Raw genomic sequence first — 72,089 nt, 5'->3', positions numbered from 1 at the left:
AGATCACAAGTAGGCAGAGAGACAGGCAGAGAGTGAGAGGGGGAAACAGACTCCCCACTGAGCAGAGAGCCTGATGTGGGGCTCGATCCCAGAACCCTGAGATCATGACCCAAGCCAAAGGCAGAGGCTTATCTCACTGAGCTACCCAGGCAGCCCCAGGATTAAATCAATTAGTGTCTTCAGCATAGTGTCACAGAACGTACAATAACGTACAATAATACACAGAATAATACACAGAATGTACAATAATGTTAAAAATAAAAAAATAAAATAAAATAACTTTTTATGTGACACATCCTGACTTTAGGTCTCACACCTCCTACCTCACAAAATCACCATTTTATTTCCATTTTGAGCTAGGAATTTCAGAAAATTTAAGCAGATCACCCAAATTTGCAAAACTAATAAATAGAAGAGAGTTGGAATTGAACCTGGGTCTCTACACTTCAGAAAAGATCCTCTTGGGGTGCCTGGGTGGCTCAGTGGATTATAGCCTCTGCTTTTGGCTCAGGTCATGATCCCAAGGTGCTGGGATCAAGCCCCACATCGGGCTCTCTGCTCAGTGAGGAGCCTACCTCCTCCTCCTCTCTTTCTGCCTGCCTCTCTGCCTACTTGTGATCTCTATCTGTCAAATAAATAAATAAAATATTTTTTTAAAAAGGCTTTAAAAAAAGTAAAGATCCTCTTTGCTTTGAATAGATGAAAAAACTCCTTTCGGGGCACCCACTGGGTGCTGGCCATCATAGCAGGTTCTATCATAGAGATGATCTCGTTAGTTCACTGCAGTTTTTTTTGTTTACTTATTCATCTATTGATTAAAGTACAATTTGCATTCAGTAGAATTCACCCTTCTAAGGTACACAGTTCTAAGAAATTTGACAAAATACTCACCCATCACCCATCACCCATCACCCATCACCCAGTCACAATATTTTTATTGCCTGATGTTTCCTCAAGCCTCCAGCCCCAACCCTTCACATCCACTGATCTGATTTCATTCCCTAAAGTCTTGCTCCTTCCAAACCGTTATGTAATGGACCGATATCGTGTGTAGACTCTGGAGTCTGGCTTCTTTCACTTAATGCAACACACATGGGATTTTCCATGTTGTTGCAGGCATCAGGAATGTGTTCCTTTGTATTCCTGGAACAATGATTTTTTTTTAAGGGAGGTATGTCCCCACGTGACAGCTGAAGAGGTTGAGCCCTGTGCCGACGGTCATGCACCCATAGGTAAGCCTATGTCTCATTTCAAGTCCTGCAGTTGAATGCACCACACATGGCAAAGAAGGAATGGTTCTGTGCGTCATTCTGTTGAGTATTAGAGAGATTAGGACTGCAGGTGTGTGTACCCCCTATTAGATGGTGAGTTTGTGGAAGGCAGGCCCTGCCCAGTTCATCGTCTGGCACCATTTCATGAGCAGGGTACCTGGTGCAGAGTGGTCATGCTTGGGGAGCATTTGTTAGATTCAGTGGCACCGAATGACAAGGAGGCATTTCAGAAAGTAAGAGCAGGTAATTAGACGGACTTGCAGGGCAGGCGTCAAAACACTTTCAGTTTTCATTCTAAAGCACAGAAAACAATAATAAACTCGGAACCCAAAATGGAATCCCATAACCCACATGTGTCCCTGAGCTCATTACCCAGACTGCTGGCAGAGCCCCACGGTGTAGGTGAAGAGCAATGGTCTCTCCAAAAGTCTTTCTCGAGTGAGAGAGTCACGAAGAAAGGCAAGTGCTCAGAGTGTGGGGTGACACGTGCCCATAAAGCTAAGAATAGCAGACACCACTTAGGGAGCCCGCCAGGACCTACGGCTGCACACGATACATGGCCTTAGGGTCCTGGATTCAGCTGGCCAGGCAGGTATTGCTACTCATATAAATATTAAAGGACTGAGATTCAGAGAGGTTAGATAGGATGAACCAAAGCCACAGATCTATTAAAACTCGAGCTGAAGCATGAACCAGGGTCGATCTGATTCTTCTTTATGGGGAAGGAGGGAGAAGATTCTGGAAAAATATTTCCATCAATCTGTATGGATCAAAAAAAAAAAAAAAAAAAAACCAGTCATTTCAGGGGAAGCAAGGAGCTCCTCAGAGATGAATGGGTAAGCAAACGTGGCCTATAGGTACCATGGAATACTACTGAGCCATAAAAATGTGCCCTTCTGACACCTGCTACAAGGATGAACCTTGAGGCTGTTATGCTAAATGAAGTAAGTAGGTCACAAAAGGATAAATACCGTCTGAACCCATGTCAGCTGAAGAACCAGGAGCAGAAAATTCATAGAGACCGAAAGTAGCATGGTGGCTGCCAGAGTCTGGGAGCGGGGTTGGTCAGTAGGGGGCAGGGGGCAGGGGGCAGAATTAGTGTTTAAGGGAGTTCATGTTTATGATATAATATCTGGTATTTTTCAAGGTAAAAGGAGTCCTGGAGATAGATAGTGTTGATGTTTGCACAATAATGTGAATGTACTTATGCTCCTTAAAAATAGCTCAGATGGTAAATTTTGTAGGTATGTGAATTTTACCACTACTAAAAAAAAAAAAAAAATTAGAAGGCTTTTTAGATCATCACACATTTTTGTTTTCTTCTGCTATACCCTCCCCCCCAGATAAAAATGTCCAAGTCCTTGGGTGGATCACACAGAACAGGAAAGGCAAATAATAAGAGAGAGCAAAGAACAACGTGTTTTCAGAAATTTAGAAGCTGAGCACAGCTAGACAATGGCCTTCTACGTGAGTCCACGGGAGCTCCGGGGAAAGGGTTCTTGAGGGTGGCATGGCCCGAGACATCTTCTCCCCTGTGTGATTTATGTAATACGTCACTGCATGTTCTTCGCAGGATTCACTGGAATCTGCATTATTAGCTTCCCTCACAGGTGAAGAAATCAACTTTGAGAGCTTAAGTGAACTTAACATTTTCCAAGGTCACCCAGCAACCTGGTAGCAGAGCCCAAAGCGCCACCAGCTGGTGCTTTTCTGACACAGGTTGTCCCCGGAAAGGAATTTAATTCCCACCGTTTCAGGCTGTGTTCACTGGGTCCGGCCATGTACGAGGCTCCGTGCTGGAGCGTAAAGGACGTGTCTGGGGTCATGAATGCCACTAACAAGTGGCCCCTGCCTTTGGGGAATTCTCATTCCCCTGGGAGATGGGCTAAAACACAGGTAGAGAGGAGAGGTAGCCAAGAGGGACATGGTTTGTGGAATCGTGGATCAAAGGCCATGGGAGTGTGGAGGAGAAAAGGTGCCTTCCGTGCTGGGGAGCCCTGCAGGCCTTCTGGGAAGATCCGGCTTTGGGGCTGCGTTAAGCTCTTGAGGGTGAGGTTTTGATGAGGAGTTGGGTACCTGGAGGTGGATGTGGGCATTCCAGGTGGGCAGAGGGGCAGGATGGGAGACAAAGGTTCGGAGGAAGGAGGAAGCATGCGGCCTGAGTTCTGAACAGCTGGGTTTCTCTCCGGAGGAGCTGGGCTGGGTGAGCAGCGTACAGTTGGCCTCACATGCCCCCCTGGGTCCCCGCAGAAGGGCTGCCCGCAGGCCCTGAGAAGCTGGTGGGGCAGGTTGGAGCGAGCAGGTTGGGGTCCAGAATGAAAGGCTGCCAAGTTCAAGACACAGGAAAGACAGAGAACAAAGAGAAACAGGTTTGAAGCGAAGGAAGATCAAACAGCTCAACAGAAGACAAACCGCCCCCCACCAAAGCCGTGTTGGGGCCCCTCCCTGCCCTGCTGTGGACATGCAGGGGGGCGTCCAGGGGCAGGGGCTGATAACAGCTGGGGGGCACAAGGCTGCATCGGGCTAACAGAGCCTTCATTCTGCTTATATTGAAACTGCACTATGGGAAGCAGAAGGCTGTCCGTATTTAGACTTTTCTTTTAATCTTGAAAGAGGAGAAAACAGGAGCAGAGGACTTCCTTGTCAAATCCTAATGCAAGTTGAACTTCTAAAGACTTGGAGGAGGTATTTGTGACACCAAAGCTTTTACCAGCATTGAAATGGAAAATGGAAGAGCCGGGAAGGGGTTTTCTCCTACCGCGTGCTTGTCGGCCATGACAGTGGAAGATATCACTCAGTCCAGCTTGGGACTTTTGTGATTCAAATGTCATGTGATATTCATACCCACATTTGCTCTATGGATGACTCTGGTTTGGGCTGAGGGGGTCTGGCGTGAGCCTTGGAGGTTCAGCGACCTCTCCAGAGCTTGTCGGTTATGTGGCAAAGTCAGAGGTGAGCCTGGGTCGGCCGAGAGTCTGCTCCCAGGGAGGAGACACCCCATCTTGCTAGCAGAGCAAACCACAAGCTTTGAAAACCAACCTGCACTGAGTGTCAGCGTCACCATGTTGGGAGCCAGGTAACTGAGGGGTCCTCTGTGATGCCCCATCTCCTTAGGGATGTGAGCAGCCTGAGTCAGAAGATTAAATGAGTCAACATAAATGCTCTGAATGGTCCCCAGACCCTGTGGCTGATGGCACTATGCTCCCAGATTGAAGAGATGTCACAGGAGACAGGATGGCTGTTCTGGACAAAGAGCGCTCCTCTGGGCGTGCAGAGCCCTGGCCGGGTCCTCCTTCCTCTGCCATTTGGCTCTCTTAATGCCTCCCTTTTGCCAGGATGCCCAGAGTCTATGAAAATGTCCTGCAAATGGATATTGGGGTAGAGGTGCCTCAGGTCTCTGCTTCGTAAAAAGCAACCACTTGCCTTACTCTACTTAGATTCAAAACAATTACAGAAATAAGACAAGAAATAAAACACCAGCGTATCTCTTATTATGATGAATCTCAGTGAGAGACAGGGCTCAGAATGGGAGAAGGGCCTGCTAAGTGACCTTGGAAAGGGGCCTACTTTGCCCACCAGCCATAGGATTTGCTGGGCTGGGGCTCACCTGTCCGTGATAGGGGCTGGGAAGGGCCTGCTTCCGGGGAGCAGGAAGAATGTGTGTTTTGTAAGTGTTGCTCATTCCCACATTTACCAGTGAGGAAGAAGGTAGAGGGGAAGCCAGAACAGAGATGCCAATGGGCCTCGTCCACTTTGAAGGAAAAACGGGAGTAGGCAGGAGATGGATGATCCTGTTCCTAACTAACATGGTGGGCTTGGAAATCAGGTGTGTGATGCCACCGTCCCCTGGAAGCCAATCAACGGAGCAGCTGTTTGTCTGTTCGGTCCTCCCACGTTCATGACCCGACACCAACCCCACCTCCGTGTGGCTCCTGGCGCAACTTGGGGACAGTTGAAACATTACCACCAGAAACTCTAAAGTGGGTCAACAGAACGAATTCTCCCACTGAGTCTAAACTTGACTCATTTCCCTCTTCCTGTCCTGAATGATCTCCATCAACCCTGTACAACCTTCAGAGGCTCTGTAGTGAGAAGACATGAACCAGGAAGATGGGCTGGTAATAAAAGTCCCACAAACTCTCCACTTAACAAACACCAACTTTCGAGATGCCCCAACCTAGATACAAACATCGTCCATTATCAAGGTCCTGTTGAGAAGGTAGGGTCTGAAGATCCAACCTCCTCATAGGTTGAAATTCTGAAGAAATTAAAGACTGACTAAAATCAGGAGATTTGGAGTCCTTTTGAGTTAAAAGTCTGAAGTTTGAAATTCTTAGGTCGGAATGCTCTTCCCAGATTTCTTCTGCTGCTCCGCCTTGGTTGGAAGAGCCTTGGATTCTGGGGGACACTTGGGGTTCCTTAACCAGGTCATCTCCTGCTAAAATGAATGTGATTTCTTCAGTGTCTTACTTGAGTCCCTATTCTCCTATGAGACCCTCACTCCTTTTTTTTTTTTTTTTTTTTAAGATTTTCTTTAGTTTTTTGAGAGAGAGACAGTGAGAGAGAGCATGAGAGGGGAGAAGGTCAGAGGGAGCCGACTCCGCATGGAGCTGGGAGCCTGATTCGAGACTCCATCCCGGGACTCCAGGATCATGACCTGAGCCAAAGGCAGTCGCTTAACCAACTGAGCTACCCAGGTGCCCGGGCCCCTCACTCCTTAAAGAGTTGAAAGAATTAATAGGGCAGATAGAACTGACAAGATTAGTCCCATTCCCCAAGCCACCAAATGCCGAACCCTTCCCCCCATTCCTAAAGCATGTTGTCCCAAGAAAACCGGTGGCCCTGGGGCGAGTGGTCAGGGCCACCCAAGTTCTTACAGCAGCTCAGTGAAGGTGGAGAAAAACCCTTCTGGCTGGCAGCAGGTCCGGTTGACCACCCAACCATGCCAGTTATTGGTAGACAGAAATGTGGGAGATTAAACTCCGATGGGATAATCTTCCATGAGTCACTTAAAGTGTGTGCTGTGCGTTCACCACATCGAAGACCTGCCTGGACCTCCAGCCTCCCCATAGCTGCGTCCCCTTCCCAACCGAGTATGCACAACCTCCTGGTTCCCACTTTCCCTCCCAGCCTGAAGTTCCTGCCCCGAACTAGGAACCTGAGAGTGGGCTCCGTTCCCTGGGACCGTGTCTACCCTCTCGGGCAAACAGGCATTTTCGGAGCAGGGACACAGTGGTCATTAACACTCTTGCTGTAGGATATCTTAACAAAGGGACCTGTGTTCACAGGCCCCCACACTGGCTGTGTTTGGGGAATGAGGCTCAGAAGGCCGCAGACCTGCTGGAAGGCCTTCGCCCTCCACACCCAGCGAAGCCTAGGTCTCTGGCCTCTGCTGCCAGTTCTCAGCTCTGCAGGGTCCCGGCCCTCACCTCTCCAAAAGTGAGAAAAGCATTTTGTCTTTCCCGGCTACTGTGACTGGTCCAGCGCTGCCTCGAACACCGGACCCGGACGGCTTCCCCACCCCTGTGTGGCTGCCGTATGGCCCCTGTGCAGACCAAATGCCGTGCAGATTCCTCCGGCGAAAGAACACGCGTGGAAAGCCTCTCCCTCCAGCAGTCCTGTGTCTGCTCCTATCAGGCCTGTTTAGGTAAAGCTACGCCCACACCTGGAGTGGATGCACCAGCAGAAGGCCTTTACCCTTCCTGAGGTCTTTGTTTCCTGCACGTGTGTATTTCAAGGCCAAGGTGTACCCCAAGGCTACCAGTGGCTGCCCAAGGCCCACACCTTCATTGCAGCCTGCACAGTTGGCATATATAGGCTCTCGGCAGTTCCCATGTGGGCCACATCTGCTGAGGTCACCTACAACAGCCCCCTGCCCTTCCAGAGGCACCCCGATGGCTGATTTCCTTTTGCTTAAAGCTATTCACACAGCCCCTCAGCCTTTTTGCAGCCAAAGATAGGCAGCTTGCTTCTAACGAACGTAGCTCTGCTGTGCAAAAAGTCATCATAAGCTGTGATCACCGACTAAAGTCAAATCACCGAATACCCCAAGACCTACAGCCCGCCCCCTGGGCTCAGGCAGTTAAATCAGCTGCACAGCTGGTCAGGCCCACCTGGCCTGTCTGAGTTTCTGCCAAGGTCAAAACTCCCCGCCCATAAAGCATAGGCCCCACCCACCCACCCGGCCCCACCCAGCTGCAATCCCTCCCTATCTATCCCACGTCCTCAGATATCTCGGTAATCCAGGTAGCCACCCGGGACTGCAGAGCCTTTAAGATCACCTTTCCTCTCTGCCTGAGATCTGAACATGCAGAGAAGCAGGCTATGAGGGGAATGGATAAAGACCAACGTCTGCCTTCGCCACTGGTGTGGACTAGGGGAAAGAGGATGGAGTGAGTTCACAGGCCAGAGAACCTGACCTTCGGCAAGACCCACACAGGGTGGATATGGTACCCATCCAGGAGCAGAATTGGGTGCGGTCGTGGCCAGAAGGAGACAAAGGAGCATGGAGATGGGGCGAGCCCATGGAAGGCTTGCTTCCAATGGGAAAAGCCAGGGTTGAGCCAAGCATGTCCTACTTGTTTTTCCAGAGTTTACGAATCAGCTACTTCCCCCAGAGAAGTGGCATAAGTAACAGGACTTGTGAGCCCCCGTCCACCTGGAAGGAAACATCAAGAGTAGGGAACAACTCTTCAATTTCACCTTTGGCACAGGAGAGCTGACAAAATCCTGTTATCAGTTAGGCAGTCTCTAAAGTGGGCCCCAAGTAGTGGGTGCTCACAGCCACAGTTCAGCCCCTCCCCCCTACAGCATCATCCCCAGAAAGTCCTCGCTCATATCCTGATCAAGGAGAGGGATGGTAATGTTTCATGGAAGCCTCCGAACTTAGGATCCTTCCCCAAATAATCCTCTGTTTTTCAGGAGGTTGGCGTCTGAGTATACGCATCTGCATTAAAAAGCCAAACATAGGTTTGAAAATATTTCATTTTATAATCTATAACTGAGAATCTATTTGATGCTGGGCCCTGTGCTTAGTGTTGAGGATTTCGAGATAAGTAGCACATGGGGTTTGTCCAGAGGAGCTTCCCGCGGAGTGTGGGCCACCGACAGTGTCCTTCCACATCCCGGTCCTTACCAAGAAGACATGAATTCATGTTTGTAAGCATTTAGCATGTCACCTGGGACAGAAGTAGAAGGGACCCAATCTTACAGCAGAGGGAAGAGATAGGAGGAAGGAAATCCAGGGCCCCAGACTTCGGGAGGCCTCGTGGATCGACCTAAGAAACTTGACTTTACCCCCAGGCCATAGGGATCTACTGGAAAGCTTGCAAAGAGGAGGTTCTTCGTGTGATTTAGGAGTCTCCCTGTTATGGGCTGAACTTTGCTCCCCTCCACATTCATACGTTGAAGCCCTAATCTCAGAATGTGACTGTTTTGGGAGAGAGGTTCTTTACAGAAGTGATGAAGGCACAATGAGATCACATGGTGGGCAGTGATCCAATATGCCTGGTGACCTTTCAAGAAAAGGAGATCAGGATACACACAACATGCGGAGTCAGGGGTGCCTGCATGAGGACACAGTGAGGAGGTGATCATCTCCAAGCCGGGGAACGAGCCCTGCAAACACAATGCCCCTGCCCACACCTTGCTGTTGGACTCCCAGGCTCCAGGACTACGTGAAAACAATTTTCTGGTGTTTACAGCCCACTGTCTGTAGCCTGTGTTATGGCAGCCCTAGCAAGGTAATACCTCCCAGCTTCCAGGACTGGTGGGTAAGAGGAAGATTAACAAATGTGGGGAGGCCAGTGTAGGCCAAGAATGCATTAATCCAGGTAACGACAGATGCTGTGTTCCTCCCTAAGAATGTAGAAACGGGAGGTGGTGGTGGATTCAGAAGAAATGCAGGAGATGGAATTCACAGAGTGTGGGGACCCGTGTCACAGGAGGGGCGGGAGGGAGACTCCCTGGGTGGTTCCCAGGGTGCTTATTCAAGTGACGAATGGACAGTGGTTCCTTTCATCGTGACAATGTATAGAAGCATTATATTGTTCACCTGAAACTAATATAATTAACTTCAGCAAACTACAATAAAACAAAATTTTTAAAAAGTTAACAAGAGAAGCAGAAGAAAAATAGAGACATATTATATAGTAAATAGAACATCTTCCCACAAAATCCTACAGCTGTGCTGAGAAATCTGGATCTAGAAGCATCGTCCAGCATGAGGGTCACCTGGATTTGGGGTAGGCTGCCAGTTTCTGATAACTCGAATGAGCTCTCCCTGCCCCCAACCCTCTGACCTTTATTCAGTTGACCCACAGTCAAGATGGGTTCCCATTTTGGAGTTTGTTGAACTTCAGCTTGCGGTAAGACTCCCTTCCCCACAAACAGTTGGAATTCCCTCAAAAAAAAAAAATCTCCCTTACTGGTAACTCTGCCATGCATTAGTGTAGGGAGAAGGAGGTGGGGGTTGCATGCTGAAAGGCAATAGCATTTATTTTTCTTAGCTAATAGCCAAGTGTCTCTAATTCAAACCAACTGAACTAATTGAACGAAAAAGAATGTTAACAGTCCTGGCTACTAGACTGTATTTAAAAGCGATTATTCTCAATCAATAAATCCTGCTGGATTGTTTGATTTCATTAAAGATGTATTTGTTACCAAGCAGCTGGTACCCACGCAGCTGTTTTAGATAGAGGTTCCCACCACTCTTGGACCATGTACATTATTGCATTTGCACATTTCCAGCCACAAGTGACTGCTTCACGAACGCTCGCAAAATGGGGAAGAGGGCCCTGCTGACCGGCCGCATTAGCTGTCCCCGGGGCTGAGAGAGAACAGGGAGGCTTGGTGGATCTGCTTCCCAGAAAACATTTCATCTGCTGGGGGCTTCACAAGGCAGGGATGTTTAAATCCGCTCTTCAATATAAGATGCCAAGGTCACTTGGGATGAAGGTACCGTATTCTCCCAGCTTCTACTCTATCTTTGCATTTACTCTGCAAATATTTTATGCAGGCCTGCTCCTGAAGGGGGGGGGGGGGGGAGATAAAATGTGATAAGCATAGCCCACATGCACTGATGGTGGGGATTGCTAGCGGCAGGGTCTACTCCAGGTTACACAGAGTATCTTGTTGGAGCCTTCTACCAGCCCGTGAACACTGTACTTACTCCCCTTTTCCAGATGAGAAAAGTGAGACATAAAGAGTCTCATTTCCCTTCCTTACATCATATAAAGTGTAGATACATTTTATTCCGTGTTTTGTGCTTTGCACCTGTATCCCCTCCTAGGCTGATATTCTGGAGGGCTTTGCCTACCCTTCTCTGTGTGCTTCATGGATCCCCTGCCTACTGCCCTCAGGCAGCAGAGGGCCCTGTCACTTAGACCCCTACCCTGCAACGAGGTGGATTCCAATCCCAGTTACATCTCACCAAACTGCTAGTGACATGACCTTGAACCAGTCGCTTACCTTCTTTATGTGGTAATTCCTTCACGCAGGAAACCAAGATGCTGACACACCTCCTAGGCTTATTGCCCAGATTAAATGTCAGTGCTTGGAACCCAGAAAATGCTCAGCCATGGTTTGCTCTCACTAGGGCTCTACGGAGTGTCCCATACATACTCCTTAAGAGAATATGCAAATTAAATGCTAAAGTAGAGGAACCCACAGCTTGTAAGAAGGCAGGAAAGGGGTATACAGTCCAGACGGAAGGGTTAGGAGTTGTTTCCAAAGAGCTGGCTTAATTGTGTTTCGAAGGATGAACCCACTCTTGCCCGATGAAGCGAGGAATGTGCAGAAGCAAGGCAAAGACACGGACAGGCTGGAACCCTCAGAACTTTGTGGAGGTGAAGGAGCCTCTGGCTGCAGACTTCGAGGGTTCAGAGGCCCCAAGGAAGGGACCACGGGTCTGGCTGAGGACAGCGCTGCTGGCACGGTGTCTGCTCTGAATTCTGTCAAAGGAAAGACAGGTGCAGTTTCCACAGCCCCCGAGAAGAACATTTGTTTTTGTTTTTTTGTTTTGTTTTGTTTTTTGTTTGTTTGTTTGTTTGTTTTTCTCCTTTAAACCCAACCCCGAAGGACTCCTCCAGGAAGCTTTCCCTGATGTCCTAGCTCAGAGTCCATTGTTCTGCCATCCCTCCCAGGGTAACCGTACGCTCAGTTCTGTGGGCACAGGGGCTCCATCGAACCATGCCTATTACACGAGGTGGTTCTGCAGAATGCACGTGGGTCTGCCTCCCTCACTGGACGCTTAGTCCCTTGCCGGCTGTGACTTTCTAAATTTTCCTCCCGGGATGTCCCCCACAGGGCCCTGCACAGGGTTGTGTGCATACATAATGCACGAGAAGCACCTGCTGAATAGAGTCACTGATTCCCGAGCTGGCAGCTGCAGCCACAGACAAAAAACCCAAAACCCTTTGATAGAGATATACAGGAGATACATGGAAGTTTTTCAGAGTCCTGGTGGGCAGGAAACACACACACACGCACACACACAAATGACTTTTTAACCTAACAGAACTGAGTTCAAATGCAAACTGTATGATACCTCTGGCATCCTCCTCTGAGCCTCAGTCTACCCATTTCTTCCTGCCTCCCCCCCCAAAACAGGTGATAATGGTCTCTGTGTCCACTGCCAAACTCCACAGTATGCTCAATCCCTCCCTCTCGCTCATGAGAGCTGATGATTCTCATCTGTTCAACTCTGGGCTCAGTGAGATCAAGCAGGCAGCTTGAAATAGGCCACAGGGTATTTACACCAGGGAAATTGGGGAAAAAAGATACATATCAGGGCTCTGCTTCCCCTGAAAAGCTGGTTGTGAAACATTCAGTAGCACTGTCTGGTAGCCGTGTGGTTCTGTGAATGCCATCATCTAAAAATGGATTGATCAGTAATAAAAAATGATAGTAATAATTAATAATGATTTTGAGTATAACTTACATTCCTGCCATGCTTTAGAGTCTGTAAAAAAATATTTCAATGCAAGTTTAACCTACATAAGCCCCACAAGGGTAGGAAATGTATTTGTTAGAGCCCAGTCCTATCACAGTCTCTGCCAGGTTGACCAGGTACAGCTGGGCAGGTTGTACACCACACAAAGACACTAACCAGGAAAACAAAATGAGACTGAAATCCAGCTTGTCAAATTATTCTCCTTTGGGGCTGGGCCTGCTCAAATGTCCCATATATTTGTCTCAGGCCACCAAGATCTGAGCGATTTACATGCTCTCTGGCACATGGAAGGCACTCTCTAAATGTTTTTAGATTGAAGGACTAGATGCGTTTGAAGTACTCAGCATCTTCTGGAATGGGTTTTGTAAGCTCCATTCTATAGCTGAGGTATCTAGTTTACTCAAGCTCATGGACCTTGACTCCAAAGCACACCTTGCTCCTGGCCCCATTGCTGTGTCACACTGGCAAATGATTTACCCTCTCTATATCTATATATGTCCTCATCCCTAAAATGGACAACTTCTTTGGCTGTTATGAGGACTGACTGTGTTAATAGATGTAGAATGCATATAACCATGCTCATAGTAAGCACCTACATGTTAACTAATAATTATATATACATAGCATTGCCCCAAAGGCTAGGATTTTAGGATGAGGGGATTATTAGTAGTTTCAGAGTATTCACCATAGATAGAGAGGCACTGTTCTGGGTACTTTGTGCATATGATTGTCCATTCCAAAAATAACTATATTAGTTAGACATCCTTTTATTTTCCCATTTATGAAGGAGAAACCAGAAAGGTGAATAAATTGCTAAAGATTGCATAGCATGTGTTATTTGCCAGCATTAAAGTCTATGCCAATTTTTTTTTTTTTTAAACTTAAACTGAGGTGGTTGATCCAATTCCCCTTCTAGTGAAAAATGAGTCATTCTGGGTAGCCTTGTTTTCCAAGTAGTTAGCTACATGGGTGCTCTTATTGTTAATCATTTTGTACCAAGAAGCTAATAGGATTTCTAGAAGAAACAGTACCCTCTTAGCAGAAGCAGACCTAGTACACTGTGACTGGCTTCTCATACCGACCTCCAACGAAAGGAAACAGAGATTCTTAGAGAAATGACTGATTCTAGGACTGGGGATAAAAATGAGGAAAAAATTGAATCTAGAAGATCTTGTGGTGTCAGAAAGTAAGAAAGTGCTCAAAACCCCAAATGACGGGGTATGATAGGAGACAACCAGTGCTCAAAGCTAGAGCAGTCTGAGGAACTAATGAACAACACAGTATTGGATTTTAACCCAAAATATATGGCAAACATCCGTGATACCATACGGATACAGATAAATGAATAAACCCATGAGTAGGAGAGATGAGACAAATATGTCATGCAGAAGAAGTCCAAGTGCTTTATTTAGCTCCTCTGCCTTCAAGCATGTGGGGTTTAAGGACCCACTCCTTAAAGGTGGGCTGCCCATAGTGACCTCTTTCCAATGAGGACAGTGCGGAAGGTGGGGATGGACAACAGTGCTGGCTTTATCGTGGAGAACCTTGGAAAGCACTTCTTTCTCCAGGAGACCTGGGCCAGCATCAGCTGTCCTAGGGTGTCCCTTGTTATGTGACGAGAAGGGCACATCACTCTAGATCTTCCTCCCCAGACCCTGTAAACCCAATCTAATCATGAGAGAGAACTTCAGCTCCTTCAAATCAAGGAGCATTCTACAGAATCCCTGAGCAGTACTGTATAGACATCAAGGGCATCAGAAGCAAGGCAAGACTGAGGAAGTGTCACCATGTAAGGACCTGAAGATGACACACCAAACAAATATGACCGTAGTGTTCTGGGTGAGCTCCAGGAACAAACAAATGGCACGAGGGGAAAATTGAGGAAATCTGAAAAAGTGGGCAGTTTAGTTACTAGTAATGCATCAATATCTGTGCATTAGTTGTAACAAGTGTAGGACACTAGTGTAAGAGGCTCGTAATAGGGGAGACTGAGCATGACCTCTGTGGGAACTCTGTACTATCTTTGCAACATACTGGTACATTTAAAATGGCTTGAAAATAAAAACATATTTTAAAAAGGAATAAGTGCTATCTTTTCTTTCTTTTCTTTTACCTTTTTATTATTTTTCTCGTTCTTTCTGACTTGGGTTTATTTGTGCAAAAAAATAAACTATTTCACTAGCCTTTAATTTCATAAGGACTTTCATGGCAGCTGGCCTGGGCTGTATTGCCCCTCAAATCCCAGCCTCTCATCCTCCATGTCCAGCATTTTGCTATTGTTTTTGAGGGAGGACTGTTTAGAGGACTTGCCCTCTACTCCTCATCTGCCACATCCACTGCCCATGGCAGCCCCTCCATTATTTCTGGGCTGCAGGGTTTGCCGGAGGAGATTATCATGGGTATATGCGGGCATCACTGCAGGTAAGCTTATGAAGACTGAGTGCAGTCCTCTACGATGCTATGGTCTGTCTGTAGTCTTTCCTAGCCTCCCCCCCACCACCCGCCCAAAACTGGCTGTGTCCTAGACAGGAAAGGTGGCAGGGAATAATAAGATCTAGATGAGCGTATCAAGGCATTCCTAGGGGAAACACTTCCTGACCACTCTGTAAATCCAAAACAACAACAACAAAGTGGAGTTGGAACGTTGCAGAGCTTGTCCCCGAACACTCTGACCTGTGAGAAACGGGAGAGCCTGACAAGCCCCTGGAAGCCGTCAGCTCAGTCTCTTAAAGGACCACCTTTCTGAAGCACGGGAGTATATATTCCCCTCCCGTTCTTGTCAGCAGGAATTTGGCCCAATGAATAGATTGGGTTGGACAGCACAAGACCAGACTCCAACCCTCAAGTCAAACGGAAGCCCGGGAGAGTGTTGAAAATGTTCTCTTCAAAGAATGGATTCTGTTTGCATAGTCCATGTTCAGGTTTCGACTGGGACTAGAATGAAGAAAAGGGTCAGCGTCCCTCACATCCACCATGGTGGTAGGGTTTGTGACCCCCTAACCCCCTGTAAAGCCACATGAGACTGGGAAAATATGGATGTAAGCCCCCTAGGTGGGGGTAACCTCTCTCTCTCTCTCTCTCTCTTCCTCCTGTCTCATCCATTCACTTTCCAAATGCACAGTCCTTGTTCCCTTTTTATCCGTCTTTGTGTCTCTGTCAGCAGCTCCTGGGCAGGAGAGTGACGGCTCTTCCACATTTGAATCACGGCCCCCACATTTGTAACACTTTGGCCCTTGTTAAGTTAACCTGAGCTCTCATAACCCCACTTATCCGTCTTAAGAAAGACAGTGAATACATCTGGGCTGAATCTTTATGCCCCATCAACACAACCTAAATGACCAGGGAGGCTGCAGGGCTCAGATGACATTGGTCACTTGCTTGTCTCTCTTTGGGTCATGGTGTTGGCCAACACAGCCATCTGCCCTTCTCTGTGTTCAGTCCTCCCTCAGTCAGGCTGCAACTCCACCTGTCCTCCTCCTATTGTACTGATAAAGTAAGCATCTCTTCAAATTTTGAGAATAATAAGAAATAAGCTAAAAAATCATTGTATGTCTTTTGCCCCATTGGATTCCAAATACAATGAGCAAAGAAAGTCTGTATTTTGCTCTTATTCAAGCATGAAGATGATCCTGCAGGGAAGTCTTTATTTCCCATCTCACCGGTAAGGAGTTCGAGAGGTGAAATGACTTACCCAAGGCCACACCACAAGTGGAGGGAAGAATCAGGATCCAGGTCTGGTCAGCCTATCCCCTGGTACATGTTTGCCAGACAGCCTCCCTTTGGAAGTTTCCCATTGTCTGTAGTGCCTCTTACTTCTATGCTTTGTTCGAGAACTTTCCACATGCCCCATGGTGCCGACCATGTGAGTCTGGGCACGGCATACCCCTGTTCTCAGGAAGTATTGGTCCAAAGGAGTTGAGGGGCCAGAAGTTGGACAAGACTTCGTGGGTCCTCGGTCTCTGTCACAACTACATAAATCTCCCTTTATAGTCTGGAATCAGCAGCAGACCATATGCCAACAGCTGAGTGTGACTGTGTTCCAATAAAACTGTATTTAGATAAACAAACCTCGGGCCAGATTTAGCCTATAATTCTTGGTTTGCTGAGCCCCACCAAAGTTTGCAGACCATAGCAAGTACTAGGATAGGCATCACTGCTGATACTTAGAGCAACTTAAACCTCAATCGGTCAGACTCCTGCCTCCGATTCTGCGTTTCTTACTTTGAATAAAAGATGATCTTGGTTGCTAACTGCATAGGGACACTTGGCACTCTCATGTCTACTGACCAGCACCTGGAAAGAATCCATACATTCCTCCTACCATCCAGCCACACGCCCAAGCTCACCCAGCATGATCTTCCTCCTAGAATGCCTTGGTCCCAGCACCACATTGTACTGTCACTTTAGAAAATATCAGCTGTCGGTAGCCCTAACCAGCCTTGATGGACACAGTGTGGGGCTTGTCACTCTGTGTGATGGCCGTAAGGAAATTATGGAAATATGATTAAGGGAGAGAATCAGAGGGAAAGACACAGTGGTTTGAGGGGAGAGGGGTCAACCTGCATGTTGTTTTAACCTAGAAATACCTCATTCAGGCATATACTCCACAACATAAACAGTTAAAATTAACAGCTCTGTAAGGTCCAAAGACTTGACTTGAAACTTTGTCATAGTTCAGAATATCTACCTGAGGAGAAGAAATGGGAGAACAAAGAACCCTTAGGAGGCACATCATTGTAAAAACTCTCATCTATATCATTATTGGCTTTTAGGCTCTCTTGCCCTCATAGACATTAGGTGGAAGGGTCACTTGGCTAATATTCCTAAAGGAAAATTATGTCATTTTAATCACACTCTTTAAAAAAAAATATTTGGGGGTGCCTGGGTGGCTCAGTGGGTTAAAGCTTCTGCCTTCTGGCTCAGGTCATGATCCCAGAGTCCTGGGATTGAGCACTGAATTGGACTCTCTGCTCAGCAGGGAGTCTGCTTCCCCCTCTCTCTCTGCCTGCCTCTCTGCCTACTTGTGATCTCTGTCTGTCAAATGAATAAATAAAATCTTTAAAAAAATTAAAAAATTAAAAAATTAAAAAAAATATTTGAGGATAGTTCACATACAATGTTACCTTAGTTTCAGGTGTATGACACAGTGATTCAACTTCTCCATAGGTTACCTCATGCTCACCACAAGTGTAACTACCAACTGTCACATACAAGGCTTTACAATCATACCATTGACTAGATTCCCTATGCTGAGCCTTTTATTCTTGTGCCAAGTGACCATCAATAAATGAATGCACAAAGATGTGGTCTCTTCTCATATACAATGGAATATTATATAGCCATAAAAATGGATGGGACTTTGCCATTTGTCACCAACATGAAGGGACCTAGAGCACATTAAGCAAAATGAAATAAGTCAGATGAAGAAAGACAAACACCATATGATGTTACTCACATGTGCAATCTAAAAACAAAAAACAAAAAGAGAGAAACTGAAAACACAAACAAAAAGCAGAATCAGACCTATAACCTATAAATCCAGACCACACTTTTTAGCTTTTTTAAAGATTTTGTTTATTTATTTGACACAGAGAGAGAGAGATCACAATTAGGCAGAGAGGCGGGTAGAGAGAGAGAGGAAAGGAAGCAGGCTCCCTGCTGAGCAGAACCCGATATGGGACTCGATCCCAGGACCCTGAGATTCATGACCTGAGCCGAAGGCAGTGGCTTAACCCACTAAACCACCCAGGCACCCCACAGAGCATACTCTTTAAAATGGGTAAAGCATGGACTTAATAATTCCACTCCTTGGACTATATCCAAAGGAAATAATTGGTTGTTTTCTGTACCTGGAGTAGTGTTCACAGTAGCAGTGTTTATTCCAGTTAATAATCTGAAGTATCTAAAATTCCTAACAATTGGTAACTGTTTACCATGATAGATTGCAACTTCAAAATGGGTGAGTTCATAACTATTAAATATCACACCGTATAAGACTACTAAAGAAACTAAGAAAATACGCACAAAAGCATATTACAATATAATATATACTATATAATTCCAGTTCTAAAATAAAAGAGGTTGTAGCGTTTAAGTTACAGTAGCTAGAACTACACCAAAATGTAATAGTGATTATTTCCGGTAGAACTCGAAACATAGTTTCTTTTGTAGTTTACATTTCTATTTTTGTTTTTTTTGTAAACTTTCCCCATGAGTTTATTTATCTCATAAATGCCAGAGAGAACGCGATCATAACGCACACACAAACGGGAAAGGTATAAACAAACTGGGAAATACTGTTCACAACATGAAGACAAGATATTAATATCTTTAATCTAGAAGGAAAATTAAGAAAAAGTCATTCCAATATAGAGCCGGGCAAAGAGAAGTTACAATATACACTCACATATAAAAACTCTAGAACCAAAGAGATGTTCAAGTAAGAATCATAACAAACATCTCACAAATATTTACCTCCACTAACAATCCAATAAAGACAAGTTGAATAAAGAGCAAGGTACTATTTTTTTTTTTTTTTTTTAGTTATTAAATTGTCAACTTTTGAACAACGTTAATCACCACAGTTGCTGAGGACGGAAGACTCAGCTCCTCACACTGAGGGGCAGCATCTAAATTTGTCCGTCCTTTTTATAGAAAGCCATCCGTCACCAGCATGACACATGACATCACCAGTACCCAATTTTGTCCTAATAACTTTACCTCTAGGAATGTGTCCTGAGCAAATGGAAGGGTGCTTAAAAGTCTTGCCAGAACACTTACTTCAGCTTGCTTCATTTACTTGTTTGTTTGTTTGTCTATTTTTTAATGTGGAAATATGGGAGCTAAACAGATGACCAACAAATGAGAAATGGGGACACAAACTGATTGGAAGATGTAGACAGGATAGAAGATCATCTAGACATCAAAATAATGCTTGTAAGAATTTTTAAGGATACAGAAACATGCTGCCATTATCAAGTGAGGACAGCTTGATACTGTGATGTCTACGACGTTCTAGTTTGGTAAAGTATCAGCGCACGTGCAGTGAAGCACCAGAGGGAGGGACACCTGGCTGGCTCTGTCAGTTGAGCATCTGACTGCTGATTTGGGCTCAGGTCAGGATCTCAGGGTCATGAGATCATGCTCCGCATCAGGCTCTGTGCTGGGTATGGAGCTGGCTGGAAATTTTCTCTCTCCCTCTCCCTCTGCCCTTCCTGCTCTCTAAAAGAAAATAAAAATAAAAATAAAAATACATAAAATACTAGAGGGAGTCTGCAGTGGGCAACGCTCATTACTAACATTAAGAGCAGCTTTATATTGTAATTTTCTAAATGGGTAGTAATCCAAAAAGAGCAAATGGTTGTTAGAAGAGCACACCAACACAGAGGTGCGGGAGAGGAGAAAAAAAGTAGAAGGAAGAAAGAGAAGGAAGAAGAGGTGGGGAAGAAGGGGAGACGGAGAAGAAAACAGGAGAGGAGGAATGAAGCGATGCAGGACGGGAGGACCGGGGAGAGGGGGAGGGGAAGGAGACGGAGGGAGGAAGAAGAAGAAAAAACCACTTCACTTTTCCTACCCAGCCTTCTCTGAAGAAAATTCCATATGGCCTTCTTTTAAGAACACATAGAAAGAACCTCATTACATCCAGCACCTGCCCTAAGGCTCACGCCTCATCTCCTTTCCCTACGCTTCAAGCTGTAGTTGACTCGGTGCCATATATGGCCTGTACCTGTCAGGTTACTACTTGACATTTCTGAAGAAGGCACTATGTGGCATCATGTCTGTCAGATGTCCCCACCAAAGGTGACCCTTGCAGACAGATGGCCCTTGCTCTCTCACCACTGGACTTGCTTCTTCCTGCTGAGAGTGTGAAGCTGGTAGACTGGACGTTGGAAGCACTTCCATTTTTAGAAGGGTTTCTGAAGGATCCTCAACCCTGGCTAAGCACCCAAATGACCTGGGTATTTCTTTCTTTCTTTCTTTCTTTTTTAAATATTTAATTTATTTATTTGACAGAGATCACAAGTAGGCAGACAGGCAGGCAGAGAGAGAGAGAGAGAGAGGAGGAAGCAGGCTCCCTGCCGAGCAGAGAGTCTGATGTGGGGCTCAATCCCAGGACCCTGAGATCGTGACCTGAGCCAAAGGCAGAGGCTTTAACCCACTGAGCCACCCAGGCACCCCAGCCTGGGGGTTTCTTAAGAAAAGCTGATGCCAAGTTCTACCCAGACCCATGAAACCAGAATCTCTTGCTTGGGGCCCAGACCTCTGCAGCCATCAAAGCTGCCAGGGTCTCCAGTGTGCAGTGTGCAGACAAGGCTGAGATGTGCTACAATAGAGATGATTTCTGCTGCAAGAGAAGGGGCTTATCACTAAATCCAACCCTACGGTCTACCTTTGTGCCTTGAGGACCTATCGTCATACTTGATCTTGAGGCAGATAACTGTGATGTCATCTGCAATGGAAGGTCTCAGCTCAGGAAGATTAGTGTTTCCTGAACTCACACAGAATGTGGTGTGAGAAGCAGACAAAAATAGAAAAATGTCCTGGAACTGAATTCTCTCTCATGGTATCTGAGACAACTGTTCTCTTCATCGTGCTCCGTAACCTCTGATGTGCCCTGCTTAGATTCCAGTGGTGCCATGGGTAATGTCTGAAGACATTTTTGGTTGTCAAAATCAGGAATTAGAGGTGCCCCCAGCCTCTGGGGGGCAGAGGTCAGGATGTTGCTGACTCTCCTCCAATGCTCATAGCAGTGCCCCCAACCAAGGATCACCCAGCCCCAAGTGTCAACAGAGCTGAGGCTGAGAAACTCTGAACTAGCCTAAGGTCGTGAAGAATAATTAAGATACTGTCCCAGTGTGTTCAGACCAGACCCCAGCACTTGGCAAAGACGTAAGAAACGCAATGGTCTTGAGTCTCTTTTCTGCCCCTGCTCAGGACACTTGGCCTTTGGTGAGAAAGGATAGTCCCCCTTGATGTGGGCTGCAAGGCAGCATGGAGCCAGTTCATTCCACCTGGACGTCGCATCCTGCCTTTCTGTCTTATCTACCACTGTCATCTTGGGCTCCGTTGCAGAGAGGGAAGGTCTCTCTGCGCCGGGGACTAACTGTAAAGGGCAGGGTTCCAGCCCAGCTGTCAGGGCCCCACAGGCACCGTGAGAACCTGGGTTTCTGCAGAGGAGGAAGTCCTGGGCTGAGAAGGCAGCTCTGCTTATCACTTCCTCCCATCTCGGCTCCGTTGGGTTGTTCACCTCCAAAGTAGGGCAGACTGCTCTGGGTCTCAATCACGGACGGACCCAGAAACCCATAGGGCAGGAAGAAGCAACTCTGCTGGTTTCAGAGGGCTGGGAGCCAGGCAGCATGAGAGCCACCGTCTGGGCACCCGAAGAAGGAGCTCCCGTGTCTATCAACACGTGTAAAGTTTTCAGGGGCCTGGATGCTGAGTCACTGCAGCCTTCAGACACAATGGACCACACTCATGAAAGGACACACTGCCTTGAATATGGGGGTGGGGGGTGTAGTTACTCCGCCCCCCAGCTGCTCCTCCTCAGACGTAAAGATACCAGTGGGATGTTGGGTTGGCGGCCAGACTGATGACCCATCCCAGCCTCGTCTTTACGCCACCTTCATCTGAAGATACAGATCATCCGAGAGTGTGTATTATAAATGTTAAAAATCCAATTTGCAAAATAACAGAGCTGCCTGGATATGGAGATAGGCAATCTTTTCCTTTTATGTCTGTTTTTTTGTTTTGTTTTCTTTTTGTTTTTCCACACGAGAAGCATGAGAGAGTAGTGCAAGTGCACAGAGAACTGACTTTCACTCCGCTCTGCAGCTTACTAGGTCTGTGGTTTTCAGGAAGCACCGGAAAGTGGCATCTTCTGCTTTGGTCCTGGCACTGGTCCTGGCTCATTACAGGCAATCAGTGGCCGTAGCTCCCACTATTGAGCTCTTCCATATGTTCCCAAATAAAACACACAGAGAAGTAAAGTGTCCATCACGTGCCGTGGGTACATACACGCATGATCCTTCTAACCCTGTACGCATTCACGCCAAGATCAACAACGAAATTAGTGCATAGAGTGGTAATGAGCAGTCTGATGGTCTGCCTTCACCCTCCTTGGGTTCGAATCTCAGCTCCACCACGTAGCCGCCATATGGTCAGCATGCGTCTGTCACAAACATTCCCTGCAGATCAGGAGCGAGTGGATTGTTTCCTGCTCAGGTGCTGCACCTGGGGATCCAGGTCATAGCCTCCTGATTCAGACGGCTTAGGTCCCAATCTCAGCACTGCAGACCATGACCTTGGCCACGCACTGACCCTCTCTGGGGTATAGTCTCCAGGTCTACGGAAGTAGGATCTTGACCATGAATAAGTCGTTGTTTCGAGAAACAACAAGAAGTTATTTCAAGAGGTGAATGAGTCCACACACACGTGTGGGTCAGACCAGTGCCCAGAACATACACATGCTCTCTGAGGGTCAGAGATACAGACTTTGTGGGCGATGCTCACGAGGCACTGAGAACAGCAATACCACAGGGCAGCTCCAAAACCCACAGTCCTTTGTCCCCGTTGTGCCGATGCTGCCACTGTCATGCCTGCCTTACAGACACTCTGAGGCACCAGTGAACTGTTCATAAACATGCACTTTGCAAACGCAAAACCTTTCAGATGGCTCTATGCATTCTATGCAGCAAAATCAGACATACCTAAAGGAGAATGAGGATTAATGGTAATTTTTCTTAGTTCTTTGACTGGACCACGTTGAGCCAGATTTAAACGTGGGTTAATACTGAACTTTTTACAATATTTTATTAGCTTTCCACAGCTCCAAGTAGAAACTAAAAAGCATTTAAAATGACCTGCACCACACATGGAGGCTGTCACCTGCCTGGCACTCTGGCTTCAGTCAGCCTCCAGAACCTTCTGTCTCAACCTCAGCCCCAATCATACTCTATTTCAGGTTCTTTAATAAGTTAGTACCCCTTCTGATCTAAGCTCTTTGTGGACCCCAGTCCCTCTTTCTGGGATGAATGGATGAAATGTGTTTGACGTTCCTTTTCATTATTCTCTCTTATTAATTTGATGCTTTCTCTATAAAAGGAACATCCAATGTGGGTGGAGTAGAAACAGTTCCATGTGTTTGCACGTGGGCTTCTGAGGTTGCAAATGTCCCCGAAGTCAAAAGAAAAGCAAAAGGAACCAAAATGCCAACACAGGCGGGGATTAGTCTCCATGTCAAACTTTCCACTTTGAATACACAATTGCTGCCAAGAAATCGTGGCTGAAGGTGTCTGTAGAAAGAATTGTTTTACATCAGTGAGCCTGTAGGAAACATTCAGGCTGCCTTTGTTTGGACAGGTTCACTCTCATTTTTGAGTACTGGCCTGGCACAGTCCTAGGCAAGCCATTACCTCCTTTAACCCCTCCTAGTAACATTGTGGTTATTTTTACCCCTGTTTTATAGATGGGGAAACTGAGGCCCAGAGCAGTTAAATAAGACCATTCAGAGCTAGAAAGCAACACTGTGAGATTTGGGGCTCCAAACCAGATCTGTCTGATTTCCTTATTCAGTTATTGACTGATTGAAAAGTATTTATTGAGCATCTATTATGTGCTTCCTGTTGGAGACCATAATGTTGCAGCTGTGATCAGTATCCTCTAGTGCCTGTTCTGATGGAGGTTGCAGTTTAACTGGAGAGTCAAATAAGCATGCAAATATTTGTACAAGTAGGGTTCAGTTTAAAGGAGAGACAAATGACCTTGCCTGGCAAGCTATGGTAAGCACCCCAGATTATGGGTATCGGTTAGATTTTTTGTGTAACAAATAAACCCAGAACTTGTTGGCCACAGAGCCCACAAGTCTGTAGGTCGGCATTCTGGGTTGGTATAGCTGAGCACTTCATCTGGTCTGGGCAGTGCTCACCTACTGTGGCATCATGAGCGTATTGGCTGGACATAGTTGCTTTATGATAACCTTGTTTGGGGTGACTAAGCCCCCTCTCTGTGTTTTATTTCTTCTGTGGGATTAGTCCAAGTATGTTAGCATGCCAGTCACAGAATTCAGAGGGAGCAAGCCTGAATGCCAAACATTTTTTAGGTCTTATACTTAGACTTTTCTTTATATCATATGTACTATTATTTTATCCCAAAGCAAGCCACATGGCCTAGCCCTGCATCAGTGTGGGTGGGTTCCAAGGAGCCTGGGCCCAGGAAGGCTTTGAAAAATTAGGTATATTGCTCCAACCAATCAATTGTGGTATCTATGCTGAGACAGGCAAGTTGAAAAGGGGTTACCAGGTGGAGAGGGAAGAAAGTATAGAGTGGTGACCAGCATTGAAGGTGAAGAGAGCAGTGGACACACAATGAATTGCAAAGGGCTTTAAGCTTTGCATTATTCCTGCTTTCTCCCATTTTCTCCCTGGACCCATATGGAAACCACGGGGCTCTTCAAAAGAAGGAAATGATTCACCCAGGTCTGAGCCAAGCGCAGTTTGGACAGCCCTTTGACAAACTCAACGGTTGCCAATCAGTGGGGATCCAGAGAGTGTCAGGCCACCTTCTGAAGCCAGCATCTGTCCAGCGTGGGCCAATCTGTGCAGTGGTTTGAGCCTGAAGCCAAATGACACCGAGCCCAACAGCCCTGGGTTAGGCTGCGTATATATTACAAGTAAAAGTTAAAGATAGAGGTGGGTGATGGTGGTGCTTGGGGAAAATTTTACTTGGCAAATGTGAAGTTCAAATGTTTCTTTTAAGTCAAAACGACCATGTCATTCCACCTCCTGCCCTACGAGCCTGGTTCTGATTATTCGCTGAAGTTCAGCGCACGTCAAAGGCGTTTCTCCTTGGGCAGCCAGGGAACAATGACCCTTTTATTCAGGGAGGCAAAGTCGAGTCTGAGGTTGAACGAGTCGCCGGGCTCATGGGCATGGGGTCAAGGCCACATCAAAAAGCATTCCTTCTCCAAGGCCTGGGCCCCACGGCTCTCGTCCCATGTGAGGTTCCCAAGTCGTGGAAAACCGCAAGGGCATTTGTTCCCGGGAGCCTGGAACAAGATCTGGGGTCTTCAGCTGCCGCTCGAAATGTAAACGTGGCAGTCTGCTTCAGAAACCGGCTGTGGAGAGCGGCAGTGACCTGGGGATTGGGCAGACCAGGCAGGGAAGCCGCAGCTAAGAGAGCATGGGAGAAGGGCATCCCTCCCAAGTGTGGTGGCTACAGGGACTCAGGATCTGGGACTAGAGTTACGCGGGCCCCCAGACTGCTGTGTGACCCCAAGATCCTGGCTTCACCTCTCTGAGCCTCACAGGAGGGAGCATGGCTAGTGGGTCACCCGAGAGGCTACTACGGATGAGAATAGCAACAGGAATAAAACCCACACAGATGTTATCTCAGTGGCTTGAGTCTGGTTCAGTCCCTGAGGGAGGCCCCCCTCTGCCCTCACCCTCTGGGAGTCCAGGTTCAGGCTTGACCTTCCCAGCCCCTGAGAGGAGCCGACAGCAATATAATGGAAGGCATGTCCTCGGAGCAGCTCTTGTCTCTGCTCAGCCCAGCCTGGGCAGGACCTCCACTAGGCACCCTACGTCTGGAAGTCTCCTTGAGTAGTAGTGTCCTGTGGCTGCGGCAACATATTCCCACCAGCCGAGCGGCTTAAAATTACCCCTATTTATTCCCTCTCTACTTTGGAGATCAGAGGTCTAAAATCAAGGTGACAACAGGCTGGTGTCTTTAGGGGAGAATCCATTGTTTGACCCTTTCTAGCTTCTAGCAGCGATCTGTATTCCTTGGTTCATGGCCCTTTCTTTGCCTTCAAAGCATTCTTGCAATCTCCAATTTCATCATGACATCCCCTTCCTCGTTGACCTTTTTGTCTCCCTCTTACAAGGACCCTATTGATGTCATGTGATCCTAGCCAGGATCCTTCAGTTAATCACACCCCCCAAAGTCCTTTTACTGTGTTGGGAAGCACTGAACAGTTTTCAGGGATTAGGATGGGCACCTTTGGGGACCATTCCTGAGATAAACTCACCCAGCATGCTCTGGAGGCCTACATGCCTTCCTTCCGTTGGTCCTTTGAGAATCACATTCTGGTCCTGAGGATCCAAGATGGCCTGTACCTCGGAGTCACTGTCCTGGAAGGCTGGCAGCAGGACCGGCCTTAGGGATGAGCCGGCAGGGACAGGCAGCTGGTCGTTTCTCAGGGAGGCATCAGTTGGCGTCCCAAGAGCACAGCGGACCAAGCAAGGCACAGGGCAGAGGGAGAAATACCACTGACAGCCTTCGAGGAAGCCAGTGGCAATGAAAGCTATCTGCTTATTCAAGAGTTAAATGAAAAAGAAAATGGATTCAGGAGGAAGGGAAAAGGGGTGAACAGAAGGAAACAGACTTTTCACCATCCCTATACAGGCAGGAGAGTATCACTTGCTTTTACTACTCTTTCTTCCCTGGCACCTAGAGAAGGCTAACAGATTTAGTAAATTTACATACAGGACATCTTGTTCAACTGGAAAATTAGATAAACAATGATTTCTTTTTAGTAAAAGTAGGTCCCATGCAATAGTTGGGACATACTTACACTAAAAAATAATTTGTTGAGTATCTGAAATTCATGAGCATCTCGTTAACCTGACGTCTGTATTGTAACTGGCCATCCCATGCTAGCACAAAGCTTGGTGTGATGATCACTACGGGAGGCAAGAGGGAGGGAAGGAAGGGGAGGAGGAAGGAGGAACAGCGGCATCACGAGCATCATCACACCTTTATTAAGAGTCAGATCCTGGGCTAGGGGCTTAGCATCTGTGATCAATTTAATTCTTAAAACAACCCTCTGAGATAATCAGTACTATACCTGATCTATATTCCCAACTATTTAATCCTAGGGAGAAGTTTTCCTAGGATAGCGAATTGTTATCTGACTCATTTATGCGGGGGTCCTGCACTTTTGATAAGAGAAATACCAGCTCTTGGAAAGGATCGTTAGGCTGATAATTTGGCAAAGATCTTTGCATGACCATGATGGTGGGCACATGAGATTTCCCACCTATGAGACTCTTTTGGTTCATGCTGCCCTTTCCTACTCCCAGAAAAATAGGAACACCACTTTCTCTGTGTTGCCTTCTCCCAGGACCTCCCAGGAGGTCCTCAGCACAAGACCCCTGGGCCTCCACGTGGAGAAGGGAACAATTGGTCGGATCCCAGATCTGAGGTCAGCCACCTGCAAGCTTTGGCTTTGAAATTTGTCTAGAAGGAGGCCTGAGGTTCCCTGAACACTCTCCATGGCTTTATCCAGACAGCAGTTCCCACAGTCACATCAGAATAAACAAGTAGCCTGGCCCCATCCTTGACAGAGCTTGCTTGCTCTGGCATGGGCCAGAGGAGGCCAAGAGAATCATGAGAAAAACCCTCACAGGGAGGGTTCTAAAGTCCGGCAGAGTTGGTTTTCAGGGAGCTGTAGTTTACTAGATGGGTAACTGTGGACAAATTATTTTAATTCCCTGAGACTCAGGCTTTGCATCTACAAAATGGGGAGGCTATCCCTGGAGTTTATTTAAGAATTTACTGAAATGATAACTTTAAAATATCATACACTAAAGAAATCCCTAGCAGGTGTCAACAGACCAACACCCCATGTGGGTTTAAAGATGGAATGTTTATTCATGCATCTTCGGAAGGAAAAAAAGGCAGAGGCAGGAAGAAAGGGGGAGGTGAGGAAAGAGAAGGAAAAAAGGGAAGGAAAAGATGCACGAGAGCCTCCTACTGTAAAGAACATAAGCAAATGAAATGAAACAGAAAAGCCAGCCTATTTTAAGTCTCTAAAATGCTTACCTTTGTGACGTCGGCACTCTTCTTCGTCTTCTGATGCAGATAACTGGGCTCTTCCTAATTATTTCCTTGCAGGAGCACGGCAGAAATGATGTCTAGCCATGGAGGCAGCCTCCTCCTCGCCTCTGCTCCACGAGCAGACCTCGCCTCTGCTTCTCTTGGGCCCCAGTGGGAAGGAAATTGCAGCTCTCAACTTCCCAAGGTCACAGTAATTGAAATTCTCTGTCTGTATCCCAATTTTCCAGCTGAGGACTCTTACAGTTGTCAAGACATAAAGACCCAAAATGGGCACTTTTCAAGATGACCATGAGTGCATAATTAGTCGATTAAAATTGTCAAAATGTTACTTTTGGTTAGTTAAAAGATGTATCAAAATCATTCCTTTGTTTAAGGGTAAAGTCTGTGTGTGTGTGTGTGTGTGTGTGTGTGTGTGTGTGTGTACTCTAACACGGGGTAACGCGAAGCCTTCATCAGGGACGGGTGGCTGACATGACAATTTTGCCCCAGATAAACATCTTGATTACTGACCACTCTGGTGGGGCAGTGATGCAGGGTGTACGCTAATGTTAGAAGCCAGCCAGTGCTGCTGGCTGTACTCTGAAGTTCTCTGGCCTGCTCCCAAGCCCTCTGAAGCTCCTGTCTCCTCTAGGAAGAAACACATTCTGGTCTGAGCAGTGCACAAACCTCCATCTTCTACCCTAAATTCAGGCAGGTGGCTATCAGTCCCTCTACTGATTAGCTGAGGGCACTGGGTATGTGATTTATCCTGGACTTGCTCATCCATGAGATGGGGACCATACTGACTGCTGCATGGTAGGATCCAGCAAATGAGATGGTGACACCAGAGTGAGGGAGTATGATGCATGCTTGCAGGACACAAAATCTTTGCTTCCATCATGGCATGGTCCCTTCATGGACTCCTGTTTTATACTTTTCTGACAATGATGTTGTGAAAGCAAGAGCTATGTCCGGGACCTCAGGGCACTTGGCAGCAAAGCTTGAAGAATTCAGAACTGTTACCATCTTCACTGCACACCATGGTGAAGGGAATAGAGATGCAGGGAAAAGAACGTGAAGACGGTGGGAGTGGAGCCATCTCAGTGATGTTAGAGCAGGTGGGCAAAGACAGCGGATCAGACCCCATGAGCCCCATGCCTCAGGGCCATTCCCAGTGGAACCGAGCCACAACCTCAGGGAGAAACAGGAAGGACCTGAAGTCCCCTGGGTTTATTCTGAGGAAGCCAAGTTTGGGGTTTTATCTCTAGGGAGGAGGGGACTTCAAATAGCTCCAACAGCAACATTGTGTATTGTGGACTGAATATTTGAATATAGTGTCTTCACCACCAAATGCCCACATCCTCATCCCCAGAACCTTTGAATATGTTACCTTCTATGGCAAAAGGGACAGTGGCATGGTCCAGCATCTGGAGATGGTAGATTATCCCAGCAGGCCCAAGGTCATTCTAAGTGTCCTTATAAGAAAAACACAAGAAGGCCAAAGGCAGTAGAAGGTGGTGTGACAACAGGAGTGTTGAGTGATGTGGCCACTAGAGAACGCCAGGTCTTCTGCAAGCTGGAAGAGACGAGGCATGGACTTATTCCTGGGCCCTCCAGAAAGACTCTGCCCTAATGACACCTTAATGTCAGCCCCGAAAAACCCATTGAGTCAAGACCCTGAGTGTGTGGTAGTGTGTTCCAGCAGCCAAAGGAAACTACCATACTAAGGTTTAGAGAATTAAAGAGGGCAACTCTCTCACTACATATTTCCAGAACGCACACTTGATGACGTGTTTTCTTGAGTGCTCAGGACCGCAGCCCTCACCCAATCTCGTTTGTGCAATTGGAACCCTGGTCTTCACGGTCTTCATGGGTGGAAGGGGCCTGGGGCAGGACTGGCTAATCTTAGCCAGCCATCCGGTGACTATGAACGGGCTGGTCAGAGCCTTGTCAGCCTCCATGTGTCCTCATATCAGCTCAGAGACTCACAGAAGGATGCCTCCTCTCTGCTCAGGGTGCGAGTGGAAGAAGGTGCAATCATACAAGGGCTGTAAAACTAGTCCTGCTTGTTAACAATCCCAGACAAGCCACTATGGACATTCCTTGGATCCCCAAATCTCCCCCCAGCCCACTGGCATTCCCGTTTTTTGAAGAAGGAAGAGAATGAATCTCAATGTCCTCTGATAATTATCCACCCCATCTCTTTGCAGATGCCACGGTACTGGATCCGGATGTAGGATCCTGGGTTAGGATCCCTGCACAACTCCTGGACAAGCCATGCTGGATGTTTGAGCCTCGGCTGAGTGACCTTTAAAGCAGAGGAGGACAGAGAGAGTGTGACATGGGTCAGTCCACATCACCCACAAACATGCTATCTGGCTCACGTAAATGTCCTATAAATATTAGCTTTTACCTGCAAGTTATTTATCTAGAATTGATGTATACTCCATCCTGTTTATTTTTTAAAGATTTTTAAAATCTTATTTATTTATTTAAGAGAGAGAGAGAGAGAGCACAAGCAAAGAGGAGAGGTTGAGGGAGAGGAAGAAGCAGACACCCTGCTGAGCAAGGAACTCCATGCAAGGCTCGATCATGACCTGAGCTGAAGGCAGAGGCTTAACCAGCTGAGCCACCCAGGCACCTCTTGTTCTTAAAAATTGGGTTAAGAAGATTCTTAAGAAATCGTTACCCATAGTAACTTGTTTATGAGACCCTGTAAGAATTCACATTAGTGATTCTTTCTCAGCAAAATCCTCAGTTTTAATAATCAAACCCTATGCTCAAGTGTTTCCAGTTTCAAGAAATCACCTTTTCCCTGTCTTGTCCCCCTTCCCCAGTTCAACCTCTGTTCAACGCCCAGACTCTTCTACACTGCATTACAATTTAGGTCCATCCCTCCCGTGTGCTGCAGATTCCTCCTGGAAAACAAATAAATCTTGTTCCTCTTTGTATGTTCATCTGGCTTCCTTTCCTCTCACAAATGCATCATTCAGGGTCCAGCAAAGAAATGAAAACCCATAGTAGGTATTTCCAACAGAACAACTTAATGTGAAGGACCAGAAAATAATAAGCTTCAATAGACAAATGACTCTTCCCAGAAATAATAACCAGATGATACCCACAACAACCAATGATGATGGGGACTCTTAGGATGAAAGGGAAGTGGTGAGGCCCCCGAGGTCAGCACCATGAAGCCAGAAGGTAGTCCTCAGACCTCGCAGAGGGGGCACCAACCAGCCCCAGGTTATATATTTAAGGAGCCACAGAAAGGTTTAATTCTGGAAGTGGGAAAGAAAAGGTAGAGAGGAGAAATGCTCACTACCGCTCCCCCAAAAGCACAGCTCAACAGGAAGCCAGGATGAGGACCCCGGGAAACAGCCCACAGTCCAACACCTCTACCAAAGAGCAGAGGAGGGGAGGGTTTCCGGGGAGCTGCGAACCGGTCAACAGCCACCCCCTCCATTTGCTTCCTGTAGCTTAGAGTTTCCTATGGTTTGTGTCCCTGGAGGGAGAAGGATGAGGGGACAGGACAACCGGGTGACGGACATGGAGGAGGCACGAGCTATCATGAGCGCTGCGTGTTCTATGCAACCGATGAATCACTGACCTCTACCTCGGAAACTAATAATACACTATATGTTAATTAATTGAATTTAAATAAAATAAAACGTAAAAAATAAATAAAAAATAAGCGTTAATAAGCACTTCCCTAGCTTCTGTTCTGGGCTGAGTCTTCTGTGTTGTTCTCACTGTCAGACCCCCTTTCTGTGACCTTTGCACTGGTCTCTTGTCCCCTTGAAAAAGTGAGTATGAAAAGTAAAAATTTAAAAAAAAAGAGAGAGAAGTGAGTATATTTTTCTTTCAATAATGGAAAACTGGAGGTTTGGGGGAAACAGTATGGTATGACAAAGGGTCCGTTTGGGCATCCATTGTACCTGGGTTCTGGTTCCATATTCCCTCCTTACTGGCTGTGTGACCTAATCAAGGAATGAGACTTCTCTGAGCTTTGGTCTCATCCATCAGTGGGATATTTGATTGCCTCCATGACACAGTTTTTTGGGTTTTTTTTGTTTGTTTTTTGTTTTGTTTTGTTCTGTTTTTGTGAGGACTAAATGTGTTCACCTCTCAAGCTCAATGAATGAAAACATTTTACTTATTATTTTGGCTCAAAAGACTGGACAACCAGGCCCACAAAAGAATTTTATTTTTTTTTAAAGATTTTATTTATTTATTTATTTATTTATTTATTTATTTATTTGACAGAGAGAGAGAGATCACAAGCGGACAGAGCAGCAGGCAGAGAGGGAGGGGGAAGCAGGCTCCCTGCTGAGCAGAGACCCCGATGCGGGACTCGATCCCAGAACCCTGAGATCATGACCTGAGCCGAAGGCAGAGGCTTAACCCACTGAGCCACCCAGGCACCCCCACAAAAGAATTTTAAATGACATTCAAGTTCAATTCGTAACAACCAGCCTGGCTGGAAACTTCTGGCAGATGATAGAAAAATAAACCCTCAGCCTCTGTTGATGTTGCATGTCACCCTGTGGACAGTCAAGGAGTGAAGGGCGTCAGAATGAAGCACGAGCATCTCCATTCAGAGAACAATTTCCAGTGGTGTGTGTTTCCCCCTGAAAGGAGAAGACAAAAAGGAACATAATACCAAAGTGCGTTTGACAGGCTGACTGAGTGACACCCGCCTTCCCAGCCCCACGGAACTAAGGACTCTGAAGCAGAAACATTGCCTCTGATGCGGAAGCCACAGGATTACGACTGGAGTGGCTGCCTTGTGAGAGGACCCCAGACATCGAATTGTCACGTTTGACACATTGCATCCCGACAAGGAGCGAGGTAGGCACTGCCTTTGGTTCCCAAGATTGCTGAAGATGAAGTATTATCAAGGGCGATCGATAATTCTTGTTGACTAGAAGAGAACGGGAGACAACCCCGATATTTTTATGGTTTATACATTAACCTTAAATCTATCACAAATGTGTCACTTCATGCTGCCATGTCTACAGGGGAAGAAACAAAAAGCAGAGAAATGGAAGTAAAAATCAAGTGCAAAAAAATCATGCTTAGCACTGGGTCAGCTCCTGTTTATAGGTCACCTTAGGTAGACCTTGTGATAACCCTGCAAGATCCGTACTAGTATCCCCATTTTCTAGAAGACAGAGAAGAATCAAAAGAGATGAAGAATGGTCCCCAACGTTGCCCCATCCATCTCTTTTGGAACCTGGATTCAAGCGGAGAGCTGCAGGGCAGGTACATTTTGTTCTGGTCTTGTCCTATATAGAATGCAACACATAATCCCATAAAAGTCCCCAGATTATTGGTCCCATTGCCAGTTTCAGAAGGCTTCCAACACATGCTGATCACTGAAAAAATAAGCCATCAAGAGAAATGCAGAAAGCCAATGGTATGACCGCTGCCAGTATAACCAACAAGCAAAGGTTTGCTAGCAGAGGCAAGTTTCATTTTTTTCCCTTTCCTAAGTTATAGAAACCCTTGCATATGGTTGTCTTTATTTTAATGTGCATGAATAAAAGATATCCTTGTGAACTGATGTAGTCCACAGGCTTTGAGATCAAACAGTTTTCTACTCCAGGTGAAATGTGGGAATGACAGATAATGTTGTCAATATGCTATATTTTTGTTAGGTTGAACAAACATGACCGTAGCAATCATTTTCATCATATATATGTGTGTGCATTTGTGTGTGTGTGTGTGTGTAGGGGTGGGGGAGTATTTAAAGAATAAGATTTAAGGGGGGGGAAATCAATAAATGCAGAATTTTCCATAAAACCTTCAGTGAGAAATATCCCTCCCTCTTGCTCATGTATATTAAAGTGAACAGAATTTGCTGACTTGCATAATGCAATCCCGAGTGATTACTGGAGGGGTCTGAGGTGATTAAATAACCACAGCATTTGGAGGTATGTGGAAATAAATATCCTCATTCTGGAGCTCATGCAGAGCCCATAAGATGTAATGGAGGCATTCTTTGGGTATTGGAGGCTACACCTCACTCCTTCTTTTCCAGAAAAGCAGCACAGATTTGTGGCTTGGGAACAAAGGGTTACACTCTCTGTGTGGATAACATATGAAATGCAAAATGTTTTTATATCTAATGAGGCAACATGAGTGGAGAGGGAGGGATGGAAACTCTGATGTCAGATGATGTACTTGAACTCTCAGCCCTGGGTAAATAATCCCTCTTGGAAGCTTAAATATACTCATCTATGCAATGGGAGAATTGCCACCAGAATGGCTGCTCTTTAATTTATAGCTATCATTGGGTGGCTCCATCAGTTAAGTGCCGACTCTTGATTTCAGCACAGGTCACAATCTCAGGGTCATGAGATAAAGCCCCACATCGGGCTCTGCCCTGAGCATGGAGCCTGCCTCAGATTCTCTCTCTCCCTCTGCCACCTCCTCACCCTAAATAATAATAATTAATTATAGCGACCATTAATACATTAGTGTGGAGATGACAGCAACTTGAGTGCCTATACTAGGATATCTACTGAATTCACTAATGATTTCCATCCTTGCTACAACCCCATGTTAGCAATTTTGTTGAGATTGAAAGGAAGATTCAGAAAGGGTAACCACTGGATTAAAGGGATTTAAGGTCCAATCCATTGTAAGATGCGTCATTACTTTATGTAGCAGGAAGAGAGACATGTATCCTGGTAATTCTAATTGTAAGATGCCATCCATTTTAAGAACCATTCCATTTCAGATGTTAAAATATTTCGTAAAATACCATCTTAGGATCAGTAAGCTATGGCAAATTGTCTAAATCACGTAACAAGTCACTGGCAGGGCAGAGTCTAAGCACAAGATTATACCCACACAATGCTGGTTGCTGGTTCCAGTAGCTAGTACATGACTACACACTGAGGGATAGACAATGCTTTCTAGATATACTTTGTATCACATGGTATATGATATCTCAAATTATGTATCTCACATGTGTGTGCATGTGCTTTTGCTCTGCAGGTCAGTTTCTATTTTCAGATTTTTCTAAAATAACCATGGAAGAGGAAATCACATATTTATATATGTTTCTGACCAAAACAAGTTCTGGAAATTTCTGGGAATTCTTTAGGGAATGAAGAGTAGAGATAAAGCAAGTAATTTTGTGTTGATGATGATGTTCCCCAAAAGATGATTTTTTTCAGCACTAAAATTGTAAAGTGCACCCATCAGCATCCCCGAGGTGAAAGCCAGCAGTACCTATATGAGGGAACCCTATTACCTGGCTGGTCAGTAGTTAATTAGTATCTCTGCTTTATAAAACATTACACAGGGATAGCACTGGCAGAACAAAAATACCAATTAGTATTTGCCCAACTTCCCTGAGGTATATAAAATATCAGGATTGGGATGCCTGGGTGGCTCAGTTGGTTAAGCCACTGCCTTTGGCTCAGGTCATGATCCCAGGGTCCTGGGATTGAGGGCCCATCGGGGGTCCTTGCTCAGCAGGGAGCTTGCTTCTCTCTCTGCCTCTGCCTGCCTCTCTGCCTGCCTGTGAAATCTCTCTCTCTCTCTCCCCCTCTCTGATAAATAAATAAATAAATAAATAAATAAATAAATAAATAAAATCTTTCAAAAAATAGAAATAAAAATAAGATATTGGGATTGATTTGTTCCATTGGAATGAGATTAAGGCCAACTTCGCAAAGCGGTAAAGTTGTTGTACAGCTTGACCAGTTAGAAATACTATAACAATTAGGCTGATGAGATAATTCATATTGCAAATTTATAACACTTTTTACATGTTGACTGTTGCCCTGCCTTAAATATCCACAGAGCCCACGTATCACAGCAGGACCCTCCACAGATGCTTATGTTAATTCTCTACTACTAAATCTGAGTCCACTTTAGGCATCATAGTCCAGACTCATTACCTGTATGCTATTGAGAGCTTCCACACTAGTCTGCTTCGGCCTCTAGAAACTTCTGTGAAGTTCACAGTACTTGGCCCCTTGTTTTATGGATGGAGAAAGGTAGCCTTAGAGGAGTCAGCAACTTCTTCCAAAGCCACGTGGAGAGAAGTAGCCCAGAAACCCTGGAGAAGCCTTTAATTATTTTTAGTCAAATTTCAGAAAATCAGGAAAATGGACACTTTATGTTTTTTTTTTTCAAAATTACTAAAACACACCAATAACTATACTAAAAGGACCTCCCATGCACACAGGTGGTAAGGGGGAACCCTCTACAGTTTGAAAAATGTATTCAGTAGGCCTGGTTTCATGTGTCTTTCCTCCCACTCTGGAAGGGAGGAGAGAGGTAGATGGAGGATTCCTCTTCCCCAGATGTCAGGTTACAAACATGGAAACTGAGGCCCAGAAGGGGCAACCGACTTATCTGAAGGCATGAGGGCAAGAAACGGAAACTCTTTACATTCAGGCATCTTTGCTGCCTACCCCCGCCCCCCCCCCCCCCCACATACACATACACCTTCCCTTTCAGCTGGGAGAGCATTTACCGGAGACCTTGACCATCTGGTTTTCCAAGGGATGAGAATAAGGTTTCAGAAGACTTGACCAACTGCATTTCACTTCAGTGCAACCAGAGCTAAGAGGGAGACTCGGGGAATGGCAGAGAAGATGTTAACTCAAGGGGAGCTTGTGCTCTGAGAGGTCTGAGAGGTCTAGGTAAGGGGGAGGACAGGGCGGGGAGCTAACATGTCAAGAACGCCACTCTGCATCGGGACCCTTGACAGATCCTGAATTGCTCAGTTCCCACTTTACCTCTGGGATGGCTCTGGCCCTGGAGCTTACACGTCTGAACCAAACTCATGGCCAAGAAAAGCTGAGCTACTTCTTCCACTTCTTTCTTTCTTTCTTTTTTTTAATTTTATTTTTATAAAGATTTTTTTTTAATTCATTTATTTGGCAGACAGATCACAAGTAGGCAGAGAGGCAGGCAGAGAGAGAGAGAGAGGAAGCCTGCTCCCTGTTGAACAGAGAGCCAGAGGTGGGTCTCGATCCCAGGACCCTGAGATTATGACCTGAGCCAAGAGCAGAGGCTTAACTCACTGAGCCACCCAGGTGCCCAACTTCTTCCACCTCTTGGGGGTTGATGCCACTTGCCTCTGATGGGGCTGATCCCTTCTTCAGCTGTCAGAAAGAAGCCACTTTCTGGCCACACCACTGGCTTCTGGAAGAGGGGTGAGACAAACTGTATGGGCCTTGGTGTCTGTACTCCAGTGGAGCCTCGCCAGGAAGGACTGGCCACCCCCTGTGCCCGAGGCACTCTTCACCTAGATCCAGGCCCTAGCTTCCCTGAGGACACCTCTCGAAATGTTTCAGCTTCTCTGAATGCTTGGCCACATTCCAGAGAGGGAAGCATTTAGGAAAAAGGAGACTTCTGGATGCACTTAGCAAAGATACTTGGCAAGACCAGGCTTGGCCGGTAAGGTGGGTTTCAGTCTCTGGCTTTCTATTATCAGAGTTTTTATTTGTCTGTGAAATGGTTCTTTCTCCTTTTTTTGTTTATTATAAAATATGTATCCAACAAATAAAATATGGAACATGATTAACATGTAGAGAGAGGAACCAGGCCCTGCCCCAGTCACACTCAGGACCCAGCAAGAACAGCAACAGAGACACATGTCCCCCTTCCCCCGCTCCAGGAGACACCTTTGGATTCTCAGCTCTAGCGGCCCTGAAAGTCCATTCTAATGAGCACAAGTGGACATTTTCCAGAAAAAAAAGAGGAGGCAGCAGGCCCAATCTGGCAAATTAATCAGAATCTTGTCATGCCCCTCGGTCTCTCTGCTTTTCTCTCCCTCGCTTGATCTTTCTTGAAACTCCCTAAAGTGCAGACCTGGTTTCAGGAGTCCAGGACTCTGTAAGGCACAATTTCCAAGAATCCCCCACACACTGGGCAGAGTTTCAACATCCGTCCCTCTCTCTTTCATGGTGACCCAATGCTGGCTCTGATGTTGCTCAGGCAGCAGTGGGACGTGGCTATACTAAGGAGCACTGAGCCCAGAACATAAACATTACACTTTGGTCATTTTGGTTCCACTATGAAAGCATTCATGTCCTGCTGTCTCCTTCCTGGTGAGTCAAAAAGTTCTTTTGTTCCGTGGCATGGCCCCATTTGGCTTTGGGCTCTTCATCCCAGACGCGTGTGCCTTGCTATAATCAAGGAGAAATAAAAATAAAACGGGCCTGCAAACATGGTTACTCATCTTCTTTTTTATTCCTATTCTAAGACTTGTGAGCAATAAAATATGGAACATAAGCAGGAAGAAGAGAGAACATATCCAGGTCTCGGGACCCAGTTCCTTTAGTCTGTGGGTGCATTTGCCTACCCTTTCCCTCATGCATTGGGTTGTTTGTTTACTATTCATGAATGAGCTTATCTGTGTAAGCTGTGAGGTTTCACTGAAAAATAAATATATAATATAATATAACACAATATACTGTAGCATGATAAAATATACCATAATATAATATAGTTAGCATAATATAATGTAATAAAGTATAATATAATATCGTATAGCATAATATAATATAATATAATAGTATAGCATAATACAATATAGTATAATATAGTGTAGTACAATATAATGCAATATAACATCGTATGATACACTATAGTATGATAAAATATAATGCAGTATAGAATCATATGATGTAATATAGTATAGTACAATACAATATAGTATAATATAATACAGTATAACACAATATAGTATAATACAATATAATACAGTATGATATATAATGTAATATAGTATAGTATCATATAACACATAATGCGGTATAGTTTAATATAATATAGTACAGTATAATACAGTGTAATGTAGTTCAATATAGTATGGTACAGTATAATATAGCACAGTATAGTGTAGTTCGGCAGAATAGAATAGAACAGAATATACAGAGACTGCTTGCGGTAGAAACCGGTGAAAGTAAAGTAAGATAAAATGAAGGAAACTCCCGGACGACTACCATTTCTGCCCCACAGAGCTAAGCAGTGCACATGCGTGTTCCTAAACTCATCCTACCTATTTGCATAGTGACTATAAATGAATTTGCATAGTGAACTGGCTTACTGAGAGCATGGGTTTGGAAGGCAGACCTGCATATAAATCTCAGTTCAACAGTCCATGTGACTGGGAGCAATGAGCTCCCCAGTCTGAGCTGCTTTTTCTTCACCCATGAAACGGGAGTAAGACCACGTCCTTCCTAGATTTAGGTGAGAACAAAGTGAGATTAGCTTATGGAGAACACACTCAAGCAGAGCTGTTATTATCCCTAGGTCTATAATGTTAAAGATAATGCAGCTGTGATTATATTCTATAAATATATTGTATGCATACTTTTCCACTTAATGTTATAACAAGAGCATTTCTTAATGTCACTAAGAAATCTTTGCAATAAGTGTTCTTAAAAATAATTGTGAGTTCTGCAGAGTCTTCCATGAACTCCTTTCCTACAATATATTCGGCTGCCCCTGAGTGCAATTAGCGGTTTCTGATCTTTCCCTACCTGAAATGAAGGTGTGAGAGACCTGTTCATGCGTCTTCTTCTCTTTGATATTTACAGTTTCTAGAGATGGATTCATGGGCTAGAGATAGTATGAGGAATAAATAAAGTTGGTGATTTATATGGCCAGTGCCCTCTCCCTGCCCCGATATATCACATATTCTTATTCCCATAGTGATGGGTGAAATACTTCCTTTCTCTGCAGAGCCCCTCCATCCACAGCTGTGGTTTTAATTTGCTTTGATTCCAGAAACTGGTCCCTCTGGGGTTTCTGGGGTGACTGATTTTACCCAGTAGTGGCCAATCTCTTTGTTTAACTTAACTGGTCACATTCATCAAAGTAGTTGCTCGGGCTTCATAGCGCTGACGGTCTGAAACGACACGCCTCCTTCATCCACAACAATCACTGGTTCACAAGGCAAGTTCATGCAAAAGTTGGCATTGCCTAAAAACACCGTCTGCCAAGAAAGGCACCTTTGAAGGGCTGTCCGTGAGCCTGGGAATTCTCACACGGTCGCTCGAACAGAGGCAAAACGTGGCAGAGCTCACACTGTGTACACCACACCAATTTCTCTCCTGGTCACGCAGGAAGACTAGGATTCCCAGCCTCCCTGCAACCAGATCCCGGCCACGTTCCTGAACCCTCGCCAGTGGGGACATGAGCAGATGGGATGCTCTTCCCGCAGTCTGGGGAGGTGATGAGATTCCTTCCCCCTCCCTCTCTCCCTTCCCCCCTCCCATCACCATCTCTCCCCCATCACACACACACACACACACACACACACACACACACACACATAGAACTGAAGAACTGGATCTGAGATCTTGGGATAGGTCCATCACAGCTGCTAGAGTGGCTTAACCCCACGGCTCACAGAGCGAAGAACTGATGTACATCTGAAGCTGTCCATTAAGAAATCACATCACATGGAGAGATCGTGTCTCCCAGTCTGGGAATCCTTGGAGAGAAGCAGCAAAAAAGACACAAAAGAAGGCAGTGTAGACTCTGGAAGCATCTTGTGAAAATATTCGTGTTGAAGTGAGGGTGTCTGGCTGGCCACCAGCCTGTCCACCCGCCCCTCCTGCCCCAGGAGAGGACATGAATACACAACCAGTGGAGAAACGTGCTACTCACCGCCACCCCGCATCTGCAAAGTGGCCTCGATGAAGGGAGACCATAGACGTACTGAAAGTATTCCAAAATCCACGTGGATCCCAACCTGCCACTTTGCAAGTGGGGCCATGGGGACACAGCACAGGCAAGAGACTCTCCCTACATCACAGGTTTAGTGACACCGGGGTGCGAGACCTCTCCTGTCTCCAAAAGCACAGCTCAAAAAAAAAAAAAAAAAAAAAAAAAAAGTCCAAGAAACTGCCCATCATCATCCAATTTGACAAGAGTCATATTTACTAGGACTTTGTCACGGGGTTCGATAATGACCAGCCCAGATGCATCGTGTGTACTGAGTCCCTTCTCAGTCATCTGCCCATTGACAAAAGCAAGGCACGTGCAGAGTCCTACACCTTCCGCCCAGGAGATGGCAGGGCATGGCCTCTCCACCCTGCATATGTGGGACATGTGCCCAGTTGTTTTTCTGGACTTAGCTGCTGTGCTTGGCCAGAGCATCACGGGGCAACAGTGGAGAAGAGCTGTGGCAAACTGTGGCCAACATGTAAAATCTGGGCGGACCCCTTGTGCACCAGCTCAGGTGGACGGGTGCTTTGCCTGACCTTTCCTTCACAGGAAGATGGAGCTGGCCAGAGAGAGGCCCACAGTGGCTGAAGACAAAACCCTTATGTTCAAGGGGTTGAGACTTTAGCTGGAGACAATATCTAAACAAGAGGAAAAATGAATCCCCAATAATGCTAGAAGGAATGCAGGAGGAATCTCATGGGCTAGACTTGCTCTCTAAGGGGTCTCTCTGCTGGAATATGAAGGAGGCGCATTCAGATGTGCTCAGACACGCACACAGGATTAACCATCACAGTGTTGGCTGTGGTTGCAAAGCGCCAGAAGGAACCGAAATGCCCAACATTGGGGACCGGTTACATGAAGGAGTTTGGTGCATCTGTTGTGCTGTTCCTGTCACAGGGACGGAGGGAGATACACCTGGCTACCCTACCTGCAGAGACATTCTGATACACACCTGCAGAGACACATAGTTGCCATTGTCCGTTACATTGCCAGGTGTGTGAAGAGCACCAACTCCTCTGCAAAACTGAAACAGACGTGCTCCTCATATTCTATTCTGTTTGCAGAGGCTATCTCTGCAAAGTTGTACGAAAACTGGCTCTAGGCGTTTCCCTTGGGAGAACTTCTGAGCAACTGGGGTCAGCTGTGGGAGGAACATATCATTTTCACAATGCACATTTTCTCATTGAAATCCAAATTTTACGGTGTGATGCATTACTATTTTCAAACAATATTACCGAAAACGTCAGAGCGGAAAGAAAAAGATAACAAACAAACACAAACCGAAGGCAGCTACAGGCTTACACTACTGAGGTCAGAGTGCCTGCTGCATGACTGGCTTGTTACCTCTCTCACCTCGGTTTGCTCTTCTGTAAAATGGGCATGCTAACGAGTCAGGGGTGAGCAACAAGGAGATCTGCGTGCAGGAAGCGTGCCTGAGGACCCGGCGCCTACTGGCGGTGGTGACAGAGAAGGTGAAGACCTCAGTGCCTGCTGCGGCTGAAGGAGAGGAAGGAAGACAAATGGAGAGCACAGGAAGAGCTACGCTTCTGAGTCAACGTTGATTCTTGGGAGGCGAGACACCAGCTCCACCAGCAGTTTGAAGTTAGGCCCGTGGAGATCTCTAGAAGTCCAGCACCCAGTGGGTGCATAGACCCAGTCCCCTGTGCCTCTTCTCCCCTGACCTCCCATCCCCACAGGTAACTTGCCTTGATTCGGGGATAAGAAGGAATCAATATTAGAACAGTCCTCAGTGGACCAGACCAGCTCCAGACAGTTTTCCTTCCCTGGAGGTCATTAGGCAAGTGAAGTGGATTTTGGAAGCCAAGGGTGCTCAAACTTGAGTGGGCATGCCAGCCGCTTGGAGGGCTTGCTTCAGCACAGATAACTGGCTCCGCCCCCAGAGCTTCTGTTTTGGCAAGCTTGGAAAGGGCCCAAGAAATCGATTTGCTAACAAGTTGGTGGTGGCCCCGCAGCTCCTGGGACCTTACTTTGAGAACCATTGATGAAGGGGAGCTAACTGTAAAAGGCAAGTGTGTCTGTAAATGGCTGTAGAATGTCTGCCAGCTTACTTTTTTCTCTCTCATTTAAAAGTTCTGTATGTATTAAGTTCAAGAAATCTGCTTCTATCAGATTTGCTGTTTTGTTCTAAATTGTATCCACAAAAGTCATGCACAGGTGTCAGAAGTAGTTCTGGGATCCGTAAGACAGGGAGGGCAGCTCTGGCTTCCCCATCCGGCTGAACTGGAGAACTGCTTCTCTCTATTTGATATATTGGACTGATGTATGCTATGATCTGAATGTTTGTGTCCCCGCATAACATAGATGTTGAAATTCTAATGCCACTGCGGGGTATTAGGAGCAGGGATTTTGGGGGATGATTAGGTCATGAAGGATTAGTGCCTTGCAAGAAGGACCCCTCAGAGCTCCCTCCCCTTTCTGCTAAGTAAGATTACAAGAAGTCTGGGACCAGAAGAGGGCCCCCCACCCAACCATGCTAGACCCTGATCTCAGCCTTCAGCCTCCAGCACTGTGAGAAATACATTTCTGTGGTTTGTAAGTAATCCAGTCTATGGTATTTTTGTTATGGCAACAGGACAGACTAAGATAAGGTAACGATTGGTTTGAAGGGAAAGTTCTTCTTTTTAAAGATGAAAGCAAATGCACAAACCAAAGTACTTTGGAAACTGTTGGTTCAGATTACTACAAAGGTGATGTTTGGCTTTCAAAGCACATGGTTCAGCCTCCAGGAGCATGGATATCCATGTTACTACTTTCCTTTAAAAAAAAATTTTATTTATTTAGGTAAGAGACAGACAGGGAGCATGAGTGTATGAAGGGGCAGAAAGAGAGGGACAAAAAGACCCCAACTAAGAAAAGAGCCTCATCCCAAGAACCCCAGATCATGACTTGAACTGAAGTTAAATGCTTAACGCGCTAAGCCACACAGGAGCCCCGTCTATCTTACTACTTCCAAAAAGAAGTTCAAGTACTAGAGTACAGATGACTCGTGAAAGTCTCTGTGATCCTGAGGGTCCTGGACCAGGCAGGTGATGGGCATTCAGTGTCTCTGGGTGGACTGGCTTCATAGGATGTCACCAAGGCAGTCCCACAGGGCTCTCTGTACTGAGACAGCCCCAGATTTGGTTTAACGCTCTGAATGGCTCTCTGGAGATTCTTAACAAGTTACCCCTGACCTTGTGTTTTGTGAGGAAAGTCCGATGGGCACTGGAGCATGTGGCCATGAAGGGAAGGGGCACACACTATAGGAGTTCGTGCTTCCTGCCATTCCATTGGCATACAGTGCTCACAACGTGGGTAGACCCCCCTCTGCATGGGAGTTCAGAAAGACTCAATGTCACGCAAGATAAAAGTGTTCTGCCATGACTAAGGAGGAAGGCGGAGGGGCACTCACAACCCCAAAGACCTAAGTTTACCATTCAAACCAGAACGTACCTCAAGTGCAGGAAGAATGTAATGGTGTTCTAAGAAACCCCAGCAGTCAAGGAGGCCTCCTGTGGCCTTTTTCACTCAGGGGGCTTCTCTGTGCTGCAAAGAAGGACACAGAAGGAGAGAAGATGGAGCATCTGACATGCCTTCTCCTTCCCATCTGTCCTTACTCATTAGGACTCTGAAGGTAGAAAACCTGGTAGGATGCGCAGGTATCAAGGTGCAAGGTAAAAATAGATGTGTTTGTTTTGTGCAGTGTTTCCACTGTTCTGGGAAGAAGAAAATGCATATGCACAGAGAAGCTACAAAATATACACTGTGTGATTTTTGGTGATTCTACATAAGAGTTAAATGCAATACATTTAAAAGGGTCATTGTACAATAGAGCAATAAATAGTAAAATCTATGCTAATAATCCAAAGGTTTAACTTTGATTTACTTAAAATGACAATAAAAATAAAAGCCACCCTGCCAAGTCAGGAAAGATTCTCCTGGAGCAAAGAAAATGTCTTCTATTTTAGTGCCTTTGATGACACTCCCTCCTGTTTTTTGAGTAAGGGGACCTGCAGTTTTATTTTGCGCTGGAACCTGCAAACTACAGAGTTGGTCTTGCCTCTGGGTCTATGCACTCTCAGGTAAGAAAGCAAATGAAGAGGCCTTTACTTTTCAGCCCCCAGATTCTCCCTCAGGAAGTTAGGTCAGTTTTCCAGCATGGTACCAGGCTTCCAGGGATCATCCTTGGAGAGGAAACAGTAGGAATAAGCTTATTGCTTGAATTATTAAAACTCATTCTATTAGTAAATATGAACTAGAACTGTGGTACCATGAACTACGCGTGTCATCACCAAGTACGGTTGTGCAGGTTATGTACTGCACAACTCAAATATGTCATGAATATTCTTACCCCTGGAATTATTCATTCACATAGATGTACATGCTGGCCCTGAGTCCACCCAACTCTCAGGGTGGACTCCTGAGTTTCGGCCTGCCCACCAAATCCCTTGCCCTCTTCATGTCATTCTCTCTGAGCTTTGGAGACTGGTTCTCATATTCCCTGTCCAGCACCCCGGTTCCATGCCAGAGCTCTTCCATCTCTTACCCACAGATTGACTGACTGAGTTCCTGCTTAGCTCTTCATGTGCTCTTCAAAAGAACAGTTTCTGTGATGAATGAACTAGGAACCAGCTTCTAATGCCATCTAGCAACTCTCACCACCCGGATCTGCCCCCACCCACCGGCTTAATAACTTAAGAGATGGACTCCATTTCGCCAAGACCTTGATCCCTCTGTAGCTTGTCTTTGTCACCCACAGGAGAACCTCACTTTCAGAATCTTTACTGGTGAAGCCCTGTGCCCTGAACCCAGGCTACTACTCTTCTCCTTCTTGTCTTTCCTTCCCTTATGGTCCATCCAGCCTCAGCCCTTGAGCCAGCAAGATCCTCCCACATCCCTGTCTGCCGTAATGAAGGACCTCTCACATGAACATCCCTAGTTCCCAGAATTCCAATCCTATCCTCGAGACTGTTCTCGCATCTTGGGTCTCTGAACCAGCCAGTATCCATCCCTCCTGATTCCTCTGGATTTTATGGTTTATGAGCTCATGGGCAGTTTATGTGAATCTCACATTTCTCTGTGAGAATGAGTCAAACTTTGTGGCACATCAGATTTGCCTGTAGAGTTGTTAAAAATGCCCATGCCCAAGATATTCTAAATCAGAGTATTTCCCCAGGGGGACAGTGTGAGGTGACAATAAGACACATCGACTATGGTATCAGAAGGACTGAGTTTGACTCCATCCTGGCTCAGCCACATGTGATCTGTGTGCTCTTATGTATGTACTTATTCTCTCTCTGACTCCGTTTCCTCATATAAAATGGGAATGAGAGCATTAGCACGTATCTTTCTTGAAGGGTGGGAAAATGAAACGAGCTGATAGATGTAAATGAGGAGAGTACAGCCTGACACATGGTGAGCATTCAATGAAATGGGAATTGCATTGTTCCGATTACCCATAGGACTACAGATTTTACTTTAGTCTCCACTTAGGTTTTCAGTATCTGATGTGGCTTAATGAAGACCCACTTCACCTTGGTCTTGGCCAAAAATATGCAGCTCCGACCCTGGCTCACTAAGTCACAGCCAGGCCTTCTTTATCACCTTAAGGATCTCTGGCTTTAGTGTTCTACTGCTTTCCTTCCTTATATCACAAGGAAAAAAAAAAAATTCATGATTCAAAATGCAATGGAACTTCCTGGTCTTTTCTTAAGTCCTCCTCAATGCTCCTCTGTATTTATGTGCTCCTAGAATTCTTAATTCAGCACATTTTATCCTAACTACTAGTTACTTTTCTGGCTCTTGCTTAGGCACAAAACCTGCAATTTATTTTTCCTCTAACATGAAGCCCTAACATGATGCATACAGTAGATGCTCAATAAATTATATTTCTGCCAAAATATATACACGCTGTCTCTTAGAATCTGATTTCAAACATGCATAGAAAATTCTGATTTGGCTCCTTTCATTGGAGACAGGATTCTAACCCCTTTTTACCACAGTTCTCATTTGTTCTCCTGCCCCTGGTTTTCATGTGAAATGAAAAGTGAGTGCAAAATGTGGCATGGAATGAGAGCCAAGCCAAAACTTGAGCCCCATGGATGAACTTCAAACAGGGACTTAAAACATGCAAAATAAGAACCAGCTTCACCAGGACAGGGTAGAAGAAGCTAGGCACTTGGTGACTTTCTCAGATGTTCTGGAAATATACTTTGATTTCATATATTTTGAATTAAATTGATTGAAATTCAATGCTAAAGCCAACATACCACATTTCCTTTGGTCAGAAGTGAAGTGTGAAAATAGTGTTTTGAATTCTCGGTTGGATGCACAGCTCTGGGTTTGAAGTGTGACAGAGTGTGGAGGTTTTGAGTTACTGGAAGTTTCAACATTCCACTGGCCCAGTCTTCCAAAAGAATTAGAGAAATTGAAAACACGGAATTGTTGAGTGCTGGGACATCAGAAGAGCATCGGTGAGGATTCCCCTCAGCTCTGTGAGTCGTCTTAGAGCTACAGTCCTATCTATCATGGCTGCCACAGAATATCGGCCAAGTTGTTTATGGAACAGACAGCAGAGTCTGGGTGACCCTCGTGTCCTAGGAATTCCAGTCAGTGGAGACAGGGGAATGTGTTCCCTTTCCAGTGCTGATAGAAATATAATTAGGAAAATCCATGCATGCTTAGAATACAGCAGACTTAGAGCTGGGAATGATAAACAGAGTGGACACTCCTGAAGGCAAGAAACCTCTCTCCCTTTTCAGAGCCAAACTTTGCCATGTACAGGTTCTGAATTTTCTGAATTCTGATATTTGTAAGTACATGGCAACAGGTCATTATATTCAGCTTCTGCTTTGTGCTCAGCAACACACTTGAAGCCTTGTTCCGTACTGTGGTCAGAAGCCATCTCTGTCCTCCTACCAAGAAAACAAGAATAGCTGGAAATTAAGTAATACCTTTCTAAATATGTATGGGTCAAAGAAGAAAGAACAAGAAAAAATTAGAATATCAAACAGAGTAAATAAAAGACAAATATGCATATGTTAGTTTGTGGGAAGAGAAATTCCCAGGTTTTAGAAATAAAAAGGGAACTGAAAGCCAGATATAAGCTATAGCTGAAATTTTGGTGGCCTACAGGGTTGAGTCCTGCATATAGATTTTACAGGCTAGAAATGTAAAGTCCATATTGAAGCAAGAGACTGGCCACACATCCTCCAGGAAAACTCAAAAGATTCCTTAAAATAAGTGTGTTTGAGTTAATTAAAACTACAGTAGGAGACTACAACCATAAGAAAGGGGACTTGTGACTAAAGAATGATAGGATTAAAAAATATAGGATTTCTAGAAATAAAAATCAATTATTAAAACAACACCAAATGGTTACCATTTGGCGTTCAGTAATGGTAGAAGAGCTCAGAATCACAATGATGAAATCTGAAAGCAAAGCAAACAAATAAATAAATATTTGAAGGCACTGGAGAGTAACCAGAAGCAGGCAAAACCTGAAGGGCAAGTCTAGTCTTGAAATGGATGAAATTTGTGTGTGTGGTCGTTTTTTACCCGAGAGTGTTCTCCAGCTGGTGCAGCACGAGGAGGAGAAAGCCCCGTCTTGCTGTCTTTATGTGTGTGAGGGGAGACTTAAGGACAGCAAGCATGGTTAAATAATGATGGGGAGGGGTAGATACTGAAAAGCAGGGAGAAGTACAGGATCTGAGTCCTCAGGGAACCTGCCAAAATCCATGGCTAACTGCTGAGCTATTCACAGCTGGGAAATGCGACAGGATCTAGCAAAAACACACCTGAAATCCAATGGAACTGAGGGGACATCTGAGAAGCTGCTTCTCACAGGGGAAAAAAATTGGAGTTATATTCTGGTCAAATTACTGCTTGCTGTTAAAGACATTAATACTCCTAAGAGGAATGTAACTAAATCTACTACCTGTAGAGTGTGTCACTTACATTGAGATACAACCAAAGATTATTAGTTAGGCAACAGGAAATTACGACCATAGTCAAGAAACACACACACCCACACCCACACACACACACACACACACCCTAAAACAGTTGATATAAACTGTCTCAGAGTTGATCCAGGTTATTAAATCAACTAACCCACATTGTAAACTTTGGCATGTTATTAAGGTCCTATATGCCACATTGCAGCTTTGGGTTTCTTTTCAGAACCATTGTATCCATTTGGAAGAACTAACACTTTGTGGCTTTTATTTTTGCTTAGCAATCTTCCAAAGAACAAAGCCTCTTAAAGAGTCTTATAATTAGCACATGGATCCATTGGATTAATATAAATTAAAGATACATGGTAAGATCTTATGACCTTAATTTTCTTCTACATGAAATATTTTTCTCTTTCATCATCGTAAGGTTTACTTCATCATTACTTACTAATTATTACCAATGATGTAAAAATTCTAAAATAATATGGAAATGAAAATGATAGACAAGCCTTGAGGGTCATAATAATGAAGTAAAATTATTACTCTCATTATCATACTTCAGTATCAATAACTCCATTAAATCAAAATTAATGTATTAATTAGAAATACATAAATAAATAAAGTACAGAGATATCCAGATTGGACATAAAAGCATGATGCATTATATATTGTCTAGACAATGAACTTTACATATAAAGACACATACAGGATGGTAAAATAATTGAAAAGCAAATACCATTAAAATAGCAAGTGTAAGAAAGGTACAATAGCTATGTTAATATCAGACAAAATAGACTCCAAATCCAGTAGGTTTATCTGGGAAAAAAAAAAAAAGATAAGCATTTGAAAATGAGTCAATTCATTAGGAAGACAAAAATCTAATCAGTGCCTTATAACATAAGTTCAAAATACAGGAATTACAGAATAACTAGATAAAATACTTCTAAGAATAAAGATGATCTTAAGAAAAATATCAATCACATTGACCTAAGCAACATTTATTAATATTATACCCAAAACTGCAGATATTATATTTTCCTACAGTGTACATGGACTACTTACCAAGATAGATCACATACTGGGCTTAAAAAATAAGTCTAAATTAATTCTCAAAAAATAGTAATCCATATGGAATATATTTTGTAATCACAATACAATTAGATGTCAATATTAGAAGGTATTCAGCAAAGACCCAAATAGCTAGAAATTAAGTAATACATTTCTAAATATCTATGGGTCAAAGAAGAAAATATATTTAACTGAATGGTAATAAAAACACAATTTAACAAAATTTATGGGATGCAACTAAAGCAGTGTATAGATAGAAAATTATAGTTTTAAATGCTTATATTACATTATTATATATGCTTTAAATATTTATATATAATTGAAATGATTTTCTTATCTTACCTATACTAAATTGTGGAAGAAAAATCTACAATCTATGATCTAGGTTTCCATAAGAAGAAGTTGAAGAAAAATAATAAGTTAAAGCAATATAGGCAAAAAATAAAATACAGATAAAAGCAAAAGCTAATAAATTAGAAAACAGATATCAAATAAAATTAACAAAGACAAAGCTGTTTTTTTTAAATGAATAATGAAGTCAATAAACTCCTATCAAAACTGATCCAAAAAATGAAAGAGAAGAAAAGACCAATCAGCAATAGCAAGGATGGGTGAGAGGATATTACTAGGTGTCCTAGAGATTTTAAAGGTTATTAAGAGAATGTGATGGGTAATGTAGACAGGTGATAGCATTTAGATAAATTTTGGCAAAATTGAAAATATGAATATTTTGGGAAGAACAATGTTCTTCCCAAAAAGAAAACTCCGGGACCAGATAGTTTCACTCTTGAGTTCTATAAAACATTTGATGATGAAGTGATGTCAAACTCATATTAACACTTACAGTAAATATAAGAACAAAGACCACTTCCAGCTTGTTTTATAAGACGGGCAAAACCTAGACACTAAAATTTGGCAACAATATTAAAGGTACATCATAAACCAATATTTATATGTAGCATAAGTTTTTAAACATTAGCAAAATACCAGTAGATTTAATCTAATCCTATATTAAAAAATCATAAGCATCCTCACTAAATCCCAGGAGTGAATAGTTTAACATTTGAAAATAAGCCATAGGTAGAAAATACACCTGATAAAATTGAGCACCCATTTATTGTAAAATCTCTCCACAAGAGAGGGATAGTAGAGAACTCCCTTGACCAGATAAAAGATTGGTTGGAAAGCCTGTGACTGACATCAGACTAAATGGAAAAACACTTGATTTTTCCCTTAACATGAGCAACAAGGAAAAGATGTTCCTTTATCAAACTCAACACCCAAAAAAACAAATAATCCAGTCAAGAAATGGGCAGAAGACATGAACAGCCATTTCTCCAAAGAAGATAGACAAAGGGCCAACAGACACATGAAAAAATGCTCCACATACATTGGCATCAGGGAACTGCAAATCAAAACCACAATGAGACAACACCTCACACCTGTCACAATGGCTAAAATTAACAAAGCAGGAAACAACAAATGTTGGCAAGGATGCAGAGAAAGAGGAATCCTCGGAGACTGTTAGTGGGAATGGAAGCTGGTGTAGCCACTCTGGAAAACATTATGGAAGTTCCTCAATAAGTTAAAAATAGGGACCCCTGGGTGGCTCAGTCAGTTAAGCATCTGCCTTCAGCTCAGGTCACGATCCCAGGGTCCTGAGATTGAGCCCCACGTTGGGCTCTCTGCTCAGTGGGGAGCCTGCTTCTCCCTTTCTCTCTCTCTCTCTCTCTCTCTCTCTCTGCCTGCTGCTCCCACTCTTTGTGCTTTCCCTCTGTCTCCCTCTTTCTGTTTTTCACTTTCTCTCTTCCCTTTCTGTCATATAAATTTTAAAAATCTTTAAAAAAAAAAAGAGGTTAAAAATATAGCTACCCTATGACCCAGCAATTGCACTACTAGGTATCTATTCCCCCCCCCAAAAAAAATGTGGGACCCTTGCATCCCAACGTTCATAGCAGCAATAATCAAACTGTGGACAAGCCAAGATATCCATCCGCAGATGGATGGATAAAGAAGATGTGATACACACACACACACACACACACACACACACAATGAAATATTAGCCATCAGAAAGGATGAATACTTACCATTTACACTGAGGTAGATGGAAATGGAGGGTATTATGCTTAGTGAAATAAGTCAATCAGAGAAAGACAATTATCATATAATTTCACTCATATATGGAATATAAGAAACAGTACAGAGGATCATAGGAGAAGGAAGGGGAAAACTGAATGGGAAGTCATCAGAGAGGGAGAAAAGCCATGAGAGACTCTTAAGTGTAGGAAACAAACTGAGGGCTGCAGGAGAGGAGGGGAGTGGGGGCAAGGGGTAATTAGGTGATGGGCATTAAGGGGGGCATGTGATTCGATGAGCACTGGGAGTTATACACACCTGATACATTATCGAGCACTACATCTGAAACTAATGGTGTGTTGGCTAATTAAATTTAAATTTAAAAAAAAAAGACAAATATGTTCCTGGTTAGGTAAACAAGGCAAAATAAATAAATAAAGACAAACTTTGGGAGGAAAAAAGTACAATTGTCTCTTTATTTTTTTCAGACAACTGTTTATTTAGAAAATATTTAGTAATATTTCATGTAAACAAGCAAAGTACTTAGAACTAATAAGGTTTCAGAATATAAAATCAGCATACAATAATAAATTTTATATAGAGTGGAGAATAAAATCTTTAAATTTCATTTTAAAAACATTAAATATTTAAGTAAGGAATTTGGCAAAAAATGTGCAAATCCTGTATGCTAATATCTACAATAATCTCTGAGATAAATTAAAAAGACCTAAACACAATACAGTAATATACCATGTTCATGGATCAAAGTCTCAGTATTATTAAGATATTAATTCTATCTAAATTGATCCATAGATTCAACACTATTTTAGTCATATTTAATTATATATTATGGATAATTATATAATTTTATTATATATCATTATATAGTCATAAATAAAATGTATGATTATTTTAATCATAAATCTAGGTGGCTAGAAAAAAAATAAATGAAAGCAAAAAAAAAAAATCTAGAAGAAACTGACAAGCAAGTTCTGTGGAAATGTGAAGAAGCTAGAATGACTGAAACGCACTTGAGAAATCGAGCCCAGGTGAAGGAGAACTTGCTACACTAGACTTCAGGTCTTACTATCCAGCTACGTTCAACAAGACTCTGGTGTTGACATAAGAATAGGCAAATAAATCAGTGAGACAGAGTACGAGATTGAGAAAAAGAACCATATTTCCATGGCTGTTAGTGTTTCAACAAAAATGTCAAAGGGATTAAATAAGGAATGTAGTGTTTTCAACAAACTGGATATTCACGTGGGAACAAAAATGAACCTCACCTCTTACCTGATACTATGCAAAAAAGTAATAACTTTAACATAAAAGCTAAAACCATAAAGGCTTTTAGACAGGAAAACATAGAAGAATATCTTTCTGATCTGAAGGTAAGCAATGTTTTCTTAGGACAAAGAATGCCTGGGGGATGGACACTGGGGAGGGCATGCACTGTGGTGAGTGCTGTGAATTGTGTAAGACTGATGAATCAAAGACCTGTACTCCTGAAGCAAACACTATATGTTAAAAAAACTATATGTTAAAAAATATACACTTCATTAAAATAAAAAATTCTGCTTATCCAGAGACACATTTTCAAAAGTAAATAAGGAAGTTTGCAAAACACCGAACAGTGGACTTTTTTTTTTTTTAAGATTTTAATTATTTATTTGACAGAGAGAGATAGCAAGTGGGCAGAGAGGCAGACTGAGCGAGGGGGAAGCAGGCTCCCCACTGAGCAGAGAGCCCAATGCCCAGGATCCTGAGACCTTGACCTGAGCCAAAGGAAGAGGCTTAACGCACTTAGCCACCCAGACACCCCTAACAGTGGAATTTTCTTTCAGAATAAAAGAATAAAGAATTCCTACAACTCAACAACAAAAAGAAAAACAAGCTGAGTTTTAAAATGAGCAAAAGATAGGAACGCTTCACCAAGGGAGACAGAAAAATTGCCAGTAAGCACCTGAAAATTTCTCCACAGCATTTGTCACCAGCAAAATGCAATGAAAACTACAGCAAGGCACCACCCTACAACCTCCAGAAAAGCTAAATAATAATGATCATTAAAGTCAAATGTTGTGATTATGCGGAGCATACATCTCTTATATTGCTAATGAAAATATAAAATGGCACTACCCCTTTAGAAAAGTTTGGTAGTCTACATTAATTTAATTGTAGACCAATCCTTTGACCCTATTCTTCTAGTCTTCACTATTTGCCCAGTAGAAATAAAGATACATGCATTCAAAAAAACCTGTACAAAAATGTCCCTAACAACTGTCTTCAAAACAGCTAAAAAGTGGAAACAACCCAAATGAACAGCAGGTAAGTGAATCAGAAAATAACAATACAAAGTATCACTTGGCAATACAACAGAATGAAGTCAAGAATATAAATGAATTAATAGATTCAGGAACATACGTGATAAATCCAAGAAGATAAATTATAAATATTATAAATAAATTATAATAAATTCAAGTAATTAAATTAAATCAATTATGATAAATTCATAAATATTGATAAATATTGATAAATCCAAAAACTTAAATGAATCTCACAGACATTATGTTGAGTGAAAAAGGCTGCCCACAAAACACACACTTTATGATTCCATTTGTACAAAACTCCAGGACAGGCAAAACTCACCTCTGGTGAATAATCAGAAGAGGGACTGCCTCCAGCTTGAACCAAGAAGGGAGAATTTACTAGGAAAGAACACAGGGAACATTCTGAGAAGACGGAAATGTTCTATCCTTGATAGTGGTGTGGTTTACAGGGGTGCATTCATGTGTCCAAACACCTCAATGTGGGCACTTTAGATTTGTTCTTTTCAAAATATGTAAACTGTATGTAAAAAAAGTTGTAAATACATTTTGAACTTTAGTTAGTAGGTTTGCTTTTAACAGTGGTATGGCTAAGCAATTCTGAAACTGCTTTCTGTTTATTGTAGACTAGAGCCGATGAGTAAACACAGTGAATATAATAGGATACAGATTTCCCACTGATGGAAAAGCAGATACAAATTGGGGGAGAAGGAAAGTGAACTCTAATCTATGTGCATTTGCTTGGAATTACAGTATCAACACTATGATTTTTTATTTATTTTTTATTTTTTAGAGATTGATTTACTCATTTACTAGACAAACAGAGGGAGCACAAGCAGGAGGGACAGAGAGAGAGAGAAGGAGAGAGAATCTCAAACATCATATTGCTAAGCTCAAGGCTTGACAAGAAATTTGATCTCATGACCCTGAGATCATGACCTGAGCTGGAATTAAGAGTTGGATGCTTCACTGACTGAGCCACCCAGGCACCCTATCAACACAATGCTTTTTTTTTTTTTTTTTTAATTAGGATGAAGACAAAAGAAATAGAGATACCTACATAAGTCATGTGTGTATATACATAGTTATTATATATATATATATAGATAGATATAACTGGCATTACACATGAACATACACACACTTATTAAAAAAAAAAAAACCCTCCAAATATATAAAACCTAAAGGCAGATTAGACAGCTTAAGAGCGGGTCAACTGAGAGACTGACCTGAAAACTTCCGTGTGAAAAAGAGATGGAAATTAGGAGCCAAAGATTCAGCCTCATAGACTATAGAATTAGAAGGTCCAACAAATATTTAAGAGAATTTCCAGAGGGAGAGAATAGACAGAATTATCAAAATAATAATAATAATAATAATAATAATAACAAAAATGAAAGAACAGATGAAAATGACTCAAACCTAATAAAAATACGATTCCTCAGTTTGAGGGAGAACATTGAATCTTGAACAAGATAACCAATAAACCCATACCTACACAGCTTTGCAAGAGAAGGAATTGTGGACTTTAGATCAGGAATCCTAATTAGATCAAGAAGAAGAGAAAGAAGAGAAGCAGAGGATGCCTGGGTGGCTAGGTTAGCTCAGCATGGACTCTTGACTTTGGCTCAGGTCATGGTCTCAGGGTCCTGGGATCGAGCCCCAAGTAGGGCTCTCTGCTCGGCAGGGAATATGCTTCCCCCTCTCTCTCTGCCTCTCTGCCTACTTGTGGTCTCTGTCTGTCAAATAAATAAATAAATAAACAATCTTTTAAAAGTACGAATAAAATAAAATAAATAAACTAATATAAAAAAGAAGTAGAAGAAGAAAAGCAGTGGGGCAAAGGGTGGACGAGAAGGAGGGAAAAAAGCAAAGTGTTTCCAAGTTTAAGGGTAGAAAACTGTATAATCTAGAACCCTATATTCAGCCAAACTATTATTCAATATTGATAGATTAATAATGATAATTTAAACAGACTTAAAGATGCTTCTCTTCATAGACCACTCTGGAAAGAACTGAGAAAAGATTAATTAAATATAATTATACAGAGAATAAAGACTTCTGTGATTTAAATACATTATAAGCACGTTAAGATAGGCCGCAGATTAGGGTAAGGTATTCGCAGAGCATACAAATTAAAAATATATAAGTTAATAAAACAATGCATATGTATGTACATATATATATTATAGGTACATATAAGTTATATAAAGAATCCATATAGGCATATATATACACATTCTATCAAATCACTGAGACAGAAAAATAGCATCATAGAAAATTGTTGATTTTTAAAAGATATATTTAAAATATATTTTATTTAAAAGATAATTCATAAAAGTAAATAAAAGATAATTCATGGAACTGGTACCTGTGTGGCTCAGTCATTTAAGCATCTGACTTTGGCTCAGTTCATGATCTCTGGTTGCAGGGACAGAGCCCCAGGGCAGGCTCCTCACTCAGCAGGGAGTCTGCTTCTCCCTCCGCCTCTCCTTCTGCTCCTCCCCTTGCTGGTGCTCTCTCTCTGTCTCCTCAAATAAGTAAATAAAATCTTTTTTTAAAAAAGATAATTCATAGAAGAAATCTCAATGACCAACAATCAGAGAAACATGCTCCCACTCACTAGTAATCAGAAAAAATAAACATTTTAGTCTTAAAATAACATATCACCATTTTTAAAAATAACCTGACAGTATTCACTGTCAGTGTGAAAATGGAGAAAACAGTCATCTCCGGTAGTGTGAGTAGAAGTGTAAATTTCCACAACCCCATTGAAGAGCCATTTGGTAAAACCCAGTAACTTGGAGATCTATGTACTCAATTCCACTTTTTGGATGCATTCTTGGCCAAGATAAACATTGACAGATATATATAAGGAGACGTGCGCAGGAATGTTTGCTGTAGTACTGGTTGTCACAGAACAAAATAAGGAGATGACTTCCATGCCCATTCAGAGAAGGATGGGTAAATAAACAGTATATTACACAGTAGTTAGCAGGGCGCCTGGGTGGCTCAGTGGGTTAAGCCTCTGCCTACGGCTCAGGTCATGATCCCAGGGTCCTGGGATCGAGCCCCGCATCGGGCTCTCTGCTCAGCAGGGAGCCTGCTCCCCCACCCTCTGCCTGCTTATGATCTCTGTCAAATAAAAAAATTTAAAAAAAAATTAAAAGCAGTTCAGATGAATAAAGTATCATGTACCAACATGGACAATCTTCAAAAATCAATTCAAACAATAAAGAGAGATAGAGGTAGAGGTGGTGGGGGGGCAGGAGCGAGGGAGGAAGAGAGATGAGGATACCAGGAATATAGATCTTAAAAAAAAAAAAAAATCACACGACACAGTATTCTGTAAATTCAGAGTTTCCTTCATACAATAAAAGCAGAAAATAGAAAAGAGTAACAGAGATGTGCAAAAGATTTTCTCGGGGAAGGAAAGAAAAAGCATGGGATTATGTGGGGAGGGGGTCCTGTGTGGATGAGGGTGGGTCCATTAGCCAAATCCGAAATGTTTTATATCTTCCAAGAAAAAAATATTTGGGAAAAAAAAAACTAGAATATTCACACGTGTCAAGTCTGTATTATATAAATATCTGTGTCTATTATATTGTGATCTGTACTTTGTATACGTTTGGCATATTTTGTGAATACATGTTTTTTTAGAAAGCTTTTTAAAATGCAGTATGGTAGTTCAGCCACAATTCTGCAAATATTCGACAAATGGATACAGGAAAGTACTGCATACTAGACGTAGAGAGTACGGATGAAAAGAATACAAATTTCAAAACCCCGAAGACTTTTGGAGGCAGAGGAAGAGGATTGAAGAGTGAGGAAGTCAACCTGGGTTCTCTCCAGAGTGGGTGAATGGTCGTTTTTTAAAGTCAACGTGAAAAATAGCGAAACATTGATATTTGCGAATTCTAAATATTGGGTAAAAATGTTTTTTGTTAGATAGATAGATAGATAGATAGATATGTATAAATGTATCAGTTTGATTTTTTTCTAACAGAAATTATTTTTCGATGAATCAGGAAAATTCCCCCCAAACATTTTTCATGCATACAAATTCTTACATTGGTCCCTCATTCCAGGTAAATTGGATTCCTTGTCTTCTGAACCTTTTTTCTTAGTTAGATGTATAGTAAAAAAAAAAGAACAGAGGACATTTGACATCTCCATGGGGACCTATAAATGTGTTTCCAAACAGACAGACACACACACACACACACACATACACAGAGTGATGTGTAGAGTATATATGCATTCAGCCTGGGAAATATTTTGCTATGTGCCAAGCAGAATATAATACATGTGTGTACATATATACACACATATAATATATATTATGTATGTGTATATATTATATGTGTGTATATATGCACACACATAAATTATATATGTATATATATAATTTGTGTATACAATTATAATTTATGTATATAAATACACATACATATGTGCATTTACATTAAAATGTAAATTTAATTTACATTTTTAATTTACATGTGAATGCACATTAATAATGTAGCATGTGTTTTATTTGATACGTAGTTTGGGCCCCATGTCCTCAACTGTAAAAGGGACGATGATAATGACTTTGACCATAGAGTTTGGTGATAATAATGTGGCTCATGAAATTAGCTCAAGAGCTGAATGTGTGGTCTGGCACATGGTGATAGGCATGACTAATTGCTACTTGCACCTATTTTTTTCTGATCCTCAATTCTTGAGCTGTACCAAACCCACCCATTTATGAATGACAGTGGGTGGCCATTTCCACCATCCACAACCATGTGCTCCGTTGGAGCCATCCCGTCATGGCCCCTGGCTGCGGTTCCTCCCTGACTCTAGAGTTGGCGTTGGAGTATGGGACCCCAGAGTGTCCCTGCTGTGGCTACTTCTACTTGGGCCCCTGACTCTCTACACCACCCTGGATGAGTTCTGTCTTCTCCTTAAGCTTTGATTTCCTACCTGATCGCATGGAGTTCAGAGATTCCCAAATAAGGACTATGTGCATGTCCCTCGTAACTTCCAAAGGGCTGTGCACTCCTCCCTCATGAGGACGGTAGTACACGGCGGATCCCTACCAACGTGAGGTCCATTTGTGTCCGCGTTCTCAGGATTTTGTGAACGTGGCAACAAGCCTGCGGTTCAGTTCCATAGACCCTAAGCTCTGGGGCCTCCAGCATTTTTTAATAAAATTACTGCCTTATTTAGGAGGGATCCGATTCTTATTATTTAAAGTGCTGTTGGCAGCTGACACATTGAGAAAATTATCAAAATATAATTTAACTGGCATTTTGGTAGAGAAAAAACTTGGTCTTGCTGTTCATAAGAGTAATACACAAAGGAACATTTTTCTTCTAAAATAAAACACTGAGAAGCTATGTTTTGCCACAAAATCTTTGCTCTGTGAATATGCAGAATGCTTCCTAATTGCACCTTACATTAGGGTGGCGTTACCAAGGTGCATGAAATTCTAACAAAGTAGCATCCTAACGAGGTTCTGAAAAACGTGAGGGGACTCTGGTTTGGAGGGCATCCACGAACACACCAGTCTCCTTTCCCCACTGCCTCCTGGACGTCTCTCCGTAGATGGTGCCTCAGGCCCCACCTGTCAAAGCCCCTCTTGTCACCTGCCCCCACCAAAGCCATGCTCCCTCGCAACCTCCCCCTCCTCACCCGTCTCCCGGGTACCACATGAAACAGCAGCATTCCTCTCCGAGCGGGAGCCAGAGGCAGATGGACCAGAAGTGAGGAGGGGCACGTTCCCTACCCATCAGGTGCCCTGCGTGCCACCTCCAGATCTGAAAGGATTACTCAACATGGACTTGCAGCCACCAACCACTTCAGACCTTGCAGATGATCATTGCTTTAAAGACGTGGGCCGGGGCGCCTGGGTGGCTCCGTGGGTTAAGCCGCTGCCTTCGGCTCAGGTCATGATCTCAGGGTCCTGGGATCGAGTCCCGCATCGGGCTCTCTGCTCAGCGGGGAGCCTGCTTCCTCCTCTCTCTCTGCCTGCCTCTCTGCCTACTTGTGATCTCTCTCTGTCAAATAAATAAATAAATTCTTTAAAAAAAAAAAAAAAAGATTTAAAGACGTGGGCTGCAGGTACCGACAGAAAGGAGGAATTTGGCCAAAAGTCAGCACCTGCTCGGCGGCATGTGACAGGGCTAGGTGGACTCCGGAGAGGGTCATAAGGAGCCCGTGGTAAGGATGCTGTAAGCTGCTGTGATGGGGAAAAAAGTGGCCTCTAAAAATTCGTGTTGAAGGGCGCCTGGGTGACTCACTCAGATGGGCATCTGACTCTTTTCGGCTTAGGTCATGATCTCAGCATTGTGAGACTGACTGCTTTGGGCTTTGTGCTCTGCGGGGGTCTGCTCGAGAATCCTTCCCTCTGCCTCTCCCTTTGCCTCTTCCCCTGCTCATTCTCTCTCTCTCTCTCTCTCTCTCTCTCTCAAAAAAAAAAAAAAAAAAAAAAAAAATTATGCTGTAGCCCTAAGTCCCAACACCTAATCTTCTTTAGAAGGAGTCATTGTAGACATCGTTAGTTAAGACAAGGTCATGAGGGTGGTCCTTAATTCAATATGACAGGTGTTCTTATAAAAAAGGGAAATCTGAACGCAGAGACCAGCACACAAGGACTGGGAAGGTAGAGATCAGAGCAGTGCTTCCTCAGCAAACCCCCAGCAGCTCAGGGACAGGCTTGGGGCAACTCTCCCTCCTAGCCTCAGAAGGAAGCGGGCCTGCCAACACCTCGACCTCAGATGTCTGACCTCCAGAACTGTGACACGCTAGGTTTCCGTTTAAGACACCCAGTCTGTGCTACTCTGTCTGTGCAGCGCTAGGCAAGTGCCACAGCTGGACGGGGTGGGTGGAAACCACCCAGCCCCAGGGACAGCTGATGTGTGGCAAGCCCTGAGCCTTGGACCTTCAGCCTTTCCAAGATGTGCCAGAACCTTCTCGATGTGTGAAAGCTCCTGATTTTAAAATGGCAATTGATTCAAAAATTTTAAACAATTTCACAAACTTCCCCCAAGAAACAGATCTTTGGGCCACACGTTTTAATTTCTGGACAAAATGAACTTAAATTCCTGTTCAGTTATAACAGTGGAAAAAACTATGACTTTCAAGCATCTTCACAGGGAACATTCTTCTGAAATTAATCAGCAATTAAAGAATCATGAAATTGCAGGTCTAGGGAGAGGTCCAGGTCACAGACAAAAGGAAGAATAGACAGGAGCAAATATGTCTCGAGGGCTTACTGTTGCCATAAATAGCTGTGTGCATTCCATGCACACATTCTCCTGTCCTGTCTAAATGGTCCTAGATAGTAGGTGTCTTTTTAGTTCCCTTTTTACAGGTGAGAGAAAGGTGATGTCCAAAAGCGCAAAAGCATTCACCATCACAGGGCTGTTTTCGGAAACATCTGCTTGTCTGACTCAGGATCCCTACCTGGGGTAGGCCACTGGGTACCTCCAAGGAGGTGAGAGAAGCCCGGCTGGGGAGCAGGCCTTGTCTGCTCATTGGGAATCAACTGAGAATGCAGTTGGTGTAGGCTTGAAGCCTGAGAGCCTCCTGCTGCGGGAAGCGCACCCCTGAAGGTATTCAGCCCCTTGTCTCCCTCCTCTGCACTAAGTCCCGACTTCTCAGCTGCCTTGTGTCTTTCTTTGGCGACTCCGTGTGGTCACTATCGCAGAATGGCTGGCCGCCCAGGGACTCCTGCCCAGGCCTTTCTCCATTTACCCCTAATCTCTTTCCATTTTCTCTGTCCATCCTGACTCGTGAATCCTCCCAACTCCTCTCCCATTCAAGGACCACTCGGGACAGGGGCTGAGATGCAAAGCCTTTATCTAGACACCAAGGCCTGCCCTCCACCTAGCGGCCTCCCCTTCAAGACGCCTGCTGTCCCCGATCAGGCCCAGGGCCCCACTGTCCCTGCATCGAGTCGAGTTCTACCCAAACCTTCCCTGTATCAAGATATCCTCCAGGGAAACCCAGCCTTAAGACTACTCAGACTTTTCTACCAAGGCACCAAATACATTTAGTGCTTTCAATTTATAGTGGATGCATTTTGTGTTCCTAGGTGAAAAATAAAACGTGCCACTCATCCCTGGGCAGGCTCTTGCAGAGCTCACGATGTGATGTTGGGTTTACCCACTGCCCGCGTCAGACGCAGATTCATCATCTGGGGGATAAGCATCATGGAATAGAATCAATCTCTCAAGTATTTCGCTACCTCTAAGATGCCAGGACCCTCTACTTCCTCCCCACACTCAACCCAATCATTCATTCACGGGGCCGCACCCCATGTCAGAGCCCTTCCGGAAAGAGGAACACAGAGAGAAACAAGACGTTCAAGGAGTCTGTAGACTGGCTGCGGAGAGCAGAGGAAACAAGTAAACAAGAGAGGAAATAGGGTGACTTTAATCCTGATGAGGGCTGGGGAGAAATGAAGTAAGATGGTGAGCACGAGGGGAACCAAACGCACAGAGAGAAGAGGAGGCCTGAAGACAGGTAGGAGGCAGCCAGCCGCGGATGCAGGAACGAGCTCACCAGCACAGGGAACAGCACTGGAAAACTCCCTACGGGATGAGCTTAGCATGTTTAGGGAACAAAACAAAGGCCAGTGTGGCTGGGGGAGAGAGGCCAAGGGCAGCGTATTACAAGAGGAGCAGGGGCCAAGGACAGGGGCTCTGTCAAGGAAGAGAGAGTTTGGGTTTTCTTCCAAGCACAGTGAAGAACTATCAGGGCTCACAGTTACATCAATGATGCAACAAGCCCCCCCCCCCACAATGTCCTCATGAGTTCGGGGTAGAGCAGCAACTACGTTGGAGACCATCCCGTAACAAAATCCGGGTTATCACTCAGTGTGGACTTAGCTGAGCTCCAGAGATGTGACATCCTTGTGGACCTGACTTAGCTCCAGAGCACAACTTTACCCAAAGGGATATGGAAATCGTGCCCTTTTAGGGGATGACTAAACGAACTCAGAATGTCAGCCCAAGAAAGAAAAGACTCAAGAGGAACACAAAGTAATGTCTGCAGATTCCAGAAGACCCTCTCCTGGGGAGGAGAGGACAGAGCAGTGCTTTGGGAACCAATTAGGCTCAGTAGGAGGACTCTAGAGAATGGCATTTCAACTGAAAGAAACAACCTTCCAACAGCCAGCGTCCCAGGTAGGAAGAGGACGGAACCCGTGTGAGCAGAGAGCTGCGCCTCTTGGAGGCAGCCATGTGGTAACGCGGCGACCACAGAGGACCCAGGCCCGGCGGGTGGTTGGGCTGGAGGCATTCCCACATCCAGGACTCCATTATTCTACTGCTTTCTCTCATCGGGTATGGAGAATTGGTGCCAGAGTCTTACTTCTAGAGAAGCTTCAAATTATAATTACAAATTTACTTTTCAGATAAAATCACACAAATTTTCTGAAATAGAGCCCAACTGGTTTTAAATAGAGCTCATCTTTATCGGATTTAAACTTCCACCAAATATAGCTGAGAGGAAGGGAGGAAAAGAAGAGGGAGCCCGCAGCCAAGAGTAGAAGTGTAGGAATCTGCTCTTGGGTTGATAGGTCTGTCCAAAAGCAAAGCTTCATTTGAAGCTCCTCAAAACCATGAGCACTTTAGCTCTTGGCGGAACCAGCCAGCAAGTTACCTCCCCGGGAACAAGCGTGTGTGTGTGCACGCGCGCGCACACACACACACACACACACACACACACCACGGGAAGTCACTGGTGGAAGAAGGGGCTGGGGAAATCTTTGGAAAGCATTAAAGCCAGGCTTTTCCATTAGAACATCTCCCCTGGCTGTACATACCACATGTCTTCAGAACCTGGACTGACACCCCTGATCTCCCTCTTTCTCTGGGGAATGTTTAAGAGCACTGGTTTCTTAAACAATCTTAGGTTTATATCCCAACTCTCCCAAGGAGCAGCTAATCATGGCAGCAGTTAGTCAATTTTTCTGAGCTTTAGAATTTATATTTAATATTAAGCATATATAAAGAAAAAGAAAAGAAAAAGTCATTGTCTTGCAACGTAAGTGTAAAGATTAAATAGAATATATATATATATATATATATATAGATATAGATATATATATATAGAGAGAGAGAGAGAGAGAGAACATTGAGAATATTCTATTTATACATATAAAGTGCTTAATTAGAACACACAGTGCCCTGAAATTTTATCTAGTAATATTATTTAGCGTCCATACGCCATGCACATTCTTCTGAGTGTCTTTCTGTGTTTTGTGCATTTAAAACTAATTTCAGTCTTACATTATCTGCATGAAGAACATGCAATGTTCCCACCCCATTATAGAGACAGGGACACTGAGGCACAGAGTGTGTAAGGAACTGGTTCCAGGTTTCACAGCCCACAGTGCACGGAGGAGCATCACACACTCCAGCTTCCTAGCTTTCTCCCTCTTTCTCTCACCCCTCTGGTGGGGCTACCATGCTGCTAATGGTCAGATTTCTAGGACTGGGTCTAAATGTGATGGTCCTTAACTCAGAGTCTCCAAACCTCCTCCATGGCCTGCAGGATAAAGCTCAGCCCCCTGAGCATGGACCACAACTTAGCCTCTTGTTCTACCAGCTTCCTTACTTCTAGCTCCTTCCTTGTACAGCAAACCCCAGATCCTCCAAATTTCCTCTCCCCGCAGCAAAGCTACTTCCTCATGCCTGTGTGCAGGGATGCCTCCTCCACCTTCCTGGTCCCCTCTCCCACAAACATTCCACCTTCTGCTCCCTCCCCGACACCCTCTGCCACACTGGTGCACCCCTCCCGCCAATCTCCGAACCATCCTGCAGGAGGGAGGGCTGACCCTGGGCATGAAACCTGGGAAAACCAATTGAGAGAAAGTTTATTTCGAGGTCATACAGCAAGAAAGTAACTAAGCTGACATGGAAACCCATGACTTTCTGGCTTCCAGACTCGCCAACCTTGGGCACACAATCTCCGGACATGAATTGGGGAGAGCCCACCCGAATTCCAACGAGAAGCGCAAAGGCTGCTGTTTCTCTTTGATAGGGTGTAAGCGAGGATTTGATATGTCTTTCTGGCCAGTTGTCCTGCTCCCTGTGCTGTGCCCTCTTCTGCCACATCAGATAGCTTCTGGGCCCAGATATTCCAGAACACCCGCAGACAGATGTAGCCATAGCTCTGGGAAAGGATGTTCACCTCTCTCTCTCTCTCTCTCTCTCTCTCTCTCTCTCTGTGTGTGTGTGTCTCTCTCTCTACCCCACCCCCAGCCCCCGCCTCCCTCTGGTTTGCTGCCTGGGAAGGGTGCAGGCCCATGTATGAAGCAAGCCTGGCTTGGGAAGTTACATAAAGTGGAATAAGGGGCATGTGCATTTTATCAGAACCAAACAAATTGTGGCTATAAACATTCCGTCGCCAGCAAAATTGCAGGCTTCTTTGAAGATCAGTGTCTGTTTTTTAATGTATCTATATTAAAAAAAAAAAATGGGCCAAATTTTCATTCAACCAGTATGAAGAGGGAGCAGCCGGGGGTGGGGGGGGGGGCAAGGACTGAGCCCGGGGAAATTAAATGAGGGAGAGCGAGGGGGACCTTATGTCCTGGATTAGCACATTGATTAGAAGCAAGTCCCTTTCTCTTGAGCAGCCCTCCCCACCACACACCATCCACAGCCCCACAAGCCACGAACCACACATATTTCATGGGGTCCCTCTTTGCTTTCCTTTTTGATATGCTCAGACTCAACTGCTGTGGTTCAGACAGTTTGTGTTAGGGTTCCTGAGAGAGAGAAAGAAAGACGACCTCCTAATTACCTGCAATTGGCTGGGGGCATCTGGAAAGCACTCTGGATTTAACCCTGTCTGTGGTACCCCGGAGGGATGGGTACTTCCATCCCTCCCTGACCTTCAGCCTGGAGCCATGGAGGTGGAGCTGGGGTGGCCTGACCTCAGCTCTACCCCCTAAGACTCACTGCCCTGGCCTCACATCCCTGGACCATCTGAGCCCAGCCCAGAGCTTCAGTGACTCCCCAAATATTGACAAGACCCAAAGCCGTACCTCCAGCTTTGATCAATCTTTCTTGCTCCAAAGCCACATTTTCAACAGCAGAGCAGGCTCTCCTGTTACTTCCATTTGATTACAAAGGAATAGCAACAGTAGCAACACCTAAAACACAGATCCTGGACGTTTCCTTCCAAGGAACCCCTTCCAAGCCAAGAACGTCAACTACCCTACTCGAGGCAGGCTCACCAATCTCTCTCCAGGCAGGATCTCCCTCGTGCTTTCTGCACCCATGGATTCCTCTTTTCTGTCCTCTGTCCTTCTAGACATTTCGCAATGGATCTTGGGTAGGCCCCTAGAACCTAAAATGTCCAAAACAGAACTCACTCCTGCACCATCAAGGATTGCTTCTAAATTTAATCGCCAACAATACACCCAGACTGGGAACCGGTGACATGTTCTAGTCCTCTTCTCTCATTGCAGCCTTCTAATTCAGTACAAATTATGGTGGTTTTCCAGCCGTGAGCACCATTCTTCTCTAGTCACACTGTTTCTATCCTAATTATAACCCTGCTTTCTCTTACCAAGCGTGTTTACTCGTGTAATGGGTTTTTCTCCCCAATCTGCCTCTAAGAAGAATTCACGATAGCTTTGGGTCAAAGACTAGAAACAGTTAACAGTGAAAAAAAAATGTTTTTTAAATGGACTTCTGCTGCAAGACCCCAGATAATCTGTGTTGTTAAACTTCGTAGACATGGGTTGCTGGGAATTGTGCACACTTTTGCATGTATTGGTCAACGTCAGTGCAAACCTGACCAACAGGAAAATGGACAAAAATGCTGAGAGCTTCCAGAACTTGCCTCTGGCTGCTCCCTCCATTGGGAATGTCCCTTCCCTTGAGCTCTTGCAAATATGCTTAACTTTGATTTCTGAAAAGTATTTGAGACATAGTCTACACCTGCTTCCTCAGTGGAGCTTTCTGATAATACACCCTATCAGGATTTATCTCCACCACCCTTAATGCCCCCACCCCAACCTAACTGCTGAATTTATTGTCCTTCCCCCAAGTCTGGTTCTAGTTCTGGGTTTTCTGCCCCAGTGGATGGCACCAAAATCCATCCAGACATAAAATCCAAAACCTGAGTGATGCCCTTGAAACCATACTCCTTCTATGGTTTCTATACCTTAAACATATCCCCAGTCCTCTATTTTCTATGATTCTTGAGCTGACCTCCTAGGCCAGGGTGCCATGGTACCTACATTCACGTAAGCTGTTCACAGCACACCCCCTGCACCCACCGGTTACCCGCTCCACTTGTTCCTTCCTGAAGCTCTCAGTGGCTTCCCTCAATGCATATGATGGCTTCCCTTAATGGGCCTCTGCCTCAACCAGCCTCAAGTTTTACAGTCTTGGCTTTCTTACTCCAGTCATGCCAACTGGCTTTCAGCATGTCCTTCAGGGGCCTTCGCCCCAGGGGGTCCTGCTGTCTTGATCTGCAACTCCTGCTTGATCTCAACTCACCCCTCAGAAAACAAAGGATATATATTTTTTTTTTCAAAGAAGTTCCCTTTACTTCTCCATATTAGACCAAGCACTACCCCCAACAATCCCCACTCCCAATGTAGTGGGTTGAATATTGTCCCCCCAAAAGATACGTTCAAGTCTCATTACTTGAAAGAAACATCCCACCCAAGAAGGGAGTCCCTTCTATAATCATATGCTTAGTTCAATGAGGCCTCAACTTTTCAATACTATTTAAAATGGTATTGTCTTATTTTTCTCATTATAGAACATATGTGCTCATTAAATAAAATTAGAAGGCTCATAAAAATAGAAAAAATAAAACTGTCTTCTGTTATTATAGTTCAGAAGAGGCCATATTCTGTTGTCTCTATTTCCTGGATTTTTGCTTTTATCTGGGTTTTAATATTTCATTGTTAGGATCAGATTTCATACACAATTTTTACTATACTGTTTTTATTTAAATTACATTATAGGTAATTTGTCCTATTACATATCCTTTATTAACATAATCTTTATAGGCCGCATACAATTCTATTGGGGGACTGGACCATAATTTGTGTAACCACTTTCTTGTCTATGTAGTTTGTTTCAGTTTTTATATTTATAAACAATACCGTGATGGCTTTTCAAGTCATGCACTTTTACTAAATGCCAGATACAGTTAGGGACCTAACTGATAGGGATCCTATCTCCCTGTCATTCCAAGCTGGATTCTTTACACTAGAATGATCAGTTTTTGTCATGCAGAAAGATTTGTTGATTTAATTCTCCACAAAGCTGATCTTTTTAGTTCAATTCAAGTTTTCCTTTCCATGATTCCCAACATCAATTGGAACCTCTCTTATTTGAGAAAAATACCAAAATTGCTACCACCACTACCACTAATAATTAGCCATCCTCATTGGCATGCTTACCATATACCATGCATAATCTCATAATCATCACAAACTCCTATGAAGTAGGTGTTTTTATTAGTGTTCACTCATAGTATCAGGCTCTGTTTTATCTAGAAAACTGCCTAGAAATGTGGAGATGACAGGTACTGAATGTGGGGTAACTCCGTTAGTCCCATAAGCCCGGCATAAGAAGGAGCATGTAGTGGGACATGCTGAGGAGCTATCCGAACATAAATGAACCAACAATAGGAATAAAAGAACTGACAGGAAAACAATATTATGTGATCTTACGTAAGTCACTTCACTGCTTTTAGCTTTAGTTATCCCTCCTGTAAAATGGGTATTTGGGGGAGTGGTTGTTGGATCAGATGCTTCCCAAGGGATAAAAGTTAATCACCTTATGCCATCTTTGTTTAAGAATTGACCACAGGGGCGCCTGGGTGGCTCAGTGGGTTAAAGCCTCTGCCTTTGGCTCGGGTCATGATCTCAGGGTCCTGGGATCGAGCCCCGCATTAGGCTCTTGGCTCAGCAGGGAGCCTGCTTCCTCCCTCTCTCTCTGCCTACTTGTGATCTCTGTCAAATAAATTTTTAAAAATCTTAAAAAAAAAAAAAAAAATTGACCACAGGGCACCTGGGTGGCTCAGTCAGTTAAGCAACTGCCTTCAAGAACCAGGGTGCTTGGATTGACCCTTCATCGGGCTCCCTGCTCAGCAGGGAGTCTGCTTCTTCCTGTCCCTATGTCCCTCCCCCTCCATGCATTCTGTTTCTTTCTCTCTCTCTCTCAAATAAATAAATAAAATCTTTAAAAAAAAAAAAAGAATTGATCAGTTTCCCAAGAACCTACTGTATAATAGTTACTGAGTTTTCTGAAGCTAATAGGATTAACCATCTCTACTGAGAGTCCATATACTTCATGGTTATTTGCTAGCTTTTAAGTTCCAAAATCAAACAGGAAGTCAAGCTGTAGGGAAAGAGGAGACTGTCTGAAAAGGTAAGTTAATTCCACTTGCTGGTCCAGTGTCTATTCAGGATAACTGACCTAAGGAAGCTTTTCTGGACTGGTTCATATCCTCACCAAGGATATCCTAGGGACGCTGGTTACATCCCCATAGCATCACACACTTCTCGTGCTTATCCTCCTTGTTAAAGTCAAGCTCTGGGAAGGCACGGATGATGCTTGGTCTACATCCATAGTGTGTGGTGTTCAAGCACATTTGTGGAAGGAAGGAGCAGAGGAAAAGCAAGAGCTCAGACCACCACCCAGGGAAACAAATCTATTAATAATAAAAGAGAGAGAAAGACCAATGCCAGAAGAGAGAGAGAAAGCATTACAGGAGGCTGCAGTGGCACTCTCTCCCCATACTTGAATATTTTCATAGAAGTTGGACTGTGAGGTCACGAATTTAGAGATGAAGAAAGATATGGGATCTTGAAAAATGTGAAATCACTTGTGCAATTGGTTTGCCAGTCTCACGGATGGTCTGTCCGTTTGCTCTCACACTGCCCCTTGACGGAGATGCCTCTGTGTCTTCAAATCTATCTAGACACTGGAATCTTGTTATGATCATTCAGATTCTTTCTTTAGGCTCTCCAAAATTCAGTTTTCATATTTTCCTGTCTTTAATAATGTCTTCTAATGTAGGTGGTGCTTTAGGAGAAGACAGTCTTCTTCCTTGGCTGGTATTGTTCTTGTAATCGCTATTCTTTGGATATGGAAACTCAACCAGCCCAAAGGCCACATATCTTTATTTGCAAATTCACAGTTCCAATGATAAAGAGAAGATTCTAAAATAGTACAAAGAAAAAAAACATATATAAAATAGATTACCTACCAAAAAATAAGATTTAAATACTCTCAGTCTTTGATGGTCTTAAATAAGTGTTATGGGACAGTGGAATGACATCTTTGAATGTCGTGGGGGAAATGATTATATACCCTGAATTCTATGCTCAGCCAAACCATCAATCAAGTGTGAACGCCTAATAAAAATGTTTGGGTTTGTTTCATTTTTGTTTTTGTTTCTCAAGGACTCAAAATTTCTCCACCCAAATCCTCCACGTGAAAAAGTCTCTTGAAGAAGGCGGCAGCTTCTGAAACAAGTGGAAACAAGCCTGAAAGTTGTAGAACATAAACCAAGAGGATGGTGTTGGAATAAAGAGATCCATCCAAAGGCCCATTGAAAAAAGAGAGAGAAAACCAGCAGAACTTGCTGCGGCACATCTGGTTAAGTACATGGGGACTCAGGGGATCTCAAGAATGGTGCATTTAAGATGTTTGATCATAATGGAAGAGCTGTTTATTGGTTTTTCCACTTACAGATTCAACCAAAGAGAGCACGTGGAAGAGATAAATGAGTGACAGAACAGAAGGCCAGCATGACCCACTGGACAGCGTAAGACTGACGGTAGAAGTGACAGAAGGGGGGAGGGCTGGTAGGAAGGAGATATTCTCGTGCCACCAAAGTTAGGCGGTAAGACACAGAGGACCAACAGCTCATTGAAATTACACAGGCGACCAGCAGGTGCGTTAAAATCATCAACCAAAATTAACGGTGAAATCAACCGAATTAATGCAAAATGTGGTAGAAAGTGAAAGAAGTGGATGACACTGTGTTTTCTCACAGTAGAAAATCAGTAAATACTGTCTGATGTCGGAAAAATGAGAAATGAGTATAAGACCATATTGTTTCGAAGATTTAATAATACAAAAAAAGTAAAAAGTGATTTCCCTGGGGGATTAAGCAGAGAGTGTGGGTGGGGCTTGGGGACTGTTGCTTTTTACCATAAATCCTTGTATTCTTTGACTTTTAAAGCAGATATAAAGAATAATTTGATTTTTTAAAACATTTTTAAAGGAAAAAACGATTGTAAGTATCTGACCTTGTCGGTGAGCTGCCTAAGCAGCTTCTTTGCTCCTTTAAATGCTGATCCATTTTATTTTTTTCAGGATTATCTGTGATTAAGGAGTCAAATTTCTTTTCTTTTTTTTTTTTTTTTTTTTTTTTAGAACCACTGTTGCCTCCCTCACCCCCTTTAGCTTAAGGGCTGAGAATGGAATTACATAAATGTCCTTCCAGAACTGTTTGAAATAGCTGAATTAAGGCTGCAGAAAAAACTCTCACCATCATCCCTAGAAACATACCCCTCCCCACGGCTGCTGGTCTACCCTCTCTTCCACTGAAAGTCAACAGGGCCATGTTTCCAGAAGTTGTTCTGAGGGTGCACCATTGCATCTATAATAGCCATGGTACTACTAATAATACCAAATAATCGCTCATGTTTGTTGAATGACTTTACGGGCCAGGCATTGTTCTAAGGGGTTTCAAATAGCATATCATTCTCTCCGAATAGCGGCACATGGGGGCAGCTAGCCTGGAGACAGATCCGACCTCAGCCACCTCCTAGCTTACAGGCCACTTGCTTTTCACCTCTCTGACTCAGCCTCCCTATCCATGCAAGGAAATAACAACAGTATTCACCTCCTAGAGTTTTGATGAGGATTCAGTGAGTCCATAC

Source organism: Mustela nigripes, chromosome 13 (assembly GCF_022355385.1).
Source record: "Mustela nigripes isolate SB6536 chromosome 13, MUSNIG.SB6536, whole genome shotgun sequence".
NCBI classification, from domain to species: Eukaryota; Metazoa; Chordata; class Mammalia; order Carnivora; family Mustelidae; genus Mustela; species Mustela nigripes.
Note: the sequence above shows the minus strand (reverse complement) of the source record.